This window comes from Poeciliopsis prolifica, unplaced genomic scaffold, assembly GCF_027474105.1.
Source record: "Poeciliopsis prolifica strain line A6 unplaced genomic scaffold, Auburn_PproV2 SCAFFOLD044, whole genome shotgun sequence".
Taxonomy (NCBI): domain Eukaryota; kingdom Metazoa; phylum Chordata; class Actinopteri; order Cyprinodontiformes; family Poeciliidae; genus Poeciliopsis; species Poeciliopsis prolifica.
In genome coordinates this window covers 3,971,098-4,043,186 of record NW_026562419.1, presented here as the reverse complement: position 1 = coordinate 4,043,186, position 72,089 = coordinate 3,971,098, and the positions used below count along the sequence as shown (strand labels likewise).

The 72,089-nt window shown below is 42.2% G+C and overlaps 4 protein-coding genes and 1 long non-coding RNA gene across 5 annotated transcripts in view; 2 read left to right on the top strand and 3 right to left on the bottom strand.

Moving 5' to 3' along the window:
- LOC129376725 (kinesin-like protein KIF1C) overlaps positions 1 to 16,547 on the bottom strand; it is a 25,083-nt gene extending 8,536 nt beyond the window's left edge. Inside the window, 15 exon segments of the mRNA XM_055056306.1 lie at positions 823 to 971; positions 1,046 to 1,124; positions 1,407 to 1,485; positions 1,553 to 1,618; positions 1,695 to 1,772; positions 1,915 to 2,026; positions 3,274 to 3,388; positions 3,391 to 3,451; positions 3,527 to 3,592; positions 3,677 to 3,777; positions 3,852 to 3,930; positions 4,094 to 4,141; positions 4,144 to 4,169; positions 6,027 to 6,154; positions 16,016 to 16,547. Coding sequence (XP_054912281.1) covers positions 823 to 971; positions 1,046 to 1,124; positions 1,407 to 1,485; positions 1,553 to 1,618; positions 1,695 to 1,772; positions 1,915 to 2,026; positions 3,274 to 3,388; positions 3,391 to 3,451; positions 3,527 to 3,592; positions 3,677 to 3,777; positions 3,852 to 3,930; positions 4,094 to 4,141; positions 4,144 to 4,169; positions 6,027 to 6,132 — 1,165 coding nt within the window. The 5' untranslated portion in view covers positions 6,133 to 6,154; positions 16,016 to 16,547.
- Positions 16,548 to 19,405: 2,858 nt separating this feature from the next.
- Positions 19,406 to 29,021, bottom strand: LOC129376726 (cysteinyl leukotriene receptor 2-like). Its single transcript, XM_055056307.1, has 5 exons — positions 28,952 to 29,021; positions 25,112 to 25,283; positions 21,198 to 21,365; positions 20,954 to 21,121; positions 19,406 to 20,854 (listed from the first exon to the last, which is right to left on the bottom strand). Exons 1-5 carry the CDS (start codon positions 28,986 to 28,988, stop codon positions 20,242 to 20,244), a joined length of 1,158 nt encoding a protein of 385 aa, XP_054912282.1. The 5' UTR covers positions 28,989 to 29,021; the 3' UTR covers positions 19,406 to 20,241.
- A 10,106-nt stretch (positions 29,022 to 39,127) lies between these two features.
- On the top strand, positions 39,128 to 40,599 carry LOC129376731 (uncharacterized). The gene is made up of 2 exons (XR_008607810.1): positions 39,128 to 39,385; positions 39,776 to 40,599. It is a non-coding gene; the product is annotated as an uncharacterized LOC129376731 (long non-coding RNA).
- A 204-nt stretch (positions 40,600 to 40,803) lies between these two features.
- On the top strand, positions 40,804 to 57,813 carry LOC129376524 (uncharacterized). Its single transcript, XM_055056130.1, has 8 exons — positions 40,804 to 40,818; positions 40,897 to 40,997; positions 44,749 to 44,879; positions 53,835 to 53,916; positions 54,459 to 54,688; positions 54,765 to 54,958; positions 55,476 to 55,635; positions 56,648 to 57,813. Exons 1-8 carry the CDS (start codon positions 40,804 to 40,806, stop codon positions 56,797 to 56,799), a joined length of 1,065 nt encoding a protein of 354 aa, XP_054912105.1. The 3' UTR covers positions 56,800 to 57,813.
- Positions 57,814 to 64,781: 6,968 nt separating this feature from the next.
- On the bottom strand, positions 64,782 to 66,124 carry LOC129376522 (Fc receptor-like protein 5). Its single transcript, XM_055056129.1, has 3 exons — positions 66,076 to 66,124; positions 65,263 to 65,523; positions 64,782 to 65,151 (listed from the first exon to the last, which is right to left on the bottom strand). Exons 1-3 carry the CDS (start codon positions 66,122 to 66,124, stop codon positions 64,844 to 64,846), a joined length of 618 nt encoding a protein of 205 aa, XP_054912104.1. The 3' UTR covers positions 64,782 to 64,843.
- Positions 66,125 to 72,089: the final 5,965 nt, after the last annotated feature.

Genomic DNA, 72,089 nt, shown 5'->3' with positions numbered 1-72,089 from the left:
TGGTTATCATGTTTATCATGGTTATCATATTTATCATGGTTATCATGTTTATCATGGTTATCATATTTATCATGCTTATCATGTTTATCATTGTTATCATGTTTATCATGTTTATCATGGTTATCATGTTTATCATGCTTATCATGTTTATCATGGTTATCATGCTTATCATGTTTATCTTGGTTATCATGTTTATTATGGTTATCATGTTTATCATGGTTATCATATTTATCATGGTTATCATGTTTATCATGGTTATCATATTTATCTTGGTTATCATGTTTATCTTGGTTATCATGTTTATCATGTTTATTATGGTTATCATGTTTATCATATTTATCATGGTTATCATGTTTATCTTGGTTATCATGTTTATCATGTTTATTATGGTTATCATGTTTATCATGGTTATCATGTTTATCATATTTATCATGGTTATGTTTATCATGGTTATCATATTTATCTTGGTTATCATGTTTATCATGGTTATCATGTTTATCATGGTTATCATGTTTATCATATTTATCATGGTTATCATGTTTATCTTGGTTAATATGTTTATCTTGGTTATCATGTTTATCATGCTGATCATGTTTTATCATGTTTATGTTTTTCTGTGTTCTCATAGTTTATTAATGGTAATGTTTCCATGTTGTCACATAGTGCAGGTCTGGTCGATTCATGTCCAGTCCGGTCAGGTTATGTCCGGTCTGGTTGGTTCATGTCCGGTCCGGTCCTGTCCTGTCTGGTCCGGTCCAGTCCAGTTCGGTCCTGTTCGGTCCGGTCCGGTCCAGTCCAGTCCAGTTCGGTCCGGTCCAGTACCGGTGTTCTGCAGCAGCTCCTGCAGGCCCTGGGAGAACAGCAGGTTCCTCAGCCGGTCCACTTCGGCCTTCAGCTCCCGGATCAGCTTGGCGTTTGGATCCTCGTTGATGATGGCGTTGCAGCGGATCTGCTTGGCCCGGTCGGCGTACCTGGAAGCACACGGTCGGGTCTGAGCGGGACGGAGCGAACCGGACCGGGTCGGGGTAATCTGAGCGGTTCTGACCTCAGGGTGCTCAGTGTTTCCTCGTAGTTGATGTCAGCAGGACTTAAAGCGGCGATCATGGCGGTCCGGGAGTTTCCTCCTGAGAAACGCAGAGAAACTTTAATAATCATAGAACCGTCACACAGACCGGATCGACTGGACCGAACTCTGGAGGAAATCAGAAAGCTGTTTCACAGTAAAAGCCTCCAGTTTACTGCTGTTTATAAATGATTAATATTCATTAGCTTCATGAATATAAACAGGATTAATCAACTGGACGTGCTGGTGAAGCTCTTCTGTCTGAATGTGTTTCTGATGTAATCAAATTATTTGACTATAAATGATCGATTGGGTTGTCATCATGATGACCTTTGACCCTCACCCAGATTCTCCTTCAGCAGCCAGGTGAGAACAGAGTCTCTGTAGGGGATGAAGTCACTTTTCCTCTTCTTGTTGCTTTGCTGCAGACAAACAGGAAACAGTCAGGACTGAAAGGTGAAACTGATTTATGGAAATGTTTTAAATTACCATTTCTGCCAGAGCTGAGATCACTTTGCCCAACGTGGTCAGAGACTTGTTGATGTTTGCTCCTTCCTGTGTGAAAACCACAGCAAATGTGAGCCAACTGGGATAAAAGCAGACCGGCTGTGACCCCTGTGTGACCTCTGACCTTCAGCCGGGTGCCCTTTGCCCCTGAGGAGTCTGCGCGCTCGCTGCCAGCCAGGTCCACCAGGCTGATCTTGCTGACCTGCGGAGACAGAAGGCGGTGAAACGGAGGCTGTGGCCGACCGGATCAAACTGGACCGGACCGAACTGGACCGGACCGGACTGACCCGACACGACTGGACTGACCCGACACGACCGGACCGGACTGACCCGACCCGACCCACCTTCTCCGTGTCCAGGCTGGTCATCTGGTCTCTGCGTTTCTGGGTGAAGACGATGGTGAAGACGGCGTGTGACCTGGACGACGTCTCGTTCATGTTGGTGGCAGCAACCGTCCTGCAATCAGTAATCAATACATTACTAATAATCAATCAGGCGGTTTAAGAGCCGATCAGAAATGGAAAATCAGCATCTGCTGATTTCTGTGTCTGCATTTCAGGCTCCGGAGAGTCAAGGAGAAACTCGATTTAAAGGATAAGTTCAGTGAAAAAGATACCAGCTGGTGACCACTGTTCCCAGTGTTCCCAGTATTCCCAGTGTTCCCAGTGTTCCCAGTGTTTCCACCACTGTTCCCAGTAGATCACATCCCAGATCAGAGCCTGAAGCTCAGAGAAATGACCAGAAACCAAACAGACTCTACAGGTTTTAGGTAGCAGGTCAAAGGTCAGAGCAGGATCATTATAATGAGTACAAATATGCTGCAACGCCATCATCAACGAGGATCCAAACGCCAAGCTGATCCGGGAGCTGAAGGCCGAAGTGGACCGGCTGAGGAACCTGCTGTTCTCCAGGGCCTGCAGGAGCTGCTGCAGAACACGGGTACTGGACCGGACCGAACTGGACCGGACCGGACCGAACTGGACTGGACCGGACCGAACTGGACTGGACTGGACCGGACCGAACTGGACTGGACTGGACTGGACCGGACCAGACAGGACCGGACCAGACATGAACCAACCAGACCGGACAGAACCTGACGGACTGGACATGAATCGACCGGACCTGCACTCTGTGACAACATGGAAACATTACCATTAATAAACTATGAGAACACAGAAAAACATAAACATGATAAACATGATGAACATGCTTATCATGGTTATCATGGTTATCATGTTTATCATGGTTACCCTGAGGTCAGAATCGCTCAGATTACCCCGACCCTCAGTGTTGCTGCAGCACAGCAGCAGCAACACTGAGGCTCAGAGTCGATGTGATCCAAACACACCGACTCCGTCCTTCTTCTCTGCACACAAGGACTGGAAGGAGCAAAGTCCAGGTGCATCAATGGTCCAGTCAAAGTCCAGGCTGTATTAGCATTAGCGATAGCATTCATTAAACACCATGCTGTTATAGGGCTTCATAACTAGCTTCTGCTAATAGCATGTTGGTGTAGCAAAGCATTAGCATAGCTAATGTCTACGTTCAGGGCAGCTAATGCTTCAGTTAGCTCCCACTGGTTGTCATTTGGTTCTCCATCGTCCTGTTGGGCGTCCCACAGCCGGACGGGTCTGACTGAACTCCGGCCCTGTTCCAGCCGGGTTCAGAAGGTCCTGGATGCAGAAGGTCCCGCTCTGACTCACCGGGCTTTGTTGCCTTCGTCCATCAGCTCCCGGATGTCGGTGAATCCGGTCACGGCCAGTTTGGACAGGTCCTCCACGTACGGGCCCAGGATGGGATGCTCCCGCACTCGAAGGATCCCTGTGAGGTCGGGTTGAGCAGATCCCGGACCCGCTCGCAGTAGATCTCCATGTAGGACACCTGCAGGCGGAGCGAGGCGTGGGACCAGTCAGAGTCCGTCCAGACTGAGAGGGAAGGGGACGAGACGCCGCTTACCTCCGCTGAGTAGGTCAGGTCCGGGTCCGTGTTCTGACCCGTCCGCTGGAACAGGTCCTCGCACAGCTGAGGACAGAGACACATCCGGGCTCAGACAGAGTGGACCTGGGTTCTGGACCCGGGTTCTAGACACATGAAGGCGACACCAACCTGGGGGATGATCCCCTCCTGGCCCGGCTCCTGCCTTCCCATCATGGTGTAGCTTTTTCCTGCTCCGGTCTGACCGTAAGCAAATATGCACACATTGTATCCTGGAAGACACCAACCACACCGGATCAGAACCGCTCGACCCGACAGAACCCGCTGGAGGAGCATCAGCTCTCACCTTCGAAGGCGTGCAGCAGCATCTCCTCCCCGATGTCCTTGTAAACCTGCTTCTGAGACGCAAAGTTCTCATCTTCAGGCTGCAGAAACACAAACAACCTGCTGTTGCTGCTGCGCCGCCAGGGTCAGTGTGTGTGTGTGTGTGTGTGTGTGTGTGTGTGTGGTGTGTGTGTGTGTGTGTGTGTGTGTGTGGTGTGTGTGTGTGTGGTGTGTGTGTGTGTGTGTGTGTGTGTGTGCTGTTACCGTGGTGTGTGACCAGTAGGAGTAATCGAATGTGAAGGTCTTGGCTCCATCTTTGGGCTGTTTGGGTTAGAGATGCCTGGAAGCAGAAAACACATGAAAACACAGTCAGAGATTTTCCCTGGTGTTTCAGGATGAGGTCATGCATCTGGTCTGACACACAGTAACAGTTAGCTAGAGTTAGCCATAGCTATCCAGAGTTAGCCATGTTTAGCTAGAGTTAGCCAGAGTTAGCCATGGCTAGCAAGAGTTAGCTAGAGTTAGCCAGGGTTAGCTAGAGTTAGCCAGGCTTAGCCAGAGCTATCCAGAGTTAGCCATGTTTAGCTAGAGTTAGCCAGAGTTAGCCATGGCTAGCAAGAGTTAGCTAGAGTTAGCCAGAGCTATCCAGAGTTAGCCATGTTTAGCTAGAGTTAGCCAGAGTTAGCCATGGCTAGCAAGAGTTAGCTAGAGTTAGCCAGGGTTAGCTAGAGTTAGCCAGGGTTAGCCATAGCGTCACATCCTACAGCTGCTGACCTGCAGGTGGAGCGCGCAGTGACCAGCCCCAGCATTCCCAGAACAGATGAGCAGTTCTCTGTGTGTGTGTGTGTTACAGTGTGTGTTACAGTGTGTGTGTGTTACAGTGTGTGTGTGTGTGTTACAGTGTGTGTTACAGTGTGTGTGTGTTACAGTGTGTGTGTGTGTTACAGTGTGTGTTACAGTGTGTGTGTGTGTGTGTTACAGTGTGTGTACAGTGTGTGTGTGTTACAGTGTGTGTGTGTTACAGTGTGTGTTACAGTGTGTGTGTGTGTGTTACAGTGTGTGTGTGTGTTACAGTGTGTGTTACAGTGTGTGTGTGTGTTACAGTGTGTGTGTGTTACAGTGTGTGTGTGTGTGTTTACAGTGTGTGTGTGTTACAGTGTGTGTTACAGTCTGTGTGTGTGTTACAGTGTGTGTGTGTGTTACAGTGTGTGTGTGTGTGTGTTACAGTGTGTGTGTGTTACAGTGTGTGTTACAGTCTGTGTGTGTGTTACAGTGTGTGTGTGTGTTACAGTGTGTGTGTGTGTGTTACAGTGTGTGTTACAGTCTGTGTGTGTGTTACAGTGTGTGTGTGTTACAGTGTGTGTGTGTGTTACAGTGTGTGTGTGTTACAGTGTGTGTTACAGTCTGTGTGTGTGTTACAGTGTGTGTGTGTTAGTGTGTGTTACAGTGTGTGTGTTACAGTGTGTGTGTGTGTTACAGTGTGTGTGTGTTACAGTGTGTGTTACAGTCTGTGTGTGTGTTACAGTGTGTGTGTGTGTTAGTGTGTGTTACAGTGTGTGTGTGTGTTACAGTGTGTGTGTGTGTGTTACAGTGTGTGTTACAGTGTGTGTGTGTGTGTTACAGTGTGTGTGTTACAGTGTGTGTGTTACAGTGTGTGTTACAGTGTGTGTGTGTTTACAGTGTGTGTTACAGTGTGTGTGTGTGTTACAGTGTGTGTGTGTGTTACAGTGTGTGTTACAGTGTGTGTGTGTTACAGTGTGTGTGTTACAGTGTGTGTGTGTGTTACAGTGTGTGTGTGTGTTACAGTGTGTGTTACAGTGTGTGTGTGTGTGTTACAGTGTGTGTGTTACAGTGTGTGTGTTACAGTGTGTGTTACAGTGTGTGTTACAGTGTGTGTGTGTGTTACAGTGTGTGTGTGTGTTACAGTGTGTGTTACAGTGTGTGTGTGTGTTACAGTGTGTGTGTTACAGTGTGTGTTACAGTGTGTGTTACAGTGTGTGTTACAGTGTGTGTGTGTTACAGTGTGTGTGTGTTACAGTGTGTGTTACAGTGTGTGGTGTGTTACAGTGTGTGTGTTACAGTGTGTGTGTTACAGTGTGTGTTACAGTGTGTGTGTGTTACAGTGTGTGTGTGTGTTACAGTGTGTGTTACAGTGTGTGTGTGTGTGTTACAGTGTGTGTTACAGTGTGTGTGTTACAGGTGCTGTTGCCCTGCATCTGGATCACACTCTTGGCGTTGCGTCCCAGCTCTCTGGAGTTGAACGGTCGGACTCGCACCGCCACCTTCACCGAAGCGCCCGCCATGGTTTAGCTCCGCCCACTCCTCCTGCAGACAGCCAATGAGAGTCAGCAGCTTGTTCTGACCTTTGACCTGCTGCCTTCCTCTCTCCTCTGTAATCCCTGCTGTTTCCAGCCTCTTCCTTTCCTTCTTCTCTCCTCCTATTTTTCCAGGCTCAGCTTTTCCTCCTCCCACATTCTTTCCTTTCCATTTTCTCTTTTTTTACCTCTTTCATTCATTCTCTCCTCCCTCGTCTCGTTTTCCTTCTTTCTAAACTAAGCTGCTATTTTTCCATCTGTCTTTTCTGTTCAGACTTTGATTCTTTCATCTGCGTTCCTTATTTTACTCAGTTTATTATTTCCTTTCCTCTGTACTGTTCTTCTCTTTTCCTGTCAGGTCCCCTCTTTTTCTCTCTCTCTTTTCCTCTCTCTCTTCCTCTCTCTCTATCTCTCTCTCTCCTCCATGTTTCCATTTTTCTTTCTTTACATTCCTGCTCTCTGTTACGTCACGTGGAAACCGCCTGCTCTTGGTTTTCTGTGTCCACATCGGGATGTTGATTCTCAGCTGATAATATTGATCGGCTCTGGAGGAACATCTGACCTCTGACCTTTGAACTGCTTTTGATTGATCTGATGTTGATAAATCTGAGCGTTGCATTGATCTGTGCCGAGATCCTCTAAACAGAAGACGTGTCACTCCTTCGCTCCTCTTTGAACTTAAGGATTATTGTTTTTGTTTTGCAATAGTTTGAACATGTTAAAGAAAAGAAAATTTAAGAATTTAAGAAAAATAAATGGAGTCCTGTCCCTTTAAATTGTCGTCTTTTACAGATGTTGGATGTTTTCAGAAGGTGAACTAGCTTTTTGATTTTGGTTTGATCTTCGTTATTAAATATCTCCTGTTTCAATCAGTTCTGTGTTCCTGATGACCTCTGACCTGGAAACTCCCTGATAGTTTTCTAGCTGTTCATTCAGGCTATGAGAGAGAGCAAACATTTGAGCTGATAACAGGAAGTCATTGTCTGAGCGTTCAGCTTGTCAGTCATGGAAAACTCAAGATTCAGAAATGTTTACACCTTTTAGAAAATCTGAGTTACAGGAATCATTCATGGATTGTTGCTTTAGAGATGCTAGCCATGCTAATTGCTAAAGATTAAAGGCGTTAGCTTCTGTTCCCACTTTTCTCTCTATATCCGTCTCCATTACCTCTGAAAGCTTTTCTATTAAAGTTTTCTATGTTGATCAAGTGGAGCCTCATGCTGAAGCTGTAACGCTTCACTTATGAAAGTAAATCTGTTGGTTTCACTTTGACACTCAGACAACAATTCTGATCTAAAAATGTTAAAAACAAGTAAATATTGATAATTACTAATAATTATTCAATCAAACAAAACATTGCTTATTCAGCAGAAACAAAGTGAGTCGTACCAGAAAACACGGAGCGGAGCAGAAAACACGGAGCGGAGCAGAAAACACGGAGCGGAGCAGAAAACACGGAGCGGAGAGAAAACACGGAGCGGAGCAGAAAACACGGAGCGGAGCAGGCAGTGTGTCTGAGTTCATCACCATGGTAACAAAGGGTCATATAAAGTGATTGTCTCTGATTACAGCTGCAGTGAAAGAGGAGAGCAACACACCCAGCATGCAAACACATCCAAATGAAGCAGCTGGTTGGCCCAGATGGAGCAACCAGCAGCAACCAGCAGCAACTAGCAGCAACCAGCAGCAACCAGCAGCAACTAGCAGCAACCAGCAGCAACCAGCAACTAGCAGCAACCAGCAGCCACCAGCAGCAACCAGCAGCAACTAGCAGCAACCAGCAACTAGCAGCAACTAGCAGCAACCAGCAACTAGCAGCAACCAGCAGCAACCAGCAACTAGCAGCAACCAGCAGCCACCAGCAGCAACCAGCAGCAACTAGCAGCAACCAGCAACTAGCAGCAACTAGCAGCAACCAGCAACTAGCAGCAACCAGCAGCAACCAGCAGCAACAGGTCGGTCGTCTCTAATCATGAGTTTCTCTGCTCACCATCAGACTTCAGCTGTCTGATGCTGAGCAGAAGCAGAGATGCTGCTGATAGTTGCTGGTTGCTGCATCTCTCTAATCTGGAAGATCTACATTCTTGGGGCAAATTTAATTTCTTCTGCTTTTGATTTCATTTCCACTGAAAACAGATGTGCTGCTATAGTAACAGTCAGTTTGTACAGGGAGCGGGTTTCTCTGGAAGACACACACACACACACACACACACACACACACACACACACACACACACACACACACACACACGGATGTTTCAATCGGCACCAGGCCTGTCACAATAAATAATAAATTAAACAATAAATTAAAACTAGCTCAATAATTCCCATTTGCATAATTTATTCATTTTTCTCTTTCCACCAAAAATGTTTCAGTTTGGTGTTTTGGTCTCAACCAGCCATTTTTTATAACTTTATGATTCATTTTATTTGTTGTTTAGAATTTAAAGGTTATTGACGATTGATGATGTGTTATTGTATTATTATGGCATTGTTATTATATTACATAAGAATGGTTTCAAAACAACAATATTATTGATTATCATAATAACTTCTGGACCGATTTATCGTCCAGTAACAATTATTATTACGACCTGAAAGCAGCTGGAAGTTTGATCCGTCAGGAAACACTGAACTGATCCAAACATGAGATCCAGCCTGGAGAACAGAGTTAATGTCAACCAGGTAGGACTCATTACAGCGTGACACACACAGGTCAGGGGACTCATTACAGCGCGACACACACAGGTCAGGGGAAACATTACAGCGTGACACACACAGGTCAGGGGAAACATTACAGCGCGACACACAGGTCAGGGGACTCATTACAGCGCGACACACACAGGTCAGGAAACATTACAGCGCGACACACACAGGTCAGGGACTCATTACAGCGTGACACACACAGGTCAGGGGACTCATTACAGCGCGACACACACAGGTCAGGGGAAACATTACAGCGCGACACACACAGGTCAGGGGACTCATTACAGCGTGACACACACAGGTCAGGGGACTCATTACAGCGCGACACACACAGGTCAGGGGACTCATTACAGCGCGACACACACAGGTCAGGGGAAACATTACAGCGTGACACACACAGGTCAGGGGAAACATTACAGCGCGACACACACAGGTCAGGGGACTCATTACAGCGCGACACACACAGGTCAGGGGAAACATTACAGCGTGACACACACAGGTCAGGGGACTCATTACAGCGTGACACACACAGGTCAGGGGACTCATTACAGCGCGACACACACAGGTCAGGGGAAACATTACAGCGCGACACACACAGGTCAGGGGAAACATTACAGCGTGACACACACAGGTCAGGGGAAACATTACAGCGCGACACACACAGGAGGATCCGCTCCACGTCGGTTCTGGTTCTGGTGTATCTGTCCACAATAACAACAATAATAATGTTTTTAAAATTAAAAAAATTCTGCAGACATTTTAAAATGATTAGCATTTTATGATTTGATTTATTTATTGTCTTTTTGTTCCTGATTACTTACTCTAATACTTTTATTCACATTTAAATGATTTATTAAGAGTTTGAGAGTTTTTGGTATTAGTTTATAAAACTGTAATTTTTTATCAGCAGAGTGATTAAAGCACTTTGCTTCATATTTATTCTATATGAAGTGGACGTCATAAAACACACCAATAAAAGCAACGTTTGCTGTTGGTTGAATATTTTTTGTTACTCCAGATGAAGCTTCCCTTAAACAGTCGGGTCCAGTCAGACGATCTCTGATTAATGATTAAATCATGTGGATAAGCTGTCAGATCAATAATCCTCCACAGTTAAGAGTCATTATCAATAATCAAACGCACAGCGTCAGGTTGGTTAGTTAATGCCTGGAATATCTGCTGTGTTTTATCTTCACTCTGAGCTGAAATCAGTTTGATCTGAAACAGCAGAAGTCTGGAGGACATTTATCTCTGTTGCACCGACGTTAGCGCTGAAACCGGAGCAGAGAGCGGATCTGGGATCAGATTCCTGGAGCAGAATTCCCTCCTGGAGACGTTTCTGCTGACCGTGAGCAGCTCTGAGTTTGTTCTGTCAACACAGCAACAGCAGGAACACAGACAAGATGGTGGACGCAGATACCGGCCTCATTGTGTTTAGGTGAGAGCAGACCCAGCTGACTTCATCCCCCAGGCCAACACACACACACACACACACACACACACACACACACACACACACACACACACACACACACACACACACACACACACAGACACAGAGACACACACACACACACACACACATACACACACACCGCTGCAGCTCCCAGCAGCTGAACTGGTCTGCCCAGTTCAACCACTGCAATCATCAGCTGTTCAGACTGGAGACAGCAGCTTCTAGGGAAACGTTCCAGTCGTTCTCCTCGTTGTTGTGGTGGCTCAGACATTCAAGACAGATGCAACCAACGAGCCAATCACATTCCTGCATGCTGGCACACCAATTACACCACACCCAAACACACCGGGAATTACACCGAACCCAAACACACTGGGAGTTACACCACACCCAAACACACCAGGAATTACACCAGACCCAAACACACCGGGAATTACACCGAACCCAAACACACCAGGAGTTACACCAGACCCAATGACATCAGGAATTACCAGGCAGTTTCTCCAACCTGAACCCATCAGCTGAACTGCAGCCTGGTGTTTCTTTCCTCAGTGTCTGAGCTAAATGATCTGCTCTATATGTGCTGCTTTTTCCTGCCGTCTCAGCAGTTTTTACTGTAACTAAAGAAGAGCTGCAGGTTTTCTCTGAGCAGCAGTAGAAACCGTTGAGACGTCTTGTTTCCCTGAGGAAATCGGTTTTCTCCTCTATAAAGTTACTTTATCTGGTCTGAATCCACCTGAGCAGCAGATCAGACATCAGAGCTGCTTTGATTGGCCGGCGCTCTGCTTTATGCTGCCACCACATGATCTGCAGCTGATATGAAGGTTTATGGCTCCACGATGAGCTGATTAGAGTCCAACTCATCCTCTGTCTGGGTGGATCCAGGTGAAGAACCAGCAGCTCCTCAAGGTTCAGATGTTTCAGTGTTTCTAATCCTGGTCCTCCAGACTCACTGCGCTGCCCGTTTCAGGTGTTTCCTGCTTTAATACGCCCGACTCAGCGGATTGCAGTTCACTAACCACTAGTCAACTGACATCATCTGAAGCAGAAAACACCTGGAGCAGGAAACACCTGGAGCCTGCAGGGCAGAGAGCCTGGAGGACGAGGGCTGGGAAACACCCATCTGCAGCAACCAGGGGTTTACTGGAAGCTAATGCTAAAGGCTACACCACCATGGTATTTAGTGGAAGCTAATGCTAAAGGCTACACCACCATGGTATTTAGTGGAAGCTAATGCTAAGGCTATACCATCATGATATTCAGTGGAAGCTAATGCTAAAGGCTATACCACCATGGTATTTAGTGGAAGCTAATGCTAAGGCTATACCATCATGGTATTTAGTGGAAGCTAATGCTAAAGGCTATACCACCATGGTATTTAGTGGAAGCTAATGCTAAGGCTATACCACCATGGTATTTAGTGGAAGCTAATGCTAAGGCTATACCATCATGGTATTTAGTGGAAGCTAATGCTAAAGGCTATACTACCATGGTGTTTAGTGGAAGCTAATGCTAAGGCTATACCATCATGATATTCAGTGGAAGCTAATGCTAAAGGCTATACCACAGGTGGATCTGGGGTCGTCTGCAGTGAGGTCATCGTCTCTCTGCTCAGACTTGGTGAAAACAGCCAGAGGAAAAGTTCTGGGATCCGGTCCGTCTGGATTCTGACCCAGTTGCAGATCAGGACCAAAGAGGAACTAGTTTGGACCAGAACCCAGAGACCCGGTCTGGGGTGAGCAGAACCAGCGCCAGGCTACAGGAAACTAAACGTTTGTTCCTCTTTAGCGTCAGTCCAGCTGATTCTTAATCTTCTTAATCTTATACAAAAGTCAAATGTTTTTGTTTGTCGTTTTGCTGAATCATCGTTTTTGTTTGTTTTGGTTGTTTGATTTTCTGGAACCAAACGGATCATTTCATTCTGCATCAACTGAGACGCCTGGAGAGCCGACATTATTTATTATAAAGCCAATAATTCTGACTTTACTGTAAAAACAGATTCATGTAAACTCAGAGAATATAGGAATATTTATCCTGTTATTTCATGATTACTCAAAGTAACTGTGTTAATCAAAACAAGGAATATAATAAAGCAAATCAGGGAATAATCCTAATCCAGTTTTATTTTATTGACACCTTTTAGTCTTTATCATAAATAAGTTAATGATGTTTTATATTTATTTCATTATTAGTTCTGTTATTTAATTGTGTTATTTTCTCATTTTTGTTCTATACTTTGATTAGTGAATGAACTAAAATTAAAATCAATCAATTCAAATAGAAAGTTATTTGACGTCTTAATTAGTAACATTTCTGGTAGCTGGTCCAAACTGGATCAGAACCAAAACAAGGTTTTGAGGTGATGATGAACAGCTGGATTAAATTATAATCAGATCAGATTTATGTTCATTAATCTGACATATAAACCGGTTCTGGTCTCGGCTCGGTTCTAACAGAACCGGCCAGCAGTTCTCATGCTCAGGCTTCTGCAGGAATGTGATAATGAACGGTCTTCATGGCTCTGACACACACACACACACACACACACACACACACACACACACACACACACACACACACACACACACACACACACACACACACACACTCTGCTAAAGATAGACGTCGCGCTGCAACGCCCAGACTGCTGCTGCATGTCGCTACCCAGTCCCAGTCCACTAGTCCCAGTCCGAGCTCCGTGTCTCTGTTTACGGGACACCGTGTTGCCTTCGTGTGCAGTAGGAAACAGCAGCATTAAGTTCAGCAGGAGGTCGGATGTTCAGCTAATTTGTTGACGATCCCAGAGAACGTCTGGACGTTTAGCAGCGAAGGCAATCAAACTGAAACTGGTTTCAACAAACTGGTTTCAACAAACTGGTTTCAAGCAGCACCTGTTCATTGAGGCTGCAGGAGGGCAAGAGAGAGCAGGACGTTCCAGTAGAGAACAGGAAGGCTGGACAAGCCTCTGCTTGATGTTCTAATGAAGCTGAAGTCCAGCGCTAAGCTAAAGCTCCAGGTCAGCGATGTCCAAAGTGCGGCTCGGGGCCCATTTGTGGCCCTCTGAAGGATTTTGTGGTACGAAAATAGATTATTTCTCCATTTGTCCACAACCACAAAATCTACAGACTTTCACTGAAAAGCAAATCTGAGAGCACAAATAAGAAAACAACAAACTCAAAAAGTCATAAAAATAAAACAATGTTTTGTTTAAAGTCACATTCAATAAATCAGAAAAAACGTTTCAGCGAATCTGTTTGTCTGGAATCAGACGCTTAAATCTGGGATGAAATCTGATTGGTGAATCTCTGGCTGGAGGAACGTCAGCAGGTCTGAAATAAGCTGATGTTCCCTGATGTTCCCTGATGTTCCCTGACAGAACAAACCTTTTCCCGCTAATGGAGACTGAACGCTAACCTGTAGCTATCCAGACGCTACACGCCTCCAGTGGGCCATTTTGACACCATGTCAGGGAACTGTTGTGGGAACATCCCTCATCACAGTGTGAAGCTCTTCCTCCAGGATTTATTCTTCACTTGGCAAACAAAAGTAAAAACATGGCGGACAACGACATGAGCTGCTCAGCCAGTTTGGTTTATCACGTCTGACGTGGAATATCCATCTGCTAGTGGAGAACTTTGGTCAGCGGTTGCTGATCAATAAATCAGCTGCAAGCTAAGGCTCAAAACTGCATGTTTCCACACCATGCTACAATAACAGCGCCGTCTGGTGGCCTGGCATACAAACTGCAGCAGATTCCAGGAGAAAACGTGAAACTTTCACTAATAAACATCAGGAAATAACCACAGCGGCCTGCTGTCCTCTGAGACCAGTTCACCCACTGGTTTCACCTCCGACTGGTTTCACCTCTGACTGGTTCCCAGTTACAGTATTGGTCACCAGTTCTGACTGGTTCCCAGTTCCTGCAGGTCCTCCCTCCCAGTCAGGTCTGGTCAGAGGTATTGAGCTGTTGGCTGATAACACTGGAGCAGAATCCAAACAACATGCAGCTATAAATACACACACACACACACACACACACACACACACACACACACACACACACACACACACACACACACACACACACACACACACACACACACACACACACACACACACAGCTGAGATGCCAGCTGGGAACTGCCGGCTAACTTTAGGGACGCTCCGAGTCTCAGAGTCCCGGTCCGGACCTGGAGGGACTCGGAGTGTCACCTGCTGCTCAGGTGACCAGCAGGCGAAACCGGCTGTGATCGGACCAGAACCAGAACCAGAACCGGACCAGGAATCAGAATTAAACCTGTTGTTTCTGCTCTGACCCAGAGTGATCCAGGTGCAGTTGCCACAGTGACTCCACCTGATCCTGCAGGTGTGGAAACGTCCCAGTGGGGCTAAAGCAGGGCGGGGTAGAAAGGAGAGCGGGGCAGAAAGCAGGTTGGGGCAGAAACCACTGGGCAGTTCTCACATTCTGAGTTCTTTCTCATGATGATGGAACAGAGAAAGGTTTCCTGATTGACCTGGTTCTGCAGCAGGAGGTGGAGGAACACAGACAACCTCAGCAAACCTCATAGAATTTCATAGAACCTCAGCAAACCTCATAGAACCTCATAGAACCTCAGTAAACCTCAGTAAATCTCAGTAAAGCTCATAGAACCTCAGGAATGAGGCGGGAAGCAGCAGATGGATCAGGAAGCTCATTATTGCTAAGTGGAAGCAGCCGACTGCAGAGTTCACACTGGAAAACTTCACCTGAAGAGAAATCTGCAGACTGGATGTGAAGTGAATTAATCTGCAGGACGATGACATCACCGATGACATCACAGCGCAGCACTGTTTTATTAACATTCCAGCTGCTGGAGCTCTGAGTTTATCACAGATTATTATCCAGTTATTTTTCAAGATGTCAGATCAGGAACTGGGTCAGCGCTGTGGGTTCTGATCAGGTTCTGATCAACCTGATCAGGTTCTGATCGCTGGATAAACTGGATTAAATACAAAAATGTTACTTTCTCACATTATTTACACTAAAGTTTTTAAATGAAGCGTCTAAAATGATCAAATAACTAAAAACAAAAAATACAAATTTTTGTGCTGCAGCATAAAAACATATCAATGATTAGATATTAATACTTGATCATTGGATCTGATTGATTATTATGATTTTAACAACTAAAGTGGACATTTTTCCTAACAGTTTCAGCCTCTTTCAGGCAGCTGACCTGCAGTCCTCAGCAGATTCATCCATCCTGCTTTGAAGAAACAAACCAACGTTTTCATCACTGAGCTGATAAAGCTGATCAATATCTTCAATATTTTATTCAACTTGTTTTTCTTTATTTAAGAAGTGAAGGATCAGGCAGCATCTCATCAATATCCTGATAACAGTGATTGATGTCGTCATCACATCAATCAGCTGTTTTAAATATGATCTAAAATGTTAATAAAGTTTGGAAACTTGATTCTGACTGACTGGATCAGAACCGGTTCCGGTCCAGTCCTCTCTCTGCCTGACATCAAATTTTAATTGATGATAAATTAATAAAATGTTGATTTCTGTCTAATCAATAACCAATAATAACTGGAGTTTCATTCTGAGATGTTTTACAGGAACAGATTATTGATCTCTGATTTTTCTTAATCTCCTTATTGATCCAGAAGGTTTTATTATTCTGAGCTGGTTCCGGTTCGACTGGACCCGGACCGATGGCTCACCTGTACCGGAGGAAACCCGCGGTGTCGGTTCGGTTCAGTCGGTCCACATGATGTCCTCCAGCAGCAAAGTAAACAATCCTGGTTCTGGTTCCGGTTGGGTTCGGGCCTGTCGGTACCGGGACAGCCAGGCGGGTCAGCGGGGTCCGACTCAGAGTAAAACTTTATTCCGACCGGATCTAACGGAGGATCCGGGCCGACTTTTCCCGGGTGACGTCACTGCCCGGTTCTGGAGGCCGTCAGAGGACCGGAAGCCGGAGGGCCGGGCTGGGGGAGAGTTTAGGCCCGGACCTGGAGCCAGGCAGCCGGGGCGGCCAGGGCGGCAAGAAGCGGCGCGTCCCGGGACAGAGCGGCTGGAAGGCGGTGATCCGTCAGCGGGTCCGGCCCGGTCCGACCGGGAGGGGGACGAGTCAAGGAGAACCGGGCCCGAACAGAGGAGAAGGAGAAGCAGCGAGGGGAGGAGAGGCTGAGAGGCTGGCCGGTGGCCTGGCCGCGCGGCGGTGAGTGCGTGAGGAGCGCGGGCGCGTCCCCGTGGAGCGGAGAGCCGGGGCCGCGTCAGACCGGCGTCAGGCCCCGCCTCCTCTCAGAGCTGCTGCACTGACAGAGGTCTCACTCTGAGGAAGATTCCTCCCCATCAGACTCAGGGATAAACCAGGGGAGCTCTACAGAGGGAGAGGAAGTTGGAGTAACAAAAACTACAAACAGTAACAGCTGATCAAAACATTTAACTCATTACATAAGATACTAAAATCAAAGGTATAAGAATAAATCTACTTGAACATAATTTCTAATGTAAGTTTCTGGAAAGATGCTCTTTTTGTTCTTACTCAACAAGCTGAACCTGGAAAGACCAAAATGTTTTCAGATTCATTTAAAAGAGTAAAATATAAACAGGATGCAAGTCCACAACACAAACTGGTGCAGGTCTGGCTCCAGGTAAACTGAACCAGTAAACAGAACCTGATGAACAGAACCTGATGAACAGAACCTGATGAACAGAACCAGGTCTAAATCTGGATCAAAGCTCCAGAGAATCAGTCACATGATCTGCCTCTTTGTTTCTGCCAGGACACGCAGCACAGAAACATGCTGGAAACAAGGGAGGGAGGGGTCAGGAAACACCTGGAGGTCAGGAAACACACACACACACACACACACACACACACACACACACACACACACACACACACACCACACACACACACACACACACACACACACTCAGCTGTAAAACAAATAAAACTCATTTCAGTTTTATCCGTTCACTTTGCTCCTGACCTTTGACCTCCATGTGAGCGGCAGCTGGGCTGCGTGCTGATTGGTCCTTGGTTTGGGATCCTGATGAGGTTTGTAGGAAACTCCCTCTGCAGCTCCCCCTGCTGGTCAGAACACATTACTGCACTCACTTTATTTCCTCTGCATGATTGATGTGAGGAGAATTTTATTGATTTTTCATGAGATTGACCTTTGACCTGTGTTCCAAATGGATTTCATCCATTCAAAAATAATTAAAGTGTTTCACATTTAGGAGAAAATATGTTGCTGCTTTATACTTCTGTGGAGAAGAATTTTATGAAGTAATTTATTTTCCATTTAGTTTGAAGAAATTTAAACTCTGCAGCTAAGTTTTTGATGCTTCCTGGATCAGATGTTTCTACCTGTTATATATCTATAAAAACACCTGAGATCCAGGGGGAGAAACTACTTCTGGTTCTGATAATAGGGAGTGAAACGTTATGGGCTAATCAGCTTAGCATATAGTTAGCAGGCTAAGTATTTAGTTTGGAGCTAAATATGAAACTCAGAGCTAAATATTTAAAAGCTGTTTCCTGTAAATCTTTATAAACTGCTGCTTCCTGTCAACCATTTATTATTTCTTTCCCTCTTTTCTTGTTCAACATTAAACAAAGACTCTACAGCAGCAGCGATGGATGTTAGCAAGAACCAGCTTTTACTTTGGTAGCTGTTAAGAATTAAAAAGAGGAATAACTTGATTTAGCTCTTTAATTAATTCTTCTTTGTCCCGAATTCTTGCATCTGTATACATGTGCAGGGAGAAAGAGCAATCATATGACGTCAGACTTCAGATATCCAGAGTTTTATCCAGAGAAATTCAATGCAAGAAGAATGTTACAATAATCATCTCACCTAGATCATCAAAAGTCCAAGACATGACAAAACAGAAACAATTAACTGAGTAAAAAGGCATCTTCTGGGAAACTCTCACTCAGCACAAAGAGATTCGAACTCCTGCTGCAAAACAAACCATTTTATACGAATGTGTATTCTCCTCATTTAAATATATGCATTAGGAGGTCTGTTTTCCTTTGTGTGGGCTATCTTAATTTTAATTTTATTACCTCCTGATATATGCATCGTCAAACTGGGTCTCTGCCGTACCAGGCGTCTCCTGCAACTCTCCCTGAGCTAAATTTACGACCTCTGTCTGTTTTAGTTTTCTGCCTCAAATGATTCCACAAGAAAGTAGTTTGTATTTTTAACCAAGCTTGCACAAAATGTAATGCTAAATAATGACTATAAGTTTGGATCTAAGAAGTAACTAATTCAAAACATGCTTAAAGAAATATATTTAATTCTAATATAAATAAAATTATTTATAAAAAGTTTTAAGATCCTAGTGAACTTTTGAACCATGCTAAGGAATTTGTTAATTGCCTGGCAGACAGGCTCCCTGTCTAAATAGATATCTAAATTTATCTTAAAGTAAAGATTAGCCTGTGTACTATTGTGCTAATTTAAAATTCAATTTCAACATAGCCCACTTCTGGATATCGGCTCATGAATTTGCGAGTTAGCTTAATAGTTAGCGGTGAGCTAGCTCCATACTTAAAGTCAACATTCAGTTAGCCCAGAGCTAATCATAGCTAAATGCTTCCTTTACCAACAGAGTATTTAGCTAGCTAGCAGGTAAATAGCTAGCTTGTTTACAGGCTAACTAAACTAGTTAGCTAATAGTTTACAAGCTAAACAGCTTGTTAAATAAGTGTTTATTTGAAACAGATGAATGAATAAAACCTGGTCAAATATGACTTTAGAAAGTGAATCTTTATATTAAATTATTGACAGGCTGAATAACCCAAATAACTGCTTAGTTTTGTACTATATAACTTTAGAAAATGGTGTGAAAGCGATGCGGTCTACAAACCTGACCCAGTTCAACTGGTTCTGTTGGGAGGAATGGGCCAGAACTCCAGAAACCTGCTATTTACAGTCAGGCAGTGCGACGGGCAGCCCGACCCAAATCCTGGGGAGGCTGAATGAAGCTCAACTGCATAGTTTTCAAAAATCTCTCAGAAATAAACATTTAGTAAATAAAAATAATATAATAGTCATAAGTGAGATAAACAGGAAACGTGTGATTAATGTCTGGATTGTAAATAGACTCCATTTGAATGTAAACCATTAAAATATGAAACAAATTCCTCACTTGGTGTTTTAAACAACATCCTCTGAGTCACATTATAATTAAACATTGAATGAACATTAAACAGCAGGACATAAACACAGTGACAGTTTGTAGAAGTTTATATAAAAATCAACATTGAGCAGAAGGGACGACACTCCCAGCTGGGCCTTCATTTTCCTGTTTACATGGCCGTACTGTTTCCCAACATGTAAAATAATAGACAGTTAAATAAAGAGGATCAGCAGAACGTGAACCTCATGTTCAGATCCCACCCAAAGTGTTTCAGTGCTTCACTCTGACGACTTCATGGTCAGACGATAAACAGCGTTTAAAAATCAGCAGGAGGAAACTGGATTATCTCCCTATAAACTGGTTACAGCATGGACCAGGGATCACTGCTGCTTCAGCTCAACGGAAACTATGAGACCCTGGAAATAAGGTTTCCTGTTCAGTGTCCTGTCAGGGAGCAGCCTGAAGAGGGCGCTGTTGACCTGGAGAGGATCCCGTCTTACTGGTTTTACCTTATCAGCCACCATGTGGAGGAAAACCATGAGGAGAACATGTGAGTCCTTCAGAGGAGAACAGAACTCCTTCCTTCTTCCTCTGGAATATAATCTGATCTCAAGTTAAACCCAAGATTACAAAACCAGTTCTACTGACAAAGCTAACCTTCATCAAACCAAAGAAAATGGAAAATGATAAATCTGTGTTGCTGTGACCCAAAGGCCATCATCTGCAGCAGTTTCTCCTGAAAGGTTTCTAATTTTGGACGGATACTGAGCACATTTCATCCAAAGGTTTCTCAGTCATTTGAATCCTCTGGTCTGTAGCAGGACATTCTGAAATGACTCCCCTCCACATCCACTGGGTTTATGGACGGATCCGGTCGGGTTTTAACTTTTGACGACCCGTTCCTTCCAGTGGATCTTACAGAGCTATTTCTAAAAGACATCCGTTGACTCCAACGTGACCGCGTGAGCTCAACGTCTTCCTTGAATTTCTTGGTGGAGTAGTAGTACAGCAGCGGGTTGACCACGCTGTTGGACGCCGCCATGCACAGCGTAATCGCCACGGCTCTCTGCAGCAGGTTGGTGATGCTGCAGTTCCAGTGGGCGTTCACGGCGTGAAGGTGCAGGGTCCGGATCACGTGGTAGGGCAGGAAGCAGAGCAGGAAGGTTGCTATCACCGTGACGAGCAGGCGCACTGAGCGCTTGTTTTTCTTCCTTAACTTCATGCGTGTTTTCAAGTCCTGAAAATATTCTGGGTGTGTCAGACTGTGGATGATCTTGGTGCAACACAGGATGATGGTGAAGAACGGCAGCACAAATCCAAAAATCAACGCCACGTAGTTCAGGCTGAGAATGCGGGACCAAGACTGTGGAGTCGCCGGCTCAAAGCAGCGAGGTATTCCACCTCTGGAAGGAAGCAGAGGAGAAACTTCAGCATCCTGTGGTCCTCTGCTTGGTCCCAGCCAGCAGCAAACAAAGACGTATCACTGGTGCTCTGACTCTTACCTTTCTTTAACGCCGCTGCCAAGGAAGGGCACAGAGGACACGGCCACAAACAGCCAGATTCCCAGACACATCAGCAAGGTTGACCTGAAGTTTCTCATGTACTGATAGCGTATTGGATAGACGACGGCCAACCAGCGGTGGAGGCTGAGGAGCGTGAGGAACAGGATGCTGAAAGGCAGAGAGAGCAGAGATGGAACTGAAATATTCCCCAAGCCAAAGGGGATTGAGGACGTTCCTGTCCTACCTGGAGTAGAGATTGACGTAGAAGCCGTAGACACAGAGTCTGCAGACCCAGTCAGGAAAGGTCCAGTGGCCATTGTTCATGTAGTACGCCAGTCGCAGAGGCAGGGTGAGGGAGAAGCTGCCGTCAGACAGGGCGAGGTTCACCATGATCACAGAGACGGGTTTGTTCCTGCGGATGGAAGGAAGAGGAGACGGATAATCAGGGCAGCCTGAATCAGTGTGTAGGAATTCACAGCCTGATCTCTTCCTGATCTCTAGCAGGAACCTCTGTAAGACATTTGCCTTCCTGTTGGACGTTGGAAAGAGGACAACACAGGAGCAGTGACTGGTTCCAGTGGAGTCCACCTGCTGGAGGTTCTCCAGAGTCCAAACAGATCCAGAGTCTCAGAGTCCAAACAGATCCAGGCTATGAAAGCAGAGGACACGTCACACAGACCGAGGGCTGAGTGAGGAACAGGTCTGTTGACCCTGCAGTGACCTGAACACCTGTCCACAGAGTCACCTGCCTCTCACCTGTGACAGACGACGCACCCAGTGCATCGCTGGTCGACATGTAAATGCTTGAAAAATCCCAGTGCCAAACCACTTCCGGGTAAAGATGGTATCCACTACAGTCTACTGTCTGACCTCAGAGAGACAGTTTATGGGACAGACTCAGTAAACAGAGTCTGCCCCAACCGACAGCCTGGCCAAGGACAGCATTACACTCTGGGGGAGCTGCAGAGATCCACAGCTCAGGTGGGAGAATCTCTGAAAATGAGAACCGTCTCACTTCTAAATCTGAACTTTAGCAAAGGGAAAACGGTAGATGTTTCTCTTCTCTCCAGGAGGGTCACTGATGGGGCTGTTAAGGTCATGTTAATGAGACTGTTCCCTTCCTGGCCTGTGGGGGCGCTGCACCAACAACCACTGCAGGAAACGACACTAAAACCTCTGAAGACACTGAGAGCAACTTCCTGTTTCACCAGATGAAACAAGATGGAGACGTCAGAGTTTAGTGATTTCTCTTTAGTCTTTGGCTGCTGCTAGTGCTAGGCTAGCATGTTAGCTTTGGTTGTATTTACCCAGAATAATCTGGGTAAATACCTGATCTGGATCCTCCTGATCTGGATCCTCCTGATCTGGATCCTCCTGATCTGGATCTCCTGATCTGGATCATCAGAACTGGACGCGGTTCAGTTCTAACTCCCCTTCTGGCTCCACAAGGCTTCATTGTTGACACACCTGAATGTTTGCTTGCTTATCTCGGATCCGATCAGCTGCTGTGATGAAGTTAATGGCTTCATTTCCTGGTTGTCATGCAGCCTGGTGAACTAATGGCTGAGAAGCCAATAAGCCTCCAGCCTGCCGGTCAGGCTGAGGCAGAAAGTCCTGCTGCTGAGGGAAACGATCTGGACGTTTTGTCAGGTCAAAGAGCTGCTGCAGGTTTTAGGGAGGAGATTCACTGAGGATGAAACGAGACAAAACTGTTTCTCTTTACATTCCTGATGATTATCTGACACAATGCCACCCACATGCCGAAGATTCCCATCCTCCTCCTCATCACAGGCGTCCCGTAAACAGTGAAAGTGGATTTCACTGTTTCATGAGCAGAAACTAAAAGTTTTTACGCCTTATTTATCTATTGGTTGTTGTTGGTCTGATTCATGGCAGGTTAAAGCTGCGCCGTTCACACCAGCTCTGGTTAGTCCACTTTGATCCAGCTGTCAGTCTGCCGGGTCGACCGGACCGTCAGGAGGAAACAGCCTAACTGCTGTTAGCATCTCTGCAAAGAACCTTATTGGTTCTGTGACCTCAGTGGTTCTGTTAAAAAGTCCAATCACTCTTCCACCTGTCATTTCTGCACATGCTGTCGTTTCTTCCAGGTTTATATTTCCCAGATTTCTCTGGCGAGTCGTTCAGCCAGTCAGACTCTAACCCTGTGCGTTTCAGGATGGATTGAATTTTTTAGGTAAAGAAACCAAAACTTGATGAACCAGATCATTGAGGTGTTGCTCAGAAATGCGCCTCCCAGCTGCCACATCCTGTTCCAGTGAACAGCATCTCATTCCAGAGCAGCTGGAAACGCAGCATCAGCTGGACCTGCGTCACGGCGCCGACGGCTCGGCTGAGTTCTGCTAAAACTGTCCAACATGTTGGTTCCTCTGAAACATCAACATGTCCACTTTAATCCTGGAACCTGTCTGAAACCAGCTGGGATCGGACCGGATGATTCTGAAGAACCGGTTCATGAAGTTACATTGTGATATGGTAATGAAGGCGAAGCAACACGACGGACAGATCCAGCTGGTTCTGGGGGTCCGTCATGTTGCCTTACAGCAGTTAGCATCCAGGATGCTAACTGCTGAGTGCAATGAGGTTTTCTCTGCACTCAGATTGAAACGATCCAGTAGAAACATCTGAGCAGAAAACATGAGATCTGTTTCAGCTCCGCTGGTCCAGCTGGAGTCTTCCTCTGCATCGCCAACCAGAGCAACAGGAGGTCAGGAGGTCAGCACAGAGATCCATTGGTGGAGAGGTCACGGGTCACAGCCTGTTTCTGTTCAGGGTCGTTGACCTCGACTCTGCTAGAAAACACTTTCAGTATCTGGTTGCTTCATGTCTGCGCTCCGGCTCTGCTGGCTTTATGGCAGACAGAAGAGCTGCTAACAGTTTGCACAGCGTTATTAACGCTGTAAAAATAATTTGTTTATGAAGATGTAAATTTTTACTGCAGCAGTTTCATTTGAACGTTTCTTTTCCATCCAGGGTGAATATTTAAATCATTTTGTCATGGACAGAAACAGTGATGTTCACTTATGGAACTAAAACTGTGCTAACAGCAGAGCTATTCTTGTTTTGCTAACTCTGAAAATATTTAGCGCTTAAATTCATTCCTCCAGATCATTTCAAAGCTCTAAGTTTCTTGGCTGTTTTTTAAACTTCCAGTGAATCAAGTTCTGGATATTGAATTCTCCAGTTAGTGGTTTATATTGATGCTCTTATTTTGAAGGGAGTGAACTCAGTTTGTTTCCATGTTGCTGCAAATGACATTTATTCTGTACCCAGAATGCATCACTGCAGTGAGTGGTTCAATATGCTGTTGCTTTCCTGTCGTGGTCATTAGCAAAACTCAACAATTATAAACCAGAATCAAAGAATCACTTCTGAAGTGAAAACTGAACCGGTCGGTGTGAGATGATAAATTTAATCTGGTTATTGACAATATGCTATGTTGTTGCTCATGTTGACACACAGATTAGCAACATCACTGAACATAACAGTTTAGTGCTAGCTTCCACTAAATACCATGTTGGCATTGTGCTATAGCATTAGCTAATGCTATTGGCACTGTGCTTTAGCATTAGCTAATGCTAAATACCATATTAGCATTGTGCTTTAGCATTAGCTAATGCTTAATACCATATTAGCATTGTGCTTTAGCATTAGCTAATGCTTAATACCATATTAGCATTGTGCTATAGCATTAGCTAATGCTAAATAACATGTTGCCATATTGCTTTACCATTAGCTAATGCTAAATACCATATTGGCATTGTGCTATAGCATTAGCTAATGCTAAATACCATATTGGCATTGTGCTTTAGCATTAGCTAATGCTAAATACCATATTGGCATTGTGCTATAGCATTAGCTAATGCTAAATAACATGTTGCCATATTGCTTTACCATTAGCTAATGCTAAATACCATATTGGCATTGTGCTATAGCATTAGCTAATGCTAAATACCATATTGGCATTGTGCTTTAGCATTAGCTGATGCTAAATACCATATTGGTACACCACTTTAGCTTTAGTGCAACTAATGTTTAGTGCTTGACAGTTAGCTAACGTTTTAGTTAGCGGCGCCGCCACTGAACAGAAACAGTCGGAGGTCGGTTCTGTGTTCATGAGGAAAGTGTTTCAGGTCAAACCTGCGTTTCTTCTGCTTGAAGAAGACCACCAGCGCTATGATGTTGCAGAGGAACGCCACGGGGAACACCAGGAAGTAGGTGTAGATGTAGGCGTTGTATTTGAATTTGTCGTCGTCATGGGGACAGGTCCGCGCGTTGTTGCTGCTGTTTGAGGCGTTGCCGGGCAACCGTCCTAGAAAACATCCACAAACAGAAAGACTGAAGCCAGAGGTCAAGAAGGGAAAGGTCAGGAAAGATGATCAGAGTTCATCAGCATCCATGTGAGTATGTCCTGCCTTACAGGCACTAGCATGACGCTAACAGCTGTTAGCATGAAGCTGAAATGAAATGTTTCCATTCTCTCTGATTTCTGTTCCTTCTCAGTTTGAGTCCATCGCCTTCGTTCCTGCTCAACACAATAACTTTCAGATGAAACTTTTCTCCTTGTGACGTCACTTCCTGTCAGTGATGTCACAAATGCTCTTCATATCATTGGTTCTGTTTTATTAGACAATAAATAAACCTGTATTGGTTCAAAGTTTGACTCTAAGTTCCTCTTTTATTTTGGTGATCTTCCTGTCATCTTCATCATCATCATCATCTGCCTTCTATTTATTTCATATTTTTCTGATTGTATTTCTAGTCTTGTTTTTGTATTTCTAGTCTTGTTTTAACTTCCTGTTTCTTCATGATTCGTCATCCTCTCCTTCATCTTTTACTTTCAGATATTCTGACCCAGTCATCACCTCCACTGATTAAATGCCTCCTGTGTTAGTCACCTGCTGTCAGATGGTTTTCACTGTTTAAAGCTCAAAATTTCAGATCATCTGAGATTTTAATACCAAGTCAGTTTTCAGTATTTGTTTTCAAACAGGGCCGGGTCTTTAACGTGTCAATTAGATTAATTAATTACATACATTTTGATGAGTAATTAGATTTTTTTACATTAAAGGTTCCATCATCATCCACTGACTACAGTTTTGTTGTGTTCGAGTTGTGCTAAAAGCAGTTAGCATGTCAGAGAAGCTTTTCAAGAATAGCATCTTAATGCTAACATGTAGCAGCTAATGCTAATGTCAGCGTCCAGATTCCTAAAGAAACTGCATGAGCGATGAGAGAAACTCTGAACATTAAAAACTATAAATATTAATTCAAATGTCTGTTTATTCAATAATTTAGCAGCAAAAATAGATTTATGAAGAAAGCAGTTGATCACTTCAGTGATGGTTTAATTTAAATTAACTCAAAGTTTTAACCACTAGTTTAATAAACATTTCATGCAGTGAGGAACAAACTGACCATGTGAAAAGTTTTCACACAAATCTGACAGAACCCATCTGGACCCATCTGGACCCATCTGGACCCGTCTGACAGCAGGAAGTAGGAAACACTGCAGGAACTGAAGAGGCTCACTATTAATGTTTTATCTAAGTTTGAATTTCTGCATGTTTCCGACTAAAATAACTTTCTGATTTACGCTGCAGCTGCACGATTCACACAAACTCAAATATTTACATCATTTCAGTGAAACAGCAGAACGGGACTTTAAGCACGAATGATTTGGTGCAGCTGTGGATTGTAAACTGCAGATTAACATAATCTGGTGTTTAACCAGTGATGATCACTGACAGTGACCGGCTGACCATCAGGTCAGGCTGCATGTTCGTCTCCTTGGGAAATAAACTTCCAGCTTCTCCTCTGCGTGAGGACAGTTCTGTAAACTTTACTGCAGGTTCAGTTCTGATCAGGTTCTGACACGTCGGAACAGAACCAGGAAGCGGTCCAGATTTAGCTCTGACGGAGCAAAAATGGAGAAACTGATAAAAGATCTGGATTAAACGTGTGAACCAGGAAATGGCAGGAAACGTCTCCTGGGATGTCACAGTGTGTGTGTGTGTGTGTGAAGGTGTGTGTGTAGGTGTGTGAAGGTGTGTGTGTGAAGGTGTGTGTGTGAAGGTGTGTGTGAAGGTGTGTGTGTAAGTGTGTGTGTGTGAAGGTGTGTGTGTGAAGGTGTGTGTGTAAGTGTGTGAAGGTGTGTGTGTGTGAAGGTGTGTGTGTGAAGGTGTGTGTGTAAGTGTGTGAAGGTGTGTGTGTGTGAAGGTGTGTGTGTGAAGGTGTGTGTGTGAAGGTGTGTGTGTAAGTGTGTGTGTGTGAAGGTGTGTGTGTGAAGGTGTGTGTGTAAGTGTGTGTGTGTGAAGGTGTGTGTGTGTGTGAAGTGTGTGTGTGTGAAGGTGTGTGTGTGTAAGCGTGTCTGTGTGAAGGTGTGTGTAGGTGTGTGTGTGTGTGAAGGTGTGTGTGTGTGTGAAGGTGTGTGTGTAAGTGTGTGTGTGTGTAGGTGTGTGTGTGTGTGAAGGTGTGTGTGTGTGTGAAGGTGTGTGTGTAAGTGTGTGTGTGTGTAGGTGTGTGTGTGTGTGAAGGTGTGTGTGAAGGTGTGTGTGTGAAGGTGTGTGTGTGAAGGTGTGTGTGTGTGTAAGCGTGTCTGTGTGAAGGTGTGTGTGTAGGTGTGTGTCTGTAGGTGTGTGTGTGTGAAGGTGTGTGTGTGTAGGTGTGTGTGTGAAGGTGTGTGTAGGTGTGTGTGTGTGTGAAGGTGTGTGTCTGTAGGTGTGTGTGTGTGAAGGTGTGTGTGTGTGTGTGTGTGTAGTGTGTGTGTGTGTAGGTGTGTGTCTGTAGGTGTGTGTGTGTGAAGGTGTGTGTGTGTGTGTGTGTGTAGGTGTGTGTGTGTGTGTAGGTGTGTGTGTGTGTGTGTGTGTGTAGGTGTGTGAAGGTGTGTGTGTGTAGGTGTGTGTCTGTAGGTGTGTGTGTGTGTGTGTGTGGGTGTGTGTGTGTAGGTGTGTGTCTGTAGGTGTGTGTGTGTGTGTGTGTGTGTGTAGGTGTGTGTGTTGTTCAAACTGCTGGAACAAAGCAGCTTTCATTTGCGCAGCATCGAGAAAAAAAGACAGTTTGTTCTGGATTTGAAATGACGGTTCATCAGGATCATAAAATGGAAATGAACCGTGATGCGTTCAGGTTCAACTCTAACTGACGGTGCATGATGCGTTCAGGTTCGGGTCTGACGATTCGTGATGCGTTCAGGTTCGGGTCTGGGCGTTTTCATGCTATTCATGGTGTTCTGCCTTTATGTGGTTAATAAAGTCTAAATGAAGCAGATCATCATTAATAAGATGAATTTTCTCTGGACGGAGGCGGCCGGCTGTGACCTCTGACCCCAACTCTGAGCTGTGTTTAGAGTTTAGATAAGTGACCCTGAACTGTTCAGCAGTTAAAGTAACAGACGAATAAAACCAGCTGGTTGGACTTTAAATTATTAATTAATATGAAGTTTTTGTTTTAGAAAATGTGAAAGTTTTTACTTTGTTTTTATTTTTGTTGTTTTCTAATTTTAGAGCAAAATATTGTTTTATTCTAGTATTTAGTATTTGTTTAATTTTTAAGCCATTTTCCTTTAAACTTTAGCATTTTATCTATTAAATATCTTTTGTTTTATGTAATGTTTTGCTGTCATTAGTTCCCACATGTTTGCACTTTGACCTTTGACCTAAGAAAGTTAGTTTGAACTTAACATTATTTCTTTTGAGTGTTTAATATTAAATAGAAACATTTAAATATCAGGTCATTTTAATTCTGTTGTAGTTTATTATATTGTTTCTGAGAGTTTGAATATATGCACAAAAATATTCATAAATAATAATATATAATAATAATAATATAATAATAATAATAATAATAATATAATAATAATAATAATAATAAGTGAATCATTTAACCTGCAGATCAATATAGGATCTAGACATCATTATCTATATGTCCAGACATAGATAATGACACTAGAAGTGCAGAATGTTTGGTTCTATGTTTTCTCACCCTCCATCCTCGCAGCTGGTTCCGCCTGCAGCTCCATCGTCCAGCCACCGGTCCGGTTCGGTCCGGTCCGGTCCGGTCCGATCAGCAGCAGCGCTCGCAGCCCTCTGGTGTCGGTTCGGATCCCGGGCTGAAGTGGTTCCGTGGAAGGGGCGTGTCCTGGTCGGGCGTGGAGCCTCGGAGCTCCGATTCCTGGGAACTCCGGCTCTTTGTCTGGTTCTTCCTGATCCAGTTCGGTTCCTCAGAGCAGCGGGGGGTGTTCACTTATGACGTCATAGGTAACCTCAGGTCGGCGCTGGAGCCAAAATAATAATAATAATAATAATAATAACAACAGCGGCGCTTCGGTTCCCTGCAGCCTGAGGGGAAAGAACCGGTTCATCAAGTGATTCATTCCTTCAGTTGTTCAACATGGAAACAAACATAAAGTTACTTAAAGGCTCATATTTAAATATTTACCCCAAAACCAAGAAGGATCAACAAGTAGACTGTAAACCAGCCAGGCTCAGCGGGGACTGGGAGATTCCCAGTTCAACCAGTTCAACCAGTTCACCAGATAGAACTGTTATTTTAACCTCAATAAATGGAAAAAAAAAAATATATAACCCAAAATGCAACCTGGTTCTGAAATGAAACATTAATGAGACAAAAACAAAACAGAGAATCTGTTTTTAATAAATTATGTTTTCAATAAATGAATATAATCTAAAAATAACAATAATACCAATCTATAATCAAACACATTCAATGATAGAAAATAATAATATTCAAAATCGAAAATAAAGTAATAATGAATAAATGATCCAGAATCAAAATGTAGAGATTTTTATAAATAAAATACCAGAATAAAACAAAAAGATACATAAATACATAATTAGCTGAATACTACAAAATAAAATGAAACAAAAATGGAGGTAAAACAATTAAATGAATAAAAATTTAAATAAAATATAAATAATAAACAAAAAATATTAAAATAAGTTTGTAAAATGACCAAAGATGAAAGAAATCAGTATAATCCATAAAATACAACACATTAATGTGAAAATAATTTTTTATATTTTTAAAATTACAATACAATAATTACAAAACAACTAAATAATAATAAAATAAAATATGAAATCAGTAAAACATGTCAGTCCAACCCGAGCAGAGTTCAGAGTTCAGTTTGGAAACATGAAAAGTTTCATAAATAAACATCAGTGAACATCCAGTGAACCTGGAGGCATCGACCAATCAGAGCCCACAGAGCCAGTCACGTGACCAGCAGCGGCGCTGAGCCAATCAGAACGGAGACAGCAGGGAGACAATCTGACGTCAGCAATGCAACAAGGAGAGGACATGGCGCCACCTGGCGGCGACGGAGCAAAGTAGGAGCTGCAACTTCCGGTTTAGTTAAAGGGATAATTCATCTATTGAACATGAACAAATAAATATAGCGGATTAATTCAGAACATTAAATGTTTCTGCAGACAATTGAGCAGAATCAGTTTTGGTAAATAAATATCTGTTGGCAAACTGGCGACAGAGGACCCAAACTTTCTGCTCTGTGAATCATCATCATCATCATCATCATATAAAAAATATTAATGTTTTTTGAGGTTATAATGAATTTAAACGACAAGTCAGCAGAACCAACTGGTTCTGGTCAGGTTCTGGGTTCGGACCGCCGCTGTCCAGAGGTCAGAGGTCAGGTCAGCAGCCGGACGGGTCGGCCGCGTCCGGTTGGGTCCGGTTAGGTCGCTCTCCACTTCAGCAGGGAGTAAACGCCGTGTTGTTCTGGTACCACTGCTGGTTCTGGAGGGAACAGAACCCGGGTTAGCAGCCGTTCCACGAGACGACATCCCAGCTCCAGTTAGTCAGACTGGTTTATCGTTCACAGGTTGGATGGGATGGACTGGGTCGAGCAACATCTGACCAATCAGGAGCTGTTCTCATGGCTTCACTTGGTGCTGCAAACATCTACGGCGAGAAGAAAAACTGTTGATGGATAAAATAATGTTCATAATCGCAGCATGCAGCACTTTAATGAAATTAAATATGAATTATTACAGATCCAAACTTTAAAATGTTCCTTTTTAACAAAATGATCATTTTTAGAAACAGAACGAATTTGGTTCTGAGCAGTAATGTCAGGATCTGTGACTTTTTGCTGTATTTCATAAACGACTGAAATCAGATTGGGATGCAGTGAGGATGGACTGAAGGTCAGGGCAGAGAGGTCAAAGGTCAGCAGCAGCCTCACCTGTCCTGGTCCTGATGCCGACCGTCCCGTACGTCACGCCTCTCTCTCTCCTCACCGATGAGTAAACGGGTCCTGGATCGGGTTCTGCAGCAGAACAGAGCCAGTCACTGAAACGCTTCCAGGACATAGAGCTGTGTTTCTAGAACATAGATCTGTTTCTAGAACATAGATCTGTTTCTAGAACATAGATCTGTTTCTAGAACATAGAGCTGTGTTTCTAGAACATAGATCTGTGTTTCTAGAACATAGAGCTGTGTTTCTAGAACATAGAGTTGTGTTTCTAGAACAGAGTTGTGTTTCTAGAACATAGAGTTGTGTTTCTAGAACATAGAGCTGTGTTTCTAGGACATAGAGCTGTGTTTCTAGAACATAGAGCTGCGTTTCTAGAACATAGAGTTGTGTTTCTAGAATATAGAGCTGCGTTTCTAGAACATAGAGCTGTGTTTCTAGAACATAGAGCTGTGTTTCTAGAACATAGAGTTGTGTTTCTAGAACATAGAGCTGTGTTTCTAGAACATAGAGTTGTGTTTCTAGAACATAGAGCTGTGTTTCTAGGACATAGAGCTGCGTTTCTAGAACATAGAGTTGTGTTTCTAGAACATAGAGCTGCGTTTCTAGAACATAGAGCTGTGTTTCTAGAACATAGAGCTGCGTTTCTAGAACATAGAGCTGTGTTTCTAGAACATAGAGTTGTGTTTCTAGAACATAGAGCTGTGTTTCTAGAACATAGAGCTGTGTTTCTAGAACATAGAGCTGTGTTTCTAGAACATAGAGCTGTGTTTCTAGAACATAGAGCTGTGTTTCTAGAACATAGAGCTGTGTTTCTAGAACATAGAGCTGTGTTTCTAGAACATAGAGCTGTGTTTCTAGAACATAGAGCTGCGTTTCTAGAACATAGAGCTGTGTTTCTAGAACATAGAGCTGTGTTTCTAGAACATAGAGCTGTGTTTCTAGAACATAGATCTGTGTTTCTAGAACATAGAGCTGTGTTTCTAGGACATAGAGCTGTGTTTCTAGGACATAGAGCTGCGTTTCTAGAAAATAGAGCTGTGTTTCTAGAACATAAAGCTGCGTTTCTAGAACATAGAGCTGTGTTTCTAGGACATAGATCTGTTTCTAGAACATAGAGCTGTGTTTCTAGAACATAGATCTGTGTTTCTAGAACATAGATCTGTGTTTCTAGAACATAGATCTGTGTTTCTAGAACATAGAGCTGTGTTTCTAGAGGTGGCAGAAACTGGAAACCATCAGAGGTTCTGGATCTGGATGACAGAGAAACACCTGATCTGAGGTAAAACTCAGAAACACTGAACCGGATCTGGATTGTACTGGATCTGGATTCAATCTGATCTGGATTTAACTGGTTCTGGATCTGGATGTTCCAGTTCTGTACCTGTTTGTCTGGAGCTTCAGGTGTTTTTCTCCGTGTCGATGAATAATCAGCTGCTGACTCTAAACCGTTTAGGAGAATAAATACAGAATAAAACATGATGAATATTTTTATATTTCAGACTTAAAGCAAAAATTAATCAGATTGTTTGACCAAATCACCTGAGTGTTTGTGAAGCTGAACTATTTCTACAAGTTCATTTTAATTAACAACATTCACGACTTTAAGGAATTAAAATCTTATTCCTGCATCTAATATATTTAAACATAATTTCTATGTGAATTAATATAAATATTGTAAAATAAACAACAGTTACTGCTGTTAGATAAATGAAACATCGTCTGGTTCTGATCTGACTGGAAATCAGGTCCATTCAGATCAGCTGATCAATTAGTTATTGATTATATATTGTCCTGTCAGCTGGTTTCAGGAAATGAACCATAAACGGACCTGCAGCAGTGGATGAATCTGTTGCGTCTGCAGCCTCTGCTGCCCATGAAGATCCAGCTGCTGAGTTTCTGTCTGCAAACCAAACAGGTTGAGAGAAACGAGTGAAACATGATGAAGGTCATCAGAGGTCACAGCTAGACCCAGCTGAGCTGAACTCAGGAATCTATCAGGAGTTAATTATGAATATTTAGTGAAACTGTTTCCCACAGCTGGAAGAATCTGTTAGCCTGTTAGCATGAGGCGGCCATTCTAGCATGCTAACAGATAGCATGTCAGCATGATATCTGTTATTATCTGATATTCATCTATTTGCATATGAACATATGCTAACAGATATTCATAGCCTGCGTTACTCCGTCAGCTATTAGCATGTTAGCATGACTGCCTCATGCTAAGCTGTCAGCTAGCTCTGCTCATCCTCTGGCCGTATTGTTCGCTAACATCCAGGAAGCTTCATTTAAACTCCTCTGAGGTTCCGGGTCGTAGTTCAAATGTAATTTAAGCTAATCAGCTGATCCCAGTTTTATATAAACAACCCTCCCTGTTGCTATGGCAACAAGGAGGGTTTACCTTTGAACAACTGTCCAAAGGTAAAGGGCTGAGAACAGTGGTGGGTACACTTTGCTAATCTGCTAAAAGGCGAGCACATGATTTATTTAGCACTTTAGCATTTTGCTAATACAGAAAACATTTAGCGCACTTAGCTTCACCGACATTAATTCTTACAGATAATTTCTGAAGCGCTAATTCCCTCTGGTTTGGTTCTCGACTGATAAGATTCTTCAGGTGGTTGGACGTTTATTTTCATGCTATTACTTTGAAGTGGAGGAAGTTTCATTTCCTCTCCTTACCTTTTAACTTGCAACAAAAGATCTTTGTCCTGTTCCCAGAATGCATTGCTAAAGGAAACTGAAACCTGAACAGGAGCAAACCAGTACAGGCAGATGTGCATGACACATTTCATTCAGTAGAGGGCGATATGCTGAATGAGACATGATGTTTATCAACGTAGTTGAAGTTAGCACATTAGCCTTAGCCTGCCAGCAGAACCAAAGTTTATGTTTAGCATAGCTAACGTTTTAGTTAGCAGTTCCCACCACTGGGTGAAAGAAAAATATATTTCTGATTGGAATAACCTGCTTCAGAGCCGCTATCGCTACATTAGCATTAGCATCCTGACGTAAGCCTTCCTGTTTGCTGCTTTCTTCATGGATAAATACAGAGCTGCAGCATCTGGCTGCAGATCACAGGAAGGAGAAAACAGCAACAAGTTGCAGCTAGTGGTGAGCAGAAAATGTTGCAGCTTCTTCACCAATAACAATCTGAAGGTGTGATGTGTTTTGTTTAGACCACTGCAGAAAATCCAGAGCAGCTCATTACACTGAAGATCTAAAATCAGCTGATTCTGACTCTTCTGCTGATTAAACAGTTTAAACATCAGAAACTGAATAAAAACATTTGTAACCAAAAAGTTGAGACCAGAAGCTCAAATCATGTTCATGTCACTGAGGTGAAAAACAAAAGGAGCGAAGAGAGGAAGCAGAATGACTGCACAGCTTCTCTCACTTTGACCACAAACACAATATTGAGCCAAAAGCTGCTGATTAGGCCTGAAGCTCCCCCCCGACCCCGCCGCTGAAAATAAAAGCCACATAATATAAACCGACAGTCAGACACACAACGGATAAACAGAGGAGTTCAGGAAGCTGAGGGAGGGTTACCTGCTGGCTTCCTGCAGAGGCGCCGAGTCAGCAGAACCACCAGCAACACAAAGAAAAGCAGAAAACCAGCAGAGGAGAGAGAGAGAACCATGGAGAGAGGAGGACGAGCGGAGGAGACTCTCCCTGAAATGAACCAGAGAATCATTTACTTCTTGTCTCCTGATGAAGCAGACAGAGAAGCTGCTGACCTCTGACCTTTGACAGAGACCCTGCTGGATGGAGACTCTCCAGAACCGCTGATGCTACATTTATAGAGGCCTTCATCAGAGCTGGAAACATGGAGGAGGGTCATGCTGCCTGCTGATCCATCACCAATGAAGGAGCCATCTTTATAGAAAGCAGCTGGGAGGTTGTGGGTTGGATTCCTTGCTCTGCAGCTCAGAGTGACGTCATCTCCCTCCATCACAGGGAGGACAGGACTCTGCAGGATCACTGATCCTTTCAACACAGAGACAAACTACAGCATTTCATCCATTTCCACACAGCAACACTAACTCCACAGTCTGATCTTACCAGAGACAGAGAGCTGGATGCTGCAGCTGCTGCTGCTGCAGCTGCTGCTGCTGCTGCTGCTGCTGCTGCTGCTGCTGCTGCTGCTGCTGCTGCTGCAGCTGCTGGAGCTGCTGCTGCTGCTGCTGCTGCTGCTGGAGGATCCAGAATCACACCAGTACAGACCAGTGTCCAATGGGACAAGACCAGTTAAAGAACATGAAGAGTTCACTGGTTGACCCCACTCCTCACACTCAGCTCTGGTCTCTCTGCTGGTGTTTCTCCTCACTGTCCATCCAGCTGATCTGTTTTCATCCTCACAGATCAGAGTCACTGATTCAAATTCAAAGAACTGGGATCTGCTGGGACTCACAGTCAGACGAACTGGGAGGACTGGAAAATACATTAAAACATTTATTCAATGTCACAAACCAGGAGTTTGTTTTAACTTCCACCATATGAGTCGCCACACACAGCGCCCCCTATTGACTATGTTCCAGTTTGGATTCATTTCATGTTTCCGCCTCAGATTGAAAATGTTGGATCTGTTCAGATTCATTTTGTTCTTCATGTGAAGCTTTAGATGAAACACAAACAAGATGTAAAAACGTTGCAGAAACTCGAGCTGCTCTATGAACTGAGTGAAAACATGAATGTGAAAAGTGAACATTCCTCCATGTCCAGCAGGGGCGGTAAACAGTTTAACTGCAGAGGAATCTGCTGACTGTGACATCTGAGATTATAGATCTGTGGTGAATTTACTCACCCGGGTTTGATGTCCAGAGAAGTTCTGATATCAAAACTGAAAGAGCCAATAAAATTGATCAAAAATCACAAAAATCACAAGAAAGATCTTAAAGAGAGAAACAAGAAAATAACAGAAGAAACGTTCAGTAGAACATGAGTGAGGCGTTCACTGTCCTCTGGTCACATCCTGCAGTCCAGCTTTGAATCACATGAGGTAAAGATTAGGGTGATGCTTTGATGCTCAAATCTGAGTTTTTTGCTGAAATCTAATTTTTTATTTTACCGTCTGGTTTCTTCTGCTGCAGAATTAAAGTCTCATAAAAGCATCATGAGCTTCAGACTGCAGACGATACGACTTGGTTCTACAGAACCGATCCGATGTTTAGAGGTTCAAAAGAATCACACACACACACACACACACACACACACACACACACACACACACACACACACACACACACACAAGTAGTTACTGAAGATTAACTGCAGAACCAACATGCAGACTCCCTGCAGAGACCAACCAGGAGGCTCTAACTGCTTCCTCCTCAAACAGCACAAATGATAAAAGTTCATCATATTGACTGAAAGTTCATAAACGCAGCTTGATATTCCTAGAAGTTTAGAAAAACTTCAAATCTTCATCAACAGACTGACTTGCTGCTTCTCTCTGGTTTCCAGAGAAACAGAAAGAAATATGAAATGATAAATAAAACTGAGAGAGTTTCTCATTTTGTAATATTTTTCTGTTTGTCTGGTAAATTGCTGATTCATCTCATTATTAATGAAGCTATTAATCTGCAGATTAAAACAGATTAAGCTCCATCCGCACTCACCGATCAGCCATGATGCTCCTCTCATCGTTTCTGTTTCTGTGAAATCAAGAGAAGTTTGTGTTTCCTCCCCTTCCTCCCTCCTGCGGTTAGAAAACTTTAACAGGAAGCAGATCTGAGCTGTTTCAGCTGAGACTGGCCGAAAAACAGACAGTTAGCAACATTAGCAACAATAGCAACATTAGCAACATTAGCAGTGTTAGCAACATTAGCAGTGTTAGCAACATTAGCAACAATAGCAGCGTTAGTAATGCTAGCACTGATTATGTCATCAATGTTCAGTCATTCTCAGGATTTATTGATGCTTCTCATTAATGCGACAAACTTCTGAATTTTTAAATATAGAAAACAGAATGTAGAATCAACCTGCAGGTTAAGATGAATTAAGGTAGAAGCTGAAACTAAATGCTGATCCTTTATGATTATTAGACAGTAAATATTGGAGGGAAGGCTGGAGGCTTGTGTTGAGCTCCCCCTGCTGGTCCAACAGGTCACTGCAGCTCGCTTTCGAGGTCCAGTATTATTGTTGTTAATGTCTTGCCATACCAGGTTCTGTTCATTTTGGTTAATTATTTAATGTTATGTTCAGCTGAATGAACTTTTTTCAGCTCATTTTCTTTTTTGTGTTTTTATCAGAATTCATCATAAATAAATTCCTGAATTTTTAAAAATGGAATCAGAAAGTTAAAGATGATAAAACGTTTTGATGACTAAATGAATCTGATGCATCTTTAGTTTCTGGTTTTGTTGAAGTATGTTTGATTTATAAAAGGTCCTGATTAATTCAACCTGACAGTAACTATATGAATCATTTCTGAAGAACAGCGCCACCCAGTGGTAACATCAGATTTTAGTGAGTGTTTCAACACAACAGTAAGAAAAAATGTCTGTTTATAATAAGAAGAAAACTAATAATTAGAGGTCTGTTGCTTCCTGTGTTTGTCCACCAGGGGGCGGAAGGAGCCATTTTAGTCCCTTGTTTACTTCATTTCTTCGTTTTCAGTTTCAGTTCATTTGATCCTGCAGCTGATCGACCGTCAGAAACTCGATGATTTTCCGCTGCAGAAATGATCATTTTGCATTTAATCGCCTGTTTTGTGCTGATCCTGCAGGTTTCTGCTGCTGACGGTGAGTTCAGGGGGTTTTATGTTCAGTAACATGCAGTTTAAATTATGCTGATTTCAATTTCTGTCCAGATGTTACATGACTTATGGTTTATTTATTATTCCTCTTTCAGTACAGAAACACAACATTAGTTTAATTTGAAAGTTTTCCTTCATATCGTAAAGATGAAATGATCTCATAAATACATGTTTTATAAATTACAACTAAATAAAGATATAATAAAATTTAAAACTAGTTGAAGTGTAGAGGATTTACTCTTTAGGTTAAAATGTAAGAGTATAAAATTTGCTCATGAGAATAAAATGTAAACATAAAAGCTTTAAGCTCTGCTGGTTTGTTGTTCATCATGCTGCAGTTTCTGATCAGCCCAGCAGAGCAGATCCGGCTGCAGCTGGTCGGGTTCGGATGCATTGACCAGCAGAACCAGTTTCTACTGGTGCTGCTCATTTTAAACCAGTGGTTACGTTTTAGAACATCTCAGCATCAGAAACATGAAGGAAAAACATCAGGATTCTGTTTGATTGAATCTTATAAGATCTGATGAAACATTTCAATCAGGGATGTAACCTGCTGAGTCATGAGGAGCAGAGATGGTTCTGGTAGCAGCTGGAAGGATCAGTGTTAAAGCTGTTCAGTGCATTTCAGATGCAGTGGAGCAGCAGCTTCCTGCATGCAGCCGGGACATCGTCCCTCATTGTCCCTCATCGTCCCTCATCGTCCATGTGAGACACTGTGGTAATGTCTGGTTCTGTGGTCCGGTCCAGTGGTGGTGACCCCCGGAGGAGATGCTGACCTGCGTGCCAGACTCCCGGCGCCGCGGCTGCCACCGTGGTGGAGTGGACCAAAGACAACCTGCCGGCCAACGAGTACGTCTTCTTCTACCGCAACGGCCGGCCGTACGACAAGTACCAGCACCGGTCCTTCAGAGGCCGAGTGGCGCTGAAGGACCGGTCCGGCGCCAGCAGCGGGGACGTCTCTGTGGTCCTGAAGAACGTCTCTGTGGAGGACGAGGGGACGTTCCGGTGTCGGGTTCTGATGAGCAGCTCTGGGACCGAGGCGGAGGAACACCTGCAGCTCAGCCGGCTGAGGATCGCGCTGCGTCAGGTACGTTCACCTGACAGCTGGAGATTCATCTGAGCTGGCAGGAAACTGATCCACCCTGACCTGCAGGAGACGAGCAGGAGACGAAGCAGGAGACGAAGCAGGAGACGAAGCAGGAGACGAAGCAGGAGACGTCCAGAGAGTTTTCACAGTCGGAACCATCAGTCCAAACGTTGCTGTTCTTGTTGCAGTTCTTGTTGTAGTTCTGACGGTTTGTGTTGTTGCTGCTGTTGGTTTTATCTGTACAGGAGAAGAAACGATCACATCAGACGGCAGAAGTTGTGTGAAACCGAGAACAAGGAAATAATGTCATGTTGGAAATGTAAAACTCAGCCTCAGGTTGGTTTGATCACCAGCAACCGGTGACCTTTCATCAGCTGGTCCATCAGCACCACCTGAGGAAAGAACATCAGCATTAAGATTCAACATTTATTACAGTTTCAAAAGTTTCTTCAATGTTTGAGCTGTAAAAAGCTTCAACCTTCTGAAAACAAACTGAGATTCTCCATTTAATCCGTTTATGAATGAAAATAATTTGGGAGAAAAGCATTAAAACTAAAATGTAACGTTGATGTTAAAGGAAATGAAAATGATTCTTTGGTTCTGGAATAACAAGCAGAACCAAACAGATCATAATTATTAACAAGCTGAGCTGCTGTTAGTGTTTTAGTTCCTCTATAATCTCAGCTCTGCTGCCATGTTCCTGGTTCCCCTCCCTGTCCTCTGCAGGACCCTCCAGTCTAATGCATCTGGACTGAAACGAGCTGAAGATAAAGCTAAGCTAAAGCTAAGCTAAAGCTAACAGTGATGTCCTGTAAAGTCTGGACTTCATGGAAAATGAGAGGAAACAAAAACTCAGAGTTTTTATCTTCATGCCAGATGAAGCAATAATCACCATGGAGAAGTTTGACCTCAGTGGCGTCTGCTGTTCTCCTCCAACCAGAAGCATTAAAACACTAAAAGCTCTAATCAGTCATAAAGTTCATGGAAGTGGAGAAAACTTTTCTGGTTGTTGAAAACTTTGTGTTTTGCAGTTTCATCTGATTTCTGTCCAGGTTTCCTCTGATTGGTTATAATCTATATTCATGTGTTCAGATGTAAACACAATGTGTGTTCAGGTCTTGTGGGTTTAAACTGTGTTTTCTCTAAATAACATATTTTACAGCATTTAAATGATCCTCTACATTAATAATAATAATGTTCTTACACATTAGAGTCATTTTTGTTAAAACTACAATATATTTTTATATGTTTTATAATATTTTACTCGTTTGTGTTGTTTTTCTCTTAATATTTGTGTTTTCTACACATTTTGACTCAGAACTGAATTAGCAGCAGATTAAATGATGAAAGATGTGAGTTAATGATTCATTTAGTTTTATTTTATTGTTTAGCGATTATTAACCAGACTCAGTTACATCATGTTCTCTGATCACTGACAGAAATGTGTTTAAAATAGAAACAATGATGTGAAAGTTAAGATTTGTTGAACTCAGATTGTCTAACGTTTCATTTTGGTTTCATTCTAAAGAAAATAAAACCTTCACATCTTAGTCTGGATTATTTCCTTTCAGTGATCAGAAAACAACCAGTTTTATTAATAAACACTTTATTTAAGAACAACATTTGATTATCTGTGATTTTGATTTATTTAAATGTTTGGGTTAATTAAAACGTTTAATGTAGAAACATCAGTTTTATTTTCTCTGAAGTGAAATATCAACGTTTCTGTAGATGATTTAAGCCTGTCAATAAAAATGATCAGAGTTCTGGTGGAGCGGTTTGTCTCCTCCTGGTGGCGGACGTCACAAACTGCAGCCGTCAGCGCCGTCTCCATGCTAACGGACTAGCTTAACCGCTCTCTGATCTCGGCTGAACGTCGATCTCAAACTGTCATTTTTATCTCAAATAAATTATTAATCTTGGTCTACATAGATTTTTCCGACTACCAGTAAGTATTGACATTTATTACCAATAACCTTTAGAACTATTTTACAGCGTATGTTGTACTGTTGAAAATGCTAAGCTAATATCTGATTCACGACATTTATCACAGTAGAAGGTTTTACATATATTTAGATAACTATCTGTTTGAAAAAGAGGCAGGCACAAGTAAACGTACTTCACTTGCCCCATTTCTTTTAAAAATTTTCTTAAATTATCTTTCTATGGACATTTTGTGTCTTTAATAAAGCTGCTGAAGCTGAATGTGGTGATTCCAGGTCTGTTCAGACTAGCATTCAGGTAGCATTCAGGAAGCAGGTAGCATTCAGGTAGCATTCAGGAAGCATTCAGGTAGCATTCAGGTAGCATTCAGGTAGCATTCAGGAAGCATTCAGGTAGCATTCAGGAAGCAGGTAGCATTCAGGAAGCAGTTAGCATTCAGGTAGCATTCAGAAAGTGTGGCTTGGTGACTTGAGCACAGAGAGAATCCCAAACACTGTGTCAAGGTGCAACAGTGATTATGCAGCTGGAAATATGTTAAATATCTGAGGTGAAAGTTGAAGAACTCGTCAGTATATGTGAGCTTTTAGCTTAATGAAACATCAGGACCATCTGGAGGCAGGAACAACAGTTTCCTGGACAAAAACTCATCAGCTCCTCCATACATCAGTGTTTCAGGTTCTGTTGGAGCTTCTTCACCTTCTCTGTATGGTTTTTTCTGACTTACTCCACAAACTGTGGCCACTGGTTCTTCCTCATCCACCAGGTTTATTTATTCTGGACTCTCAAGGTTTTATAGGACTTCCTGTCTGGACGTTAGAGAGTCTGAGAGCCTCACATCGTCGATGGGAGTCGATATGGGTCACATGTCTGTGTGTGCAGGGAGGACGTTCACAACTGAGTTCAATTGTTCTACCTTTGCTGCCTTTTTATTTAATATGACACATGATCCCCCATCTGGGTGAAATAAGATTCGACCATCAAATAGTTTCCATCACATAGATCAGAAAATGTGAGCTTCTGTTTTTAATTCAAATCAAATGATTGTATTTTCACCAGGCTGGAGAAGCCAGTTAATCACCTTCAGCCTGTTAGTATCAACAGGAAAACCCCTAAAACACTGAGGGCCAAAGGTTTGAGGGGCCAAAGGTTTGAGGGGTCAAAGGTTTGAGGGGTCAAAGGTTTGAAGGGACAAAGGTTTGAGGGGACAAAGGTTTGAGGGCCAAAGGTTTGAGGGGCCAAAGGTTTGAGGGGCCAAAGGTTTGAGGGGCCAAAGGTTTGAGGGGCCAAAGGTTTGAGGGGCCAAAAGTTTGAGGGGCCAAAGGTTTGAGGGGCCAAAGGTTTGAGGGGCCAAAGGTTTGAGGGGCCAAAGGTTTGAGGGGCCAAAGGTTTGAGGGGCCAAAAGTTTGAGGGGCCAAAGGTTTGAGGGGCCAAAGGTTTGAAGGGCCAAAGGTTTGAGGGGACAAAGGTTTGAAGGCCAAAGGTTTGAGGGGCAAAGGTTTGAGGGGTCAAAGGTTTGAGGGGTCAAAGGTTTGAAGGGACAAAGGTTTGAGGGGACAAAGGTTTGAGGGGACAAAGGTTTGAGGGGCCAAAGGTTTGAGGGGACAAAGGTTTGAGGGGCCAAAGGTTTGAAGGGCCAAAGGTTTGAGGGGACAAAGGTTTGAGGGGACAAAGGTTTGAGGGGCCAAAGGTTTGAGGGGACAAAGGTTTGAGGGGACAAAGGTTTGAAGGCCAAAGGTTTGAGGGGCCAAAGGTTTGAAGGGACAAAGGTTTGAGGGGACAAAGGTTTGAGGGGACAAAGGTTTGAGGGGCCAAAGGTTTGAGGGGCCAAAGGTTTGAGGGGCCAAAGGTTTGAGGGGACAAAGGTTTGAGGGGACAAAGGTTTGAAGGCCAAAGGTTTGAGGGGTCAAAGGTTTGAGGGGTCAAAGGTTTGAAGGGACAAAGGTTTGAGGGGACAAAGGTTTGAGGGGACAAAGGTTTGAGGGCCAAAGGTTTGAGGGGCCAAAGATTTGAAGGGCCAAAGGTTTGAGGGGCAAAGGTTTGAGGGGCCAAAAGTTTGAGGGGACAAAAGTTTGAGGGCCAAAGGTTTGAGGGGACAAAGGTTTGAGGGGCCAAAGGTTTGAAGGGCCAAAGGTTTGAGGGGACAAAGGTTTGAGGGGCCAAAGGTTTGAGGGGCAAAGGTTTGAGGGGCAAAGGTTTGAGGGGCCAAAAGTTTGAGGGGACAAAAGTTTGAGGGCCAAAGGTTTGAAGGGCCAAAGGTTTGAGGGCCAAAGGTTTGAGGGGACAAAGGTTTGAAGGGCCAAAGGTTTGAGGGCCAAAGGTTTGAGGGCCAAAGGTTTGAGGGGCCAAAGGTTTGAAGGGCCAAAGGTTTGAGGGCCAAAGGTTTGAGGGGCCAAAGGTTTGAGGGGCCAAAGGTTTGAAGGGCCAAAGGTTTGAGGGCCAAAGGTTTGAGGGGACAAAGGTTTGAAGGGCCAAAGGTTTGAGGGGACAAAGGTTTGAAGGGCCAAAGGTTTGAGGGCCAAAGGTTTGAGGGGACAAAGGTTTGAGGGGCCAAAGGTTTGAAGGGCCAAAGGTTTGAGGGCCAAAGGTTTGAGGGGCCAAAGATTTGAAGGGCCAAAGGTTTGAGGGGACAAAGGTTTGAAGGGCCAAAGGTTTGAGGGGACAAAGGTTTGAGGGCCAAAGGTTTGAGGGGCCAAAGATTTGAAGGGCCAAAGGTTTGAGGGGACAAAGGTTTGAAGGGCCAAAGGTTTGAGGGGCCAAAGGTTTGAGGGGCCAAAGGTTTGAGGGGCCAAAGGTTTGAGGGGACAAAAGTTTGAGGGGACAAAAGTTTGAGGGCCAAAGGTTTGAGGGCCAAAAGTTTGAGGGGACAAAGGTTTGAGGGCCAAAGGTTTGAGGGGCCAAAGGTTTGAGGGCCAAAGGTTTGAGGGCCAAAAGTTTGAGGGGACAAAGGTTTGAGGGGCCAAAGGTTTGAGGGCCAAAAGTTTGAGGGGCCAAAGGTTTGAGGGCCAAAAGTTTGAGGGGCCAAAGGTTTGAGGGCCAAAGGTTTGAGGGCCAAAAGTTTGAGGGGCCAAAGGTTTGAGGGCCAAAGGTTTGAGGGCCAAAGGTTTGAGGGGCCAAAGGTTTGAGGGGCCAAAGGTTTGAGGGGCCAAAGGTTTGAGGGGACAAAGGTTTGAGGGGCCAAAGGTTTGAGGGGCAAAGGTTTGAGGGGCCAAAGGTTTGAAGGGCTTTGAAATGTTGCTGAGCATAAAATAACTTTCATGCATTGTTGAAGGTGACATAACTCATATTTATTGTTTTCTCAGTAAATTTTCTGTTTTCATGCTGGTTTCTTGGTTTGGGGTGAACATTATGACTATGGATTGTGTTGCATAGAACAGTTTTAGTAGAGATGTTTCATCACCAGAACTACAGACAGATTTCTGCATTAAATTAAAGACCATGTTCCTGATGGAGGAACAGTTTGCTGCAGGGAGGGAACCTAAAACTCATCCAAAAACTATCAGACTGCATATAAAATGGTTCTGTTGTCCCTGTATGTGTTTTAGTTTGGATCAGGTGATGAAACCAGGCCTGCTGCTACCCCAACCCTTCATTCCTAAACCCAAACCAGAACCAGAACCAGAACCAGAACCCTGCTACTGAGCTACTGAGCTCCAGGCTTCTAAAACAAATGTTTAGTTTTCTTCCCATGTTGTTCTTGTTCATCAAGCTCTTTATTGTTTTGTGTTAATTTACTTTTTCAAATGTGCATCATGCAGGCGATGTTCCAGATTGTTTTCCAAAACACAAAACGAAGCCGAGCTTCTTCCAGTGACGTGTGTTGAGGAAACGTGGCCATCAGCAGCTGCAGACTGGCTTCCTGACGGCGTCAGACTGATCCTTACATCCAGTGAGAGATTTAATGTTCCTCATCGACACACACCAACACACCAACACACCAACACACACCAACACACACCAACACACATCAACACACACCAACACACACATCAACACACCAACACACATCAACACACCAACACACACCAACACACACCAAACACACACCAACACACACCAACACACAACAACACACACCAACACACACCAACACACACTAACACATCGACACACACCAACACACATCAACACACATCAACACACCAACACACACCAACACACACCAACACACATCAACACACACCAACACACACTAACACATCAACACACACCAACACACACCAACACACATCAACACACACCAACACACACCAACACACACTAACACATCGACACACACCAACACACATCAACACACACCAACACACACCAACACACACCAACACACACCAACACACATCAACACACCAACACACATCAACACACACCAACACACACCGACACACACCAACACACACCAACACACATCGACACACACCAACACACATCAACACACACCAACACACACCGACACACACCAACACAACGACACACACCACACACACAACAACACAACAACACACCAACACAACACCAACACACACAACACACACCGACACACACCAACACACAACAAACACATCAACACACACCAACACACATCAACACACACCAACACACACCAACACACACTAACACATCGACACACACCAACACACACCAACACACATCAACACACACCAACACACAACACACACAACACACACCAACACACACCAACACACATCAACACACACCAACACACACTAACACATCGACACACACCACACACCAACACACACCAACACACACCACACCACACATCAACACACATCAACACACATCAACACACATCAACACACACCAACACACACCAACACACACCAACACACACCAACACACATCAACACACACCAACACACACCAACACACACCAACACACATCAACACACATCAACACACACCAACACACACTAACACATCAACACACACCAACACACCAACACACAAACACATCAACACACACCAACACACCAACACACACCAACACACATCAACACACATCAACACACATCAACACACACCAACACACACCAACACACACCAACACACCAACACACACCAACACATCAACACACACCAACACACATCAACACACATCAACACACACCAACACACATCAACACACACCAACACACACCAACACACACCAACACACACACACACCAACACATCAACACACACCAACACACATCAACACACATCAACACACACCAACACACATCAACACACAACAACACACATCAACACACATCAACACACATCAACACACATCAACACACATCAACACACACCAACACACATCAACACACATCAACACACATCAACACACCAACACACACCAACACACATCAACACACATCAACACATCAACACACCAACACACATCAACACACACCAACACACCAACACACAAACACACCAACACACACCAACACACACCAACACACATCAACACACATCAACACACATCAACACACATCAACACACACCAACACACATCAACACACATCAACACACATCAACACATCAACACACACCAACACATCAACACACACCAACACACACCAACACATCAACACACACCAAACACACCAACACACACCAACACACATCAACACACATCAACACACATCAACACACATCAACACACACCAACACACATCAACACACATCAACACACATCAACACACCAACACACATCAACACACCAACACACATCAACACACATCAACACACACCAACACACATCAACACACACCAACACACACCAACACACACCAACACACACCAACACATCAACACACACCAACACACACCAACACACATCAACACACATCAACACACATCAACACACATCAACACACATCAACACACATCAACACACATCAACACACACCAACACACATCAACACACCAACACACATCAACACACCAACACACACCAACACACCAACACACACCAACACACATCAACACACCAACACACATCAACACACATCAACACACACCAACACACATCAACACACACCAACACACACAACACACACCAACACACACCAACACATCAACACACACCAACACACACCAACACACCAACACACACCAAACACATCAACACACACCAACACACACCAACACACACCAACACATCAACACACATCAACACACATCAACACACATCAACACACATCAACACACATCAACACACCAACACACACCAACACACACCAACACACACCAACACATCAACACACACCAACACACACCAACACACACCAACACATCAACACACAACCACACACCAACACATCAACACACACCAACACACATCAACACACAACAACACACATCAACACACACCAAACACACCAACACACACCAACACATCAACACACACCAACACACATCAACACACCAACACACATCAACACACATCAACACACATCAACACACATCAACACACACCAACACACACAACACACATCAACACACATCAACACACATCAACACACACCAACACACACCAACACACACCAACACACAAACACACATCAACACACATCAACACACACCAACACACATCACACACACCAACACACATCAACACACACTAACACACATCAACAACACCAACACACACCAACACACATCAACACACACCAACACACATCAACACACACCAACACACACCAACACACACAACACACATCAACACACACCAACACACACCAAACACACCAACACACATCAACACACACACAACACACATCAACACACACACACACCAACACACATCAACACACACCAACACACATCAACACACACCAACACACACTAACACACATCAACACACACCAACACACCAACACACACAACACACATCAACACACACCAACACACATCAACACACACCAACACACACCACACACACCAACACACACCAACACACATCAACACACACCAACACACATCAACACACATCAACACACATCAACACACACCAACACACACCAACACACATCAACACACACCAACACACATCAACACACACCAACACACACTAACACACACCAACACACATCACACACACACACCAACACACACCAACACACACCAACACACATCAACACACATCAACACACATCAACACACATCAACACACATCAACACACACTAACACACATCAACACACATCAACACACATCAACACACACCAACACACACTAACACACACCAACACACATCAACACACATCAACACACATCAACACACATCAACACACACCAACACACACCAACACACACCAACACACATCAACACACATCAACACACATCAACACACATCAACACACATCAACACACACCAACACACACTAACACACATCAACACACACCACACACCAACACACATCAACACACACCAACACACACCAACACACATCAACACACATCAACACACACCAACACACATCAACACACATCAACACACACCAACACACACCAACACACACAACACACATCAACACACATCAACACACATCAACACACATCAACACACATCAACACACACCAACACACATCAACACACATCAACACACATCTACACACATCAACACACATCAACACACATCAACACACATCAACACACATCAACACACACCAACACACATCAACACACATCAACACACACCGACACACATCTACACACATCAACACACATCGACACACATCGACACACACCGACACACACCGACACACATCGACACACACCAACACACATCAACACACACCAACACACATCAACACACATCAACACACACCAACACACACCAACACACATCAACACACAACAACACACATCAACACACATCAACACACATCAACACACATCAACACACATCACACACAACAACACACATCAACACACATCAACACACATCAACACACATCAACACACAACAACACACATCAACACACATCAACACACATCACACACACCAACACACACCGACACACATCAACACACACCAACACACACCAACACACACCAACAACACCAACACACATCAACACACATCAACACACACCAACACACCAACACACACCAACACACACCAACACACATCAACACACACCAACACACATCGACACACACCAACACACATCGACACACATCAACACACATCAACACACACCAACACACATCAACACACACCAACACACATCAACACACACCAACACACATCGACACACACCAACACACATCGACACACATCAACACACATCAACACACATCAACACACATCAACACACACCAACACACATCAACACACATCAACACACATCAACACACACCAACACACATCAACACACACCAACACACATCAACACACATCAACACACACCAACACACACCAAACACACCAACACACATCCACACACATCAACACACACCAACACACACCCACACACATCAACACACATCGACACACATCAACACACATCAACACACACAACACACATCAACACACATCAACACACACCAACACACATCAACACACATCAACACACATCAACACACATCAACACATCAACACACATCAACACACACCAACACACATCAACACACATCAACACACACCAACACACATCAACACACACCAACACACATCAACACACATCAACACACACCAACACACACCAACACACACCAACACACATCAACACACATCAACACACACCAACACACATCAACACACATCAACACACATCAACACACATCGACACACATCGACACACATCAAAACACACCAACACACACCAACACACACCAACACACATCAACACACATCAACACACACCAACACACATCTACACATCAACACACATCGACACACATCAACACACATCAACACACACCAACACACATCAACACACATCAACACACACCAACACACATCAACACACATCAACACACATCAACACACATCAACACACATCAACACACATCAACACACACCAACACACATCAACACACATCAACACACACCAACACACATCAACACACACCAACACACATCAACACACATCAACACACACCAACACACACCAACACACACCAACACACATCTACACACATCGACACACATCGACACACATCAACACACATCAACACACATCAACACACATCGACACACATCGACACACATCAACACACACCAACACACACCTACACACATCGACACACATCGACACACATCGACACACATCAACACACACCAACACACATCTACACACATCAACACACATCGACACACATCAACACACATCAACACACACCAACACACATCAACACACATCGACACACATCGACACACATCGACACACACCAACACACACCAACACACATCAACACACATCGACACACATCAACACACATCGACACACATCAACACACATCAACACACATCAACACACATCAACACACATCGACACACACCAACACACATCAACACACATCAACACACACCAACACACATCAACACACACCAACACACCAACACACATCAACACACACCAACACACCAACACACATCAACACACATCAACACACACCAACACACACCAACACACATCAACACACATCGACACACATCGACACACACCAACACACATCAACACACACCAACACACATCAACACACATCAACACACACCAACACACATCAACACCACCAACACACATCAACACACCAACACACACCAACACACACCAACACACACCAACACACATCGACACACATCAACACACACCAACACACATCGACACACATCAACACACATCGACACACCAACACACATCAACACACATCAACACACATCGACACCAACACACATCAACACACATCAACACACACCAACACACACCAACACACACCAACACACATCAACACACACCAACACACATCAACACACACCAACACACACCAACACACACCAACACACACCAACACACACCAACACACACCAACACACATCAACACACACCAACACACATCAACACACATAAACACACACCAACACACACCAACACACACCAACACACATCAACACACACCAACACACACCAACACACATCAACACACATCAACACACATCGACACACCAACACACATCAACACACATCAACACACATCGACACACCAACACACATCAACACACATCAACACACACCAACACACATCAACACACACCAACACACACCAACACACACCAACACACATCAACACACACAACACACACCAACACACACCAACACACATCAAACACACCAACACACATCAACACACATCAACACACATCGACACACATCAACACACACCAACACACATCAACACACATCAACACACACCAACACACATCAACACACACCAACACACATCAACACACATCAACACACATCGACACACATCAACACACACCAACACACATCAACACACACCAACACACATCAACACACATCAACACACATCGACACACATCAACACACATCAACACACATCAACACACACCAACACACATCGACACACATCAACACACATCGACACACATCAACACACATCAACACACATCAACACACACCAACACACATCAACACACATCAACACACATCGACACACATCAACACACACCAACACACATCGACACACATCAACACACACCAACACACATCAACACACATCAACACACATCGACACACATCAACACACACCAACACACATCAACACACATCAACACACACCAACACACATCAACACACAACAACACACAACAACACACATCAACACACAACAACACACACCAACACACAACAACACACACCAACACACAACAACACACACCAACACACAACAACACACACCAACACACATCAACACACATCAACACACATCTACACATCAACACACATCAACACACATCAACACACATCAACACACATCTACACATCAACACACATCAACACACATCAACACACATCAACACACAAACACACATCAACACACATCAACACACACCAACACACACCAACACACATCTACACACATCAACACACATCAACACACATCAACACACATCTACACACATCAACACACATCTACACACATCAACACACATCAACACACATCTACACACATCGACACACATCAACACACATCTACACACATCAACACACATCTACACACATCAACACACATCAACACACACCAACACACATCAACACACATCAACACACATCAACACACATCTACACACATCAACACACATCAACACACATCAACACACATCAACACACATCTACACACATCTACACACATCTACACACATCGACACACATCAACACACATCTACACACATCAACACACATCAACACACATCTACACACATCTACACACATCGACACACATCAACACACATCTACACACATCAACACACATCAACACACATCTACACACATCTACACACATCAACACACATCTACACACATCTACACACATCAACACACATCAACACACATCTACACACATCTACACACATCAACACACATCTACACACATCTACACACATCAACACACATCGACACACATCGACACACATCAACACACATCTACACACATCTACACACATCAACACACATCAACACACATCGACACACATCAACACACATCAACACACATCTACACACATCTACACACATCAACACACATCAACACACATCAACACACATCTACACACATCTACACACATCAACACACATCTACACACATCAACACACATCTACACACATCTACACACATCTACACACATCAACACACATCTACACACATCTACACACATCAACACACATCAACACACATCTACACACATCTACACACATCAACACACATCTACACACATCTACACACATCAACACACATCAACACACATCGACACACATCAACACACATCAACACACATCGACACACATCAACACACATCTACACACATCTACACACATCAACACACATCAACACACATCGACACACTACACACATCTACACACATCTACACACATCAACACACATCAACACACATCGACACACATCACCCATTTAAACCATTTTGTTCCAAACATTTGTTGACGTTCAACTTGATTTAACAATAAACGGTGCAGTGATCTGAGTCTATAATGGTTAATCATCAGAGGGTTTATATTATGTTATTTCCTCATCAGAAACACATCTGGAGACTTTTCTAGATTCATTCCTGCCTGTTATTGACTCTTAGGAACGCCTCGCTCCCTCCTGTTGCCACAAAGCTCGTCCTCTGTGCTGCAGCCGCTAAGCCCTTCACCCAGTTCCTCCAGACTAGCGGCAGCAGCAATTAACAAGTGGCAGAACTGCACATCTGCTGAGCTTATAGGAGCTACTCTCAGTGCAGCAGACTCTTTTCTCTATTAATGATTTAATAGAGAAAAGAGCAGGAGCTTCTTAAAGGGACAAAGGCCTTACTTTGTGAACTCAAACTTCTTTTAGCATTTTAATAACAACTGAAGGTAACATAGATGACTATAGTATAAAAAATTAGCTTTATGTGCCAGGAAAAAACTTAATATTGCTCCTTTTAAAATGCTTTTACCTGCATTATGCTGAGCTCAGCAGTTCCACCAGCTAATTGCTGCTGGCTAGTCTGAAGGAGCAGAGTGGGGGAGGGAAGAGCGCTCTAAGAGCTGAAGCTTTAAACCTTCAATGGTTTCAAATGGTTATAAATCTTTGAATTATCTGTAGATGACGACCAGGAGAAACGGAGGAAAAGCAGTGATCCTGTTTCTGATGATGATTCTCCAATCAAACCGAAGAGAAGAAGAATGTGAGTTTATTTTGACATGTTTGGTATCTCACTAATATCACTGATGTTTTGATTGATTTTATTTTCTTAAACATTATTGAATAGAAGCAACATTCTCTTCCTGGTGAAGATGTCTGGCTGTTCAGAGAGTCTGCAGTTTGGATCTGATTTGGTTCTGATCTGGTTCTGATTTGGTTCTGATTTGGTTCTGATCTGGTTCTGATTTGGTTCTGATCTGGTTCTGATTTGGTTCTGATTTGGTTCTGATTTGGTTCTGTTGCAGTCCAGAGTTCTGCTGTAACCCAGTTAGTTTATAACTGATGCTGGTTGTTTTTCTCATTAACAGTTAAAATGTTGATCCAGGAATAAAATGGCTGAACTTTTATTTCTGGTTTCTGTTGCAGCCAAATTGTATAAAAGTTGTTTCTAATTTATTCTCTTTTCAATCAGAATGAGAAACTAATGGATTTGTATTAATGCATGAAGTTCTAACTTTACAAGCACATATGATGTTTAACACCAGAACCAAGAATTTCTAATCCTGTAAATCTCAACCACTGCAGCTCTGCTGCATCACCACTGAGAGACTGCAGCTCTGCTGCATCACCACTGAGAGACTGCAGCTCTGCTGCATCACCACTGAGAGACTGCAGCTCTGCTGCATCACCACTGAGAGACTGCAGCTCTGCTGCAGCACCACTGAGAGACTGCAGCTCTGCTGCAGCACCACTGAGCCACCACGCCTCTCCTCCTGCTCCAGGGAGCCATCGTCATAGTTCCTGTTTTCATCTTTGTAAGTCTTGTGCTCCAGTCATGCTTTAGAATCATAATGTGGTTAAAATGCTCATTAATAAAACCTTTTATTTCAGCACTCCTCAAAAGTATTCTAATGAACCAGGAAGTTCTGATGGATCAGATTAAAATAATTTACAAATCAATCCAAGGCCTGCAGACTCCATCTGGAGACGAGTTGCTGCTGAAATCGTTTCCTCTGAACAGCCAACAGTCTGTTGAAGACATGGAGGCTCAACTTCATGACAACCCAGAGCTTCACAATCAGCTGGTGAGAATGAAGAATGACAGCAAAATGTTTTCCTGTTGACCTGCATGTAGCTTATGATCCATATTCATGTTTTAATCCAGGTTCATGTTTTCCTACAGCATCACCTGTCAGATTATCAGCTGCAGGAGCTGCAGCATCACTGCACTGCAGCACAAACAACACAATATGGAAAATACTAAATAACATCAGAATAAGCAGCAACTAACATCCTGCACTTATTTGGAAAAGCTTTCAGTTTTTACTCACATAAAAAACTGAGTAAAGGTCACTAAATGCTGTTTGCATTTATAATGACTAACATCCATCATTTTATTTCAACAATGTTCAGTAGAAATATGAAATGCTGATTGAGGTGCAGGAAAGAGTCTGGATGTGGATCTGAAGAGCAGCTGCAGTAACACATGCAGTCAGATCTGAGCCAAAGTTCGGTTCTGTTTGTATCCCAGTCCAAGACCGTTAGATCAATAACGGCTCCTGATGGATTGAACGGCTCGATTATTTGTTGTTGTGCTTGCAGAGCGCGGCTCTGGCTCTGCAGGGAGGAGGATCACTGAACGAGTGTGTGGGCAGGATCATGGCAGCGCTGCTCACACACTCGCTCAGCCAGCAGATGAACTGGCGCGGCGTGAACGGGAAGATCGGCTTCCAGCGTCTCCACATGAAGAAACTGGTGACCAGTAAGTTCACAGCTTTAAGGGCTTCATCTCTGCAGCTTTGGTTCAATTCAGTGGAGGTTCAGGTTTTACAGTGTAGAAATGTTTCCCAGAATGCACTGCTGCAGCCAGGAGTTACTGTCATAAACTTTATAAACTGTATAAACCGTGGCTGTGTCTCTGTGCTCAGAGCTCCTGGCTCTGGGGTTCAGAGGTCACATGTCTGGTTGCTGCAGTTAACAAGCGAAGACGATGATTTGATTAGTTTCTGGACGTTGTGATGAAGGAACATTTCCTGTCAACATCTGTTTCTGTCTCTGATTCGTCAATAAAATGTAAAGGCCAAATATTTTCAGTAAATTGTAGGTTTCAGTTTTCATATTTAACATTTATTGTTAAATATGATTATTTAATAATTTCACATTTATTGCATCCATGAGCATCATGTCAGCTTCCATCTCTAAGATCTCCTTAATATATAAAATAATAACTATACAATACTGGGATGGAAACACTGGGATATTTTTATATAGATAAAAACACAAAGTGCTGCAGCAGTAGACAGTAAACACTGCAGTCTTCACAGCTTTAATGTGAAGATAATCCAGATTTTAATCTATTTTTGATATAAAATATTTATATAAGCTGTGTCTCATTTTCACGTCTATTTTTCTGGTTTTCAGATTGATTTATTATCACATTCTTACTCTAGAAGGGCGCCCCCTGGAGGCAGGGTCTCTCATGACAACAGCTGGTTCTGGTTCTGGTTCTGGTTCTGGTTCTGTTCTGCATCCCCAGAACCAAGTGATAAGAACCAGCATTCATCAGGTTCTTCATGATGTAGAAGAAGAAAAACATCTGGATTTAAACACAATCAACCAAAACTGTGAAACCTGTAGAAGATTATCTAACAATGACTCAAGTCTAGAAATGTCAATGTGACGTTTCCAAACACAAAACACAGACTCAGTTCTGACACCACTGGGTCCGTGGTGTCAGAACGTTTAATTCATTCATGTCTTTTCTTTTGTCTCAGTGGCTGTGAGGCGCAATCGGCTCACTGCCACAGCAACCGACAGAGAGATCGAGGCCAGAATCACCAAATGGCTGCAAAACGCCGCGGACCGAAACGGAGGCAGAGACGAGAGGAGGAAGAGCAGGAAGAGGAGGAAGAGCAGGAACGTCTGAGCTGACAGCAGGACGGACAGCAGACAGCGGGACGGACAGCAGACAGCGGGACGGACAGCGGGACGGAGGACAAGTGAAGCTTTAACCCTGAGAGTTTTCCATTTCCTATTGATGTTCTTTGTTCTTTGTTCACTGTTCAGTTTTTCTTCATTAGATGAAATGATATTTATACAAGATGAGTTTCCATTTCATTACTGAGTGAAATGTTCACACTCAGTTATACACAGTATTTACTTACATACATATATATGTACTAGATATATACATATTGTTTTGTTCTGCAGGGCGTGGGGGAGAAAGGGGCGTGGCTTAACCACGTCTTTAACTTCCTGGTTGTTTCTTGATGCAGTTTAAACCTGAAGATGAAATAAAAACCAATGTTTCTGTTTATATGATCATAAAACTCCAAAGTTCAAATCAAAGCCTCAACAGGTGAATGAATGTTGATGGTGGCGCCACCTGGTGGCCATCAGCATCACATCACTTCCTGTGGCCAATCAAAACCATCAGAGGTGTTTTTATTTTCTATTGTCCAAACTTCAGTAAATGGAACTAAAAATGGGATTTATGTGAATCACATCAACACCTGGAGGAGAACAAATACTGGAAACAACTGATTTAACATTTTAATGAATGTTTCCATCGTGGTTTAATGTTTCATTTTCATTAGTGATGAACTTTGTTCCTGTTTCTGCTTCAGCTTGTTGGAGATTTTGTTCTGGTTTTGATTTGTTGTTTTCAGTGTCTTTGTTGTATTTTGATGTTTGGGAGTTTTTCCTTCCACTAAACCTTCAGACAGAAGAATTCTGATTCTTTAATGATTAAATAATATCAACATTTCCCCTGAAACACATGGTTTCACCATATTTCACCTGAAGGATCCAAACAGATCAAATATTTATTTTGAAAGATTTTTATGAGCAAAAGAGGAAAAAAAATCCCAATTTCACAACATTTGACATATGAAACAAAATGTTTCATGTTTTTAAATCTGCTCTGTAAAATGAGTCCAGCCTGAACATTATTTATTAAATATTTATTAAAAATCTGATCACATTTCATAAACTTTTCCATGTCGATTCAGCAGATTTATTAATAAAACCTTTCAGAAAATAATCTTTTCATTTCTCCTTCTTTGCTCTGAATCTCATCAATAAGTTATTAAACCAACATGATGATGAGCAGGTGACTCACTGCTGACCTCTGACCTCCTCCAAGGAACAGAGTGAAAACATGTCCTGATGAAAACTTTATTTAAAACAGGAAGTAGACAATCAGCTGCTTCCTGCTGAATAAACATGTAAATATTAAGATGTTTATATTATTAATGAAAACAGAAACATCCCAACTGAGACTGGAACCAGTTTCAGTCTGAATCAATAATCAGATCAATAGACTGATCAATAAACTAATCAGACTGATTGATGTCTTCTGGTTGGACCTGGATCGTCCCTGGAGACAGAGGACAGTCAGGAGGACAGACAGAGAGAGACGCAGACTGACCTTTGACCTCCAGAGTGCTTCTCTCTCACTCTGCTGATGCCACAGTGGGACGTCCCACTCAGAGGGACGTCCCTCTGTCCCTCAGGTTGGTCTCCTCTAAGGAATCAACAGAACCAGAAACTTTTCATTAAGGTCGTTTTACTGAGTTTAATGAATATATAATATAAAAAATAACCATCAACAGGTCAGAATAACAACTTATAAAGCAAAACATGTGAGGAGAAAATGATCTATTGATCGAATCGGGTCAGAACAGATTCTTTTCTCTCTTTTGGTGTTTAGAAAGAAAATGTAAGTAAATAATGATTTGGTTCTGTTAGCAGCAGAGATTAGCTCTGCTAAGCTAACTCCTCAGTTTGGTCCATTTCCTGTTTCTGCATGAAACCTTCAGCTGAGGCCCCGCCCACTTTTACCTGTTAAACTACTGAATCACCTGTGGATGGATTTGAGTCAAACATCTTAATCTGCTTCATTCTGCAGTGCATCTCTGGATTATAAATGTATTTATCTTTCATAACCTGCTGCACTGATCTGGTTTATCATTATTATTATATTATTATTATTATATTATTATTATTATATTATTATTATTATTATTATTATTATTATTATTATTATTATTATGTCTGTTTACCTGAAATAAAGAAACTCAAAGTGTTTCTATTCTAATCATCGGCTGGAAAAGGATCAATAAACGGATCAATCAGCAGCAGTTTGGTTGCTGCTGCTCCTGTTAACCACCAGGGGGCGCAGTAGTGTCTCTTCATGCTGCTTTGGGTTTTCAGCTGGAGGATCAGGACAGGTGTGGCTCACCTGCAATGAGCCAGTTGCCATGACGCAACAGAAGAGAGGCTGCAGACAGATTCTGGAAAAATAATAAAACATTTTTTTTATTAAACACAACAGAAACAACAGAGTGTCAGTCTATTGTTGGAACTTTAATATTTTTATTAAATAATTTTATTGTACTATTTTAAACACCTTTTAATAAAAATATATTGAAATGTAATATTTGTTTATTAATGAGGTCCATTTAGTTCAAACAGGCTTCAGATCTATAAGACATATTTCTCTCCTGAACACAGAAAATGATCAGGTTCTGCTTCCTAACGCGCCACCTGGTGGCACATCACTGACATTACAATCACACTGTCTAATCAAACTGTTTAGAGGAAGAAAATTAATTAATGTTTAACTACAAACATAATTAATTATATAAACTATATAAACTGAAGACTCTGGATCTGCAGAAATCCAAATATTTATAGATAATCAGAGAAGAAATCAGGATAACATGAACAGAAAAATAAACATATGAAAATATAATCACGTTTTTTAGGTTGCATTAACTGTTGAAATTATTCTGGATTATTTATTGGATGTTTATATTTTTATAATTTAATTTCCAATATTCCCTATTCTTTCCCATTCTGCCGTGAACCAGATGCTGCCCCCTGCTGGGGATCATTGATATTACCGGAGAGCTGCGTTATTATCATGTTCATATTGACTTTAATACATTTAATGAAAACAGATTAACAGCAGTTCACAGAATCTTATCATAATTATCAGTTTATTATGAAAACAAAAGCTGGATCAAATATAAGGTCATAATTATTCATACCCCTGCAGGTTTATGATTATGATGAGCAAAAGGTGAAGAAAAACAAAGACCTGAATCTCTTCCTTTATTTATTTATTTATTTATTTATTTATTTATTTATTTATTTATTTATTTATTTATTTATTTATTTTTGTCCTTTTTCCTGAAGATGTTTCAGATTTTATAAATAAAACCACCATCATAGTTTTATTTATGAATAAACCATCCATTTTGTTCAGTTTCCAGGTTTTGTTACAACATCCAGTGCAGAATTTGACCTGATGACTGAATCTACCGAATCCGGTCCGACCCGGTCCAGTCTGACCCCTGACCCGGTCCGGTCCGGTCCGACCCGGTCCAGTCTGACCCCTGACCCGGTCCGGTCCGGTCTGACCCGGTCCAATCTGACCTCTGACTCGGTCTATGCGGTGTTTCTACCACTAGGGGTCCTCAGTTGTCCTTCTGTCTCCAGAGTTTCTCCTGTTTCCTGGTGATTCAGTTTTTATTTCCTGTAATTATTCTAATAATCTGTTCAGTGATTAATATTCTGCTCTGATTTCTGCATCATCTGCTGTTTGCAGATCTTTAGTTAAAGTTTATTTTGCTGCTTATGTTGCTTTTATTCACTCTTCAGTTGCAGCAACAAAAACTTCAGATTTGATTTGGACTCAAAGTTTAGGATTCAAGTTTTATCTCATATTCAGGATAAATGTTTATTAATATTTCATTCATTAATATTTCATCAGTCTGTGATTCATTAATGAAGCAAAATTCATATAATTAATAGATAAAGTGAATATCTGCTGTTATTTTATAACTTTATTTCTATTTTTATGATGTAAATCACTTTGATTTTCCCTGTTGCTGAAATATATGACATGAATAAAGTTGATCGATTGAATGATTGGTTTTCAATCAATCATTAATTTGTCATTAAGGTAACACGATCATAAAATGTCATGGCTACAGTCTGAGCTGCTGTAATGTGTTTTCTGTCCTCTAGGTGTCAGAAAAACATCAGTTTTAGTTTTAGAGGAATTCTGCTGGTTCTGGTTCTGGTTCTGTAGAACCGGTTCTGATTCTGATTCCCTTCCTGTTGAGTTCTGACTCTTTGTTCTCATTGATTCGGTTTCACATCTGGATTCAGTTTGAGTTTCACCTTTTCCAGTATTAATTCAATGACCTGGATTCCCTAACCCTGACCCTGACCCTGACCCTAACCCTGACCCTGACCCTGACCCTAACCCTGACCCTGACCCTGACCCTGACCCTAACCCTGACCCTGACCCTGACCCTAACCCTGACCCTGACCCTGACCCTAACCCTAACCCTGACCCTGACCCTAACCCAAACTCAATGACCTGGAGTTTAAAACTCAGCAGCTCAGAAAGAAAATCAGGAACCAACAGATTTAATTTGAGACATTTTATAAAATAATCTTCACTGGTTTCCTCATCAGATTAAAGTTTAAACCTTTCAAACATTCACTTCCTGTTTCCTGTCTCCTCTGAAGCTGCTTTATTCTGCAGCGGTTTGTTTGTTCTTGTTTTTCTTGGTGGTCGACCAGATCGGAAAATCAGAACCTCAGAACATCGACTGGAACAAACTTTATTTATCCACAAACCAAATAAGATGATTTTACACATAAATATCATAATAATGACACTGAAGATGGAAATAGAAACTCAATCTTTCACTTTTATTAGTAATTATATTTATGAACCACAAGAAAATAAAACATTAAATCAAATGGAAATTATTTTTGTCTCTGTTTGTTTATGCATCATGTTCAATTATAAAGTTACAATATGATTTAATAATAATACATTAATATTCCTTTCTTATAAAATAACCGATAGACATATTGATCCATTATCGTCCATCAGTTGTTCTGACTGGAGAGTAAACCACGTCTGGTTCTGGTTCTGGTTCTGAAAACAAAAATAAAACATTTATAGCGACTGGTTCCTTCTGAATATATTCACAATGTTCTCTTATTAATGCTACATTTATAAAATATTAATTTATATAAACATATTAATGGATTTAATGCTAAATAACATGATATGATAGGAATGTTGATCAATCGTTAGCAGATCTTTAAAAAAACAACAAAACTCAGAATTTAAATGTATAAAAATTCATTATTGTTTCTATAGAAAAACTGCAGCCACGTTCTATTGATCAGCACCAATAACCATCATCATCATCATCCTGGATCCCAACCGATTCACACAGAGCCAGAACTGGACCCTAGAGGATGCAGACAGAGGATGCAGCCTCCGTTGTGCTGCTCTCTGCTCTCTCATGCTGCTGAACTGCTGACGTCTGAACATATGATGGCTGTGACCTCTGACACACCAACACACAGACTGATCAACCACTTATTACATGCACTATTAATTATACTCTATAATCTACTCCTGTTTATAAAAACCTGAATTGTACATTTATACATCATTTTTTCTTCTCTTGCTAAACTCTTCAGGTTACATTTCATAGCTTTGTATTGTGACGGTAAAGTTGAATTTTATTTTATTTAATTTTATTCTTTATTCTCCTGAAGTTTCTAAATTTCTCCTGATTTTCTTTCTTTCTGTTTTCCTCCATTTTTCCTGAAGTAAAAAGTTTCAACAGGAAGTGACACGAGATGAAGATCTCCTCCTCCTCTTCCTCAGTTCTCCATTCCATCAGACATGTTGCTCCCAGTGTTCCCAGTCTGCAGGTTAAAACCAGTAAAGTTTAGTGGAGGAGAGTCGGTACCTCTGGTTCTGTTGGGTCTGATGTCTGCTGTCCTCACTGCAGAGTAAACTGGACCCGGATCCATCTCTGAACAACAGAACCGGGAGTTAGAGGTTCTGTTGGGTTCTGATGAACGTGTTTCATGACAGAAAAGGTTTGAAATGTTCGGTTGTTTTTATCCACCATATAAACCACAGATTCTCACTTCCTCTATAACATGTTAGCAGAACTTTGAGTCATGCCTTGTTCACAGAAACAAACTGACACCTTCAGAACCGCACTGGGTCGGTTCTGTTTGACCAACGCAGCTTTTATTTATAAAGCCATCAGACGTTTCCTGTGGTGAACTCAGCATGTTTACTGCTTGAGAAACTTCACTGGAAACAGGAAGTTTGGTGGTTTAACGTTAGAGAGGAGCTAAAGACTCACTATTAAAACACCGTAAATAATATTAAAACTAAAATATGAATCTGCAGCTGAACATTAGAAACAACCAGATTGAATCAGTTTGGTCTCTACCTCTCATCCTCTGCTGGTTTCCAGCCCCTCTGATGTTGATCTGTCCATAGACGATGTTTCCACTTCTCACTGCAGAGGAAACCAGAGCTGGATCTGGAAACAGAACATATATCAATATATAAATATCAATACTGAAATAAATATCATTACTGCAATAAATAAATATCATTACTGCAATAAATAATGTTACTGCAGGTACAAGTGGATCTGTTAGAACTAAACTAACTTTGCTGACTCATTATTTCTGAGAAATACTCTATATATCATTTTCACAGGGTTTTTAAAATTTTGTTGCTGTTGCTGTCAAACATGTAAATGTGTGAATGTTTGTGATGAACAGAGACCACAGAGCTGCTCACTTCCCTTAATTAAAGGTTAATGAGGCACAAATAGACCTGAGAGTCTTTGTCACTCTGACACCATCAGACTGACTGGAAAATGTCTGTTTCTATATTTACATCTAATTAGATCATGTTGGTTAAAATGTATTGTTGGATCTGTTGAATAGTTTCAGCCTTTATGCTGAAATGTTATAGATATGAGTCTCAACATGCAGAATGTTTGCAGGTTGTCATAATATGACAAACATAGTTTAATACATTTCTGTTGCTTTTTTTCTAAATCTGTTACATTTCTGATGATGAAGGATGAAGATTTGGACGAGTCAACAGCCAGAGAGAGGAAGAGGAAGAGGAGGAAGAGTTAGGATGAAGAATTGATGGAAAATTAGTTTCCATCAATCAGTTTTTCCCTTTGTTCTCTTTGTTCTGTCTTTTCCTTTCTGCCAACAAATCAGTAAAATCATAAATGTTATTATTGTCCAGTCACATTAAAACTGCTGCTGTTGCCAGAATTTTATCAATATTTGTAAAATTCTGAAAACACTTGATCTATTAGCTGGAAATAGTGAAGAAAATTATTACAGAGCAGAAGTTAATCTGCAGAGAAACAGACAACAGTCAGTTTTATTGAATGAAAATAATCTGATGATAAATACAGTAGAATACAGACAAAATTCAGCTGAATCAGAGGAAAATCAATGTGCTTCTGATTGATTTCTGATTAGATCAATGAAGCAGAGACTAAATCATAATAACATTTATTTTTGTAATAAACGTATATTTTGTGTTTTTGAATGATCAACTGTGCAGCAGATAATGAAAAACATGACAGATTAGATTTTTGTAATAAGAAGTTATAAGAGCTACAGGATGTGATTAATTACCTCTGCTGCTTCTGATTGGCTGCTGCTGGTTACTGAAGGATTTCAGGTCACTGTATGTAATTTCATTTTCATCTTTTCCTTCATCTGAAATGAAACAGAACAAACATCAAAACTCTTTAGAGAAACTTTCATTAAACCAATATAGAGTTTCTGACCAAGGAAAACATGTGAAAAATAAATATTACAAATTGTAAGAATGTTGAAATGAATGAAAATATTGCTGTTATTGAAGACTGACCTTCAGGTTTCCTGCAGAAACATCGTCTCACCAGCAGAACCAGAGGAATCAATGAGAGCAAAACCAGGAAGATAAAAATGGCAGCAACTGATATGATGGAGGGAAAAGATGAACCAGGAGGAGGAGAGATGGAGGAAGGAGGAGTGGAGGAAGGGATGGAGGTGGAGGAAGGAGGAGTGGAGGAGATTCTCCCTGAAATGAACCAGAGAATCATTTACTTCTTGTCTCCTGATGACGCAGACAGAGAAGCTGCTGACCTCTGACCTTTGACAGAGACCCTGCTGGATGGAGACTCTCCAGAACCGCTGATGCTACATTTATAGAGGCCTTCATCAGAGCTGGAAACATGGAGGAGGGTCATGCTGCCTGCTGATCCATCACCAATGAAGGAGCCATCTTTATAGAAAGCAGCTGGGAGGTTGTGGGTTGGATTCCTTGCTCTGCAGCTCAGAGTGACGTCATCTCCCTCCATCACAGGGAGGACAGGACTCTGCAGGATCACTGATCCTTTCAACACAGAGACAAACTACAGCATTTCATCCATTTCCACACAGCAACACTAACTCCACAGTCTGATCTTACCAGAGACAGAGAGCTGGATGCTGCTGCTGCTGCTGCTGCTGCTGCTGCAGCTGCTGCTGCTGCTGCTGCTGCTGGAGGATCTGGACTCACACCAGTACAGACCAGTGTCATATGTGATGAGATAGTTCATGTAACAGGTAGAACCAGCTGGTTTCCCCCATCCATCTCCACATGGCTTCCTGGTCTCTCTGCTGGTGTTTCTCCTCACTGTCCATCCAGCTGATCTGTTTTCATCCTCACAGATCAGAGTCACTGATTCATCCTTAAAGAACTGGGATCTGCTGGGACTCACAGTCAGATGAACTGGAGAGACTGAAAAATAAAATATTGAAAAAAAAAGAAAAGAAAGATAAACCAGACCCAGCAATAATAGAAATCAGGAGTTTAGTCCTTTGGAAGTCATTGTTGTGGACAGAAAGTCTCACCATTACCAAATATCTTCTTTTAATATATTTAATATGTTCATATTGAATATAAATTGTAGATTATCTATATGAGTATACATTTTCCAGTCCAGTGTTTTAACTTGCACACCAGAACCGGGCCACTGCTGGCCCGTCATTCATTGAGGCATCAGATGGAAATGCCATTTTTATCCCAGACAACTTAATGTTTGTAATATCAATAAAAACACAATGTATATCAACATAATTCTTTATTATATAATTCTAATCTGAAACACAACATATATATTGAAGAATCTGTTTCCATGTCCTCTGTGCCCAGCATGCCTCTCTGAGCTTCACCGCTTCAATAAAGAGAGAATAAATAAACCTATTGATCAGTATTGATCCCCTTTGTTAAAAATGATATTTCAACCTGAAAATGACAAAGTATCATGTGGAGAATCACAAGAATGTTCACCAACATGGACGTGCACCATGTTATGGAGGCAGTCAGTCACTGCCTCCATGCATTGCTATGAGCAGCCCCCAATAAAATATTTCCAACTGTTGTTGAATAAAAAACATTTATAGGTGAAGGGAAAAACACAGCTATGAGTAGATTAAAATCAATAATTAATGTAGGCTAAAAAAACCCCAAAGAAGATAAATATGAAAACATTCAGATTGTGTTCAGTTTGACCTTCAACCAGAAGCTAACAGCTAACAGCTAACAGCTATCGGCTATGAGTCCGTTACTATGGAGACGGAGCTGAAGCCTGCAGTTTGTCACGTCCGCCGCCAGGAGGAGACAGCGAGCATTTCCATTTCATACATTCTCATATTTAGACATGAGAATTATTAAGAACTAAAGTAACATAAATCATTTTACATTCAAAAAACTTTTATAAAATTTAGATACACAAAACAACGGCTAGAGCATCAAGTTATAATATTATACTGATTATCCATCCATCGTTTTTCTATACACCCTTGTCCCTGGTGGGTCGGTAGGGGTGCTTGGTGCTTCTCTCCGGACGAGAGGCAGGGTACACTAGACAGGTCTGCTTTTAGTTATAATTTTAATAATTTCTTTTTTAAACAGAACTTTGTTTAAAAATTGATTTTCATATGAGAAAATGAATTGTAAAATTGGTGACATAACTACTTCTGTACCGGCCCGTATTTGGTATAGACTGATCTGGCCCAGGTGTGTCCTGCCTCAGGTGAAACGTCCCATCATTGCCAGATCTGGCCTGAGTCTGGCTGACATCCAGTTTGTTGTGCCAGCAAATAGCCAGATCCGGGCCAGGTCGGTCTGAGTTATGCACCTGAGAGATTTCACACTATCAATAAGTAACATGGTAGTTTTAAAATGTTGAACTTATTAAATGAGCTAATTGAAACTTTTGAGCTTTTTCAAACATTGTAAAATATTTGACGTTTTTGTACAAATTATTTTAAATAAGGACTATTTTCACTGCAACAGACTGGCGACCTGTCCAGGTGACCCCGCCTCTCGCCCAGAACACAGCTGGAGAGGCACCAGCACCCCGACCCGTTAGGGAGAAAATGGATGGATGGACTATTTTCATTGCCCACTATTTTTTTAATTCACAAAATTTCAAATGTATATATTGGATAAAATGCAGGGCAAACTGTCAGTTCCAGAGGAGAAATCACATTACTGACCTTTATTTGTCGTGACCCACAGCAGGAAATTCAGAACTTTAAAGCAAAAAGAAAAAAAGTTTAACATGAAATATGCTTCTACAGTGATTACATTAAAATGATCTTCATCTGCAAAAACAGAAATTTATTCAGAGTGAAGAATAATGAGACATGAGTTTTATATTAGGGATCTTGTCAGGTGCTGCGGTGAATGGTGGTGAGAAAGACGCTGAACGATCCTGGCAGAATGAATGAAGTGATGATTTAATGATGAAAATATCCAAATGACACAGTCCAATGCACAATCCAAAAATAGTCCAACAGCCTAGCAGCACAGTTGGGCAGAAAGCTCAGGCTCAGCACTGTTAGCAGCAGGCGATACGAATGGACAAAGAGACTGGCAGAACTGAACAGGCAAACGACTAGGACCCGACAGAGACGCTGAGACACAAGTGACATTAAATACACAGGAGGTAATCAGGGAACAGGATACACCTGGGAGTAAATCAAAATCAAATCAATCAAATTTATTTGTATAGCACATTTCAGCAGCAAGACATTTCAAAGTGCTTTACATCATAAACACAAAACACAAAGTCATATAATAAACAAAACATTGTTACATAATCAAACTCTAACCAGCTGGTTTTTAGTTGAGATTTAAAGGAAGTCAGGGTTTCTGTTGGACAGGCCTGTGAAGACGCTGTTACAATAATCAATGAGACTAAAGATAAACACATGAATGAGTTTCTCTAGATCTGGCTGAGACATTAGTCCTCTAATCCTGGAGATGTTCTTCAGGTGATAGAAGGCTGACTTTGTTACTGTCTTTATGTGGCTCGCAAGGTTCAGGTCTGAGTTCAGAGGTCATCACTACTCACTGCTTTCAGGCTGATCTCTAGTTTTTAGTTGTAATAACTGAAGCTGTCCATTGACTCTAGATCTATAGCTCTAGATCTATAGCTCTAGATCTATAGCTCTAGATCTATAACTCTAGATCTATAACTCTAGATCTATAACTCTAGATCTATAGCTCTAGATCTATAGCTCTAGATCTATAACTCTAGATCTATAACTCTAGATCTATAGTTCTAGATCTATAACTCTAGATCTATAGCTCTAGATCTATAGCTCTAGATCTATATAGCTCTAGATCTATAACTCTATCTATAACTCTAGATCTATAACCCTAGATCTATAGCTCTAGATCTATAGCTCTAGATCTATACTCTAGATCTATAGCTCTAGATCTATAGCTCTAGATCTATAACTCTAGATCTATAACTCTAGATCTATAGTTCTAGATCTATAACTCTAGATCTATAACTCTAGATCTAACTCTAGATCTATAACTCTAGATCTATAACTCTAGATCTATAGCTCTAGATCTATAACTCTAGATCTATAACTCTAGCTCTATAGCTCTAGATCTATAACTCTAGATCTATAACTCTAGATCTATAACTCTAGATCTATAACTCTAGATCTATAGCTCTAGATCTATAACTCTAGATCTATAACTCTAGATCGTTCCTCTTTAGGTCCAAAAATAATGACTTCAGTTTTGTTTCTGCTTCAGTTGGAGAAAGTTTTGGCACATCCACACATTTATCTGTTCTAAAACATTTATTCAGTGATTGAATGGGGTCAAAGGTCACTGGTGACATATAATGTAGAGCTGTGTGTCATAGTTGTGGTAGCTTATATTATTTCCTGTTATGACCTGAGTAGTGGGAGAATATAAAATATTAAATAAGAGGGGTCCTAGGATTGAACCTTGGGGTACCCCACATGTGACCTTTGACCTCTTTGATGAGAAGTTTCCCATTGAAACAAAGAAATCCCTGTTCTTTAGGTAGGATTCAAACCAGTCGAGCACCGAACGGAGAGTCCAACCCAAACTCTCCAGTCCATTCAGTAATATGTCAAAAGCTGCACTGAGGTCCAACAGAACCAGAACCAGAACCAGCACCGTGGTTCTGCCACAGTCCGTACTTATATGGATATCATTGAATACTTTGACTAGGCCAGTCTCCGTGCTGTGGTGAGCATGAAAACCAGATTAAAAAGTGTCAAAGCAGTTGGTCATCATGAGGAAACTATTTAATTTACAGTTTTTCAAAAAACTTTGCTGATGAATGGGAGGTCAGAGGTCAGAGGTCGACCTATGATTTGTCCAGGTTGTTCTTTTTTAGCAGTGGTTGATAACTGCTGTTTTCAAAGCTGGGGGAAAACACCTGATGTAAGTGATGAGTTACTATTAGGATCAGATCAGTAACAATAATAGGCAGGACTTCTTAAAGAAATGTTCTAGAGTTATAGATCTAGAACATCCAGACAGCAGGAGCTTGAACTTCATTGACTTATAATTTCTTCTAGTTTTATAATGAAGTAGTTGAAAATGGGTCATTTTTCCTGTATTTGTTCTGTTTTGGTACAGCAATGGTTCTGGCTTTAGAGTTGATGTGCAGATTAATCCTCTGATTCTTTGGATTTTCTCTGAAAAGAAATCAGAAAACTTGTTCCATCAGCATTAGATTGGAGTTCAGGTGGAAACGTCATAGGAGGGTTTGTGAGCCTGTCAACTGTTGCAAATAAAGCTCCAGCATTGTTCATGTTTTTGTTTATGACATCTGCAAAGAAAGCCTCCCTTGCATGTTTTAGTGTTGAGTGATAGTTACGAAGTTTTTCTTTATAGATGTCATTATGAACGTGAAGTTGAGTTTTACTCTATTTTCGTTCTGCTCTGCAACAGAGTTGTCTTGCAGGTCGAACTGTTTGTGCTTTTCTCCATGGAGATTTCTTCCTACCAGTCAAAACCTTTACTTTAACTGAAGCAACAGAATCAATGATATATGAAACTTTAGACTGAAAATCATCTAACAACTGATCTACAATAAAGGGGAAGACAGGACAACAGGGAGAACTCAGAAACTCAAAATGAACGCAGAACATGACAGATCTGCATGAAGTTGTTGCTTAGCGACTGAGAGAAAGCTCAGTGAATCCTCATAGTTTCCGATGACAATGTCATTGGCATCTGAAACTATGTAGAGAAAACCTGGGAAACTGAGGTTTCCACTGGAGGAGGAAGAACAGTAGGTGGATAAGATAAGAATGAAGAGGATGAATGGATGAAGATCAGTTTCAGAAGTGATGTTAGCGAAAGGTGATAGCAACATTGAAACGAAACATATATGGAGCATCTTTGGTCTTCAGGCAGCGCCACTGTCTAAAATTCAAGAGGAACTGGGATGACAGAGATCTAGTCTCTCATAACTCTCAGTAGGAGTGACTAGATTTGAGATAATCAGAAAAAAGTAGAGGAACAGTATAGCAGTTGAGCTCACTGTCATACTTTCTGAGAAAAAGATCATTTAAAAGCTATCAAACATCTGCAGCTAAACTAAGCAAAACATGCTTAAAGATGTGAATTACAAAAATTACAAAATAGATAATGAGAGAGATATCCAGAAAGAACAAGATCAACCAGTGGGAACTGATTCATTTGGTACAATCGACCTCATGTCACAAGAAAAAAGGTTTGCTTGGGACATGATAATGACTTTAACTCTTTGTCAGCAATAATGTCAGTAAACCAGACTTATTTTAATCTCCATGGATAAAACTGATATGGTTCTTTAATAACATCAACAGTTTTAAGGAAGATTTTTTCTTCTGCATCAGAATATTTTGCAGAAAGTTGATTGCTTTCTCATCAAAATCCACAAATGTTCCTTGCAGCGCCACTAAGCTGGATTCAAACATAAAGGAGTCTCTCCCAAGCATATTGCATGATCAGCCATAGCTTCAATAAAAACTCTTACATAATGGATGAACATTAGATGGAAAAGGCCGATGATGTGCTGGATTTCTGCAGCTCATCTGTCATCTATTCAGCCATTTCTTTCATACAGATTCAGCCTTTATGTATCTGAGTCCAGTCTTGTATAGTAAGGAAGTAAAATACTTCACTACTTCACTTAAGTATATTTTAGAGTACTTCATACTTTCTCCAGTATGAAAATGTTTGATAACTTTCACTTTTACTTCACTACATTTCTGAACTTAATTTTATACTTTTACTCCGATACATTTTCAATGTGTGGTTTAGTTACTCGTTACAAAAAAACAAGAGAGAAACGCAAATGTTTTGATCAACCTACTGATCAACTGCAACAAAACCTGCTTGCCTGGGCTTGTTCATCTCCACCAATAGGATGCACAGGTTTCTCCTCCCCACCACGTCATAAAGTCCAGCAAACAGTCTGATTGGTCAGTGCTCCGTTTGTGCCGTTAAAACAAACGCAGCAAAGTTGTTTTCAGTTTGGATTTTGGCGATTCCAATATCCGGTGTGAGCGGCGTCTAACTCGAGGTTGATCCGATTCATGAACGCTAATTTGGGCAGTCGGTCTCTGGTCTCCTCCTTCCTCAAGGTGTCAGAGTTTCACTCAGGGAGAGTCAACAAATTTTACATCCAAACTCCGGAGAAACTAATGGAAATAGATTTCTACTGACCAACTGACACTAAATTCATGCTGTTACACGAGACACACTGTTCTCTAGTGAATTTTAGTCATACTCAATATTCTCAGTAATTGTAATCTTTCAAAGTAGATATTTTAGATGGCCTAAAAATATTTTTAACATCTCGGAAACCAAAGCTGCACAAACGAACATTTTTTTTTTATATTAAATTTTTTATTTGGAAAGGCAGGATAAAATTACATATACAATGTAGCTTCCATCACAATGGGGATATGCAAAGAAATAACATAAGCCAATCCAGGTTTTTTATATAGTAACATAACATACATAACAAC

Bases quoted from the DNA above. Each gene is read 5' to 3' on its own strand.
- LOC129376524 (XM_055056130.1), top strand. The intron at 40,998-44,748 runs GTAAGTATTGAC...TGCATCATGCAG, and splicing joins ATAGATTTTTCCGACTACCA to GCGATGTTCCAGATTGTTTT. The intron at 44,880-53,834 runs GTGAGAGATTTA...AATTATCTGTAG, and splicing joins CAGACTGATCCTTACATCCA to ATGACGACCAGGAGAAACGG.
- LOC129376726 (XM_055056307.1), bottom strand. From the start codon at position 28,988: ATGGAGCTGCAGGCGGAACCAGCTGCGAGGATGGAGG. The intron at 21,122-21,197 runs GTAGGACAGGAA...TCTGCCTTTCAG, and splicing joins TACGTCAATCTCTACTCCAG to CATCCTGTTCCTCACGCTCC. The intron at 20,855-20,953 runs GTAAGAGTCAGA...GCTTCCTTCCAG, and splicing joins GGCAGCGGCGTTAAAGAAAG to AGGTGGAATACCTCGCTGCT.
- LOC129376522 (XM_055056129.1), bottom strand. From the start codon at position 66,124: ATGGAGGCAGTGACTGACTGCCTCCATAACATGGTGCACGTCCATGTT. The intron at 65,524-66,075 runs GTGAACATTCTT...TTTATTTTTCAG, and splicing joins CATGGTGCACGTCCATGTTG to TCTCTCCAGTTCATCTGACT. The intron at 65,152-65,262 runs GCTGCAGCAGCA...TGCTGTAGTTTG, and splicing joins CAGCAGCAGCAGCAGCAGCA to TCTCTGTGTTGAAAGGATCA.